At 31.5% G+C, this 55,903-nt stretch overlaps 2 protein-coding genes and 1 long non-coding RNA gene across 3 annotated transcripts; all 3 read left to right on the top strand.

Annotated features, from left to right (window-relative positions):
• Positions 1–1,233: 1,233 nt before the first annotated feature.
• On the top strand, positions 1,234–10,786 carry LOC139520318 (plexin-A1-like). The gene is made up of 2 exons (XM_071312854.1): positions 1,234–1,327; positions 6,693–10,786. The coding sequence occupies exon 2, from the start codon at positions 6,693–6,695 to the stop codon at positions 7,773–7,775; it is 1,083 nt and encodes a 360-aa protein (XP_071168955.1). The 5' UTR covers positions 1,234–1,327; the 3' UTR covers positions 7,776–10,786.
• Positions 10,787–10,990: 204 nt separating this feature from the next.
• On the top strand, positions 10,991–29,411 carry LOC139520317 (hepatocyte growth factor receptor-like). Its single transcript, XM_071312853.1, has 18 exons — positions 10,991–11,252; positions 11,799–11,927; positions 12,858–13,025; positions 13,619–13,755; positions 14,274–14,406; positions 14,824–14,960; positions 16,193–16,411; positions 16,950–17,043; positions 18,616–18,846; positions 19,963–20,112; positions 21,132–21,387; positions 21,942–22,073; positions 22,701–22,784; positions 24,218–24,396; positions 25,633–25,742; positions 26,658–26,817; positions 27,834–27,970; positions 28,673–29,411. The coding sequence occupies exons 1-18, from the start codon at positions 11,103–11,105 to the stop codon at positions 28,773–28,775; spliced, it is 2,709 nt and encodes a 902-aa protein (XP_071168954.1). The 5' UTR covers positions 10,991–11,102; the 3' UTR covers positions 28,776–29,411.
• A 2,496-nt stretch (positions 29,412–31,907) lies between these two features.
• Positions 31,908–46,535, top strand: LOC139520316 (uncharacterized). The gene is made up of 8 exons (XR_011663861.1): positions 31,908–32,149; positions 32,636–35,429; positions 37,233–37,427; positions 38,197–38,280; positions 39,349–39,527; positions 41,457–41,615; positions 44,349–44,485; positions 45,821–46,535. It is a non-coding gene; the product is annotated as an uncharacterized lncRNA (long non-coding RNA).
• Positions 46,536–55,903: the final 9,368 nt, after the last annotated feature.

Here is a 55,903-nt window from a genome sequence, read left to right as displayed (position 1 = left end):
TGGGGATAAGACGGGGACCAGGAAAGAAGTGAAGAAAAACACTTGTGGTTTATACTTCCATAGATATAGTACTAAGTATATCCAATATAATATAAAATTCTTTAGGGTGCCAAGATCCTTGATCAGTTGTTGAAGAGAAAACATTATAAGCTATACATGTATCATAATAAAAATGTCAAACAAAACATAATCGTGTATTTAATGGTACATAAACAATTAAAAGATATCAGATATATTAACAGATTGATCAATTGATTATTGGTGTTTAACGCCACTACCAGACGACTATTGTCTATTTCGCACCAACCAGTTATGATAAACGAAGTAAGACGTTTTACCAGGATAGAGCTAACGAGCTTGTACACACTTGCCATGCCAGGATAGAGCTAACGAGCTTGTACACTCTTGTCATGTGGTGATCGAGCTCAATATCGCAGTGTTAACATGATTGTGATACAGAAGTTGAAATACTTAGATCACTCGGCATTCGATACTCCTCGAAAAGTGGATATTCAAATGTCGAAAATTTACTGACAAATCAATGTCCAAAAAAAAATAAAAAAAAATACGGAAAATGATGCACTATGTAAAGGTGTAATACCACCATTGATTTTCCCCTATTAGTCTTTGTTAAATTTGCACTTTTCCAAAAATTGTGTAGAATTTATCTTTGTTTCAAATAAAGAAATACTTGGCATGAGTAAAGTTTTATCCTGTCCAGTTCTATAGAAAAAGTTTCACACAACATTTCATTGCATATAAGAAAATAACCATCATTGGAAGTTAACCAATCAAATTTCTCCCCTTATTCTATCTGTGTACAAGGTTTAGTCACCATGTAACCTCAAGATTACAAAATTTTCTATAGAAATCACAAATACAAAATAATGGTGTTTTGAAATACCCAAGACATATGATTATGACTCAGAAATAGTTTTACTGCAATAAAATGTAGGATTAATTACCTACAACGGTCAAATTCAAGGGAATATTTTTTTAGACCTACTTTCGTATGCAACCGGATGTGACGTACCATGATTTGGTGGTATTACACCTAAATGGTATGTGGATAAGGGATGGAAATTTTAATACGCATCGATCCGGGGACATATCTTCTTTTTGCTTAAGTATGTGTAGGCATAAAAATCAAATATATCAGATCTATAAGTACAAACATTATATTTCCTATTTTCAAAAATATCAAAAATAGACCACGATCAATGAGATGATGATGTACTTCCTGAAGCGAAGTACAACGAATGGTTTACTATAACAGGAACTATTAAGTGTTTAATATTTGTTTAGATGACATCCAAATTGCAAAAATGTAAGTTACTGTAAACTTTCCGAATTTACTACAATAATTGTATTTCAATCTTTTTGCATTCCATTTCTATATAGATGTTTTGTGTATGGTTGCACTTTATTTTAGTTTTATATCCAGTTTTTACCATAGACATATGTAAATGTAAAGATACTACGGACAAGAAAGTGGTCAGCAAAATTACATACATATTCATCAATAGTGTGTGCAAAAGTATCGAAAATAATGGAATTGCCATATTCTAAGATAACAGAAAAATATACAAGGACAAACAGCAAATTGAGACACGTGTAGTACATTCTGTGTAGTCCTTTCGTGAAAGTCATTTTTGAGATTCTTATTACAGCTTATATTTTATGATACAAGTGTATTCTTAAACTGTTTCACTGGTTTGCTGCAAAGTAACAGCTGTCAGAAGTAAATAAAAACATTTAAATGCATTACCCTACATGGAATATATAAAATTCTACTTTCAATATTCACTTGGATTATTCAGGTTAGTTTCAAAGTTTCTGCTATCAGCTACGTATACACGAAACATAATCTGGAACTAATTCGTCTCACCGTAAATAAACCGTCCACAACACGTGACCTGTTTTAAACTCCATTATTACTCTCCAAAATAGTTTATAATGTGGTCCACGGCTAATTTTATACAATATATATAAGTTAACAAATAACTAATACTCATACATAATTATTTTAGATCATTTAAATTAGAAAGGTTTCAAATATTAATTTTAAATGATTTCATATAATTGTATGCATTCTTTTGGTAAAAGATCATGGATACTTCATAGGTTTTAAATAATTACAAGAAGAGAGCATTTTTACAATGTGAAATGGAGGGCATTCATTTAACATGAGTTTTATCCAAAAGATAATAAATGCAAACTATGAACCCTTTAAAAACTAAAAATAAACCGGACTTCCTCCCTTGACTAATACAATACCGTGTCGTAACTAACAAAATTGTAATGTATTGATGATAGTTCAACTAATTTTTTGTCGACATCCGATATGTTTTCCTGTAAGGGCTGTTTACAAAATAACAATATTCATTCATTCATATAATAACAAACCTTAAAAAGTTATGACCATATTTATCCAGCTTAATTCCGGTCAGATTTTACAGTTTAATAATGTTCTTTTTGCTCATGTGATAAGGGTAAAGGTTATGAACATCTTGGTTGCTGGTAAAATAAAGTAACAAACACAAATTGTGACCCTACACCATAGAGATACAAATCCACGCGATACAAGTGGTGTATGCTATTGGTCGGGTTGTTGTCTCTTTGACACATTTCCATTCTAAAATTTTATTCATGTTGTACATGATTAATTGATCCTGATATAATAACTTAGAACTGTTTACTAACACATTTTTTAAGAGAAAATATTACCAGTAGACTGAGAGCGAAAAATCCTGTACTTTCTATAAGCTCATCAAAGAACCGATTTTTTATTTTATAGTTTATCATTGTCATCCGCTTGTTTTCATTTCTATGATAACTCAAATTTGCCTTATCGAATATTCTCATGCACTACACAATTTGGAGAGACAAAAGCTTCCTTTCGAATCAAAAGTTAGTTTGCCTTGTCACAGTTCAGGGATATTAGACCGTTTGTTTTAAAACGAAGTGAGAGTGCCGTGACTCAAATCGTATAACAATCAAAATACAAACAACTGTCTACAATACACAACATAGAATATTCAAGACTGAGCAACACAAACTATACTAAAGCCCAGAGCACATGTAAATGTAAATTCGGTGGGTATACATTTTCGGTAGGCCACATGCGAGTCTCTTTCATTTAATCAAATAAAGAATCCCTCATATTCCTTTGTATTTTTGTTTTCGCATGCTCAAAAAGATTACCATAGATACCAGACTAATTCTATTTTGTACGCTAGACGCACGTTTTATTTCAGAAATTCATCAGTGAAGATCGAATCAAATAAGTTAAAAGGCTAAAATAAAGTACGAAGTTGTAGCACGGGTGTCATTCGGTTTATCGAGAGAAATGATCGTGAAAGAATATCTAACGGCGGTCAAGTATTGAGAGACGATCGTGAAAGTTTTGGTAACGGATCGTGAAAGACATTTAATGTACATTCTAGTTCAGAATCTTTGAAAAAATCGCTTAATTTTCAAAAAGCGGAACAAATCCGAACAAAAAAATATGTCTGTCAAAATGGTTTAACTTCCTCAACATAACTGTGAAAGAAGATAAAGAAAATATGAAGTACTTTTTGAAAAAACACAAAAGGCGCAATGCGTGTCTATGAAATTAATTACAAATAAAACGCTTTTTGTACCTATAATGGTCATATTTCAGAATATCATGATATATTTGAAATTTAATCTTTGGTGTATCTGATAGTACAGTAAAATTAAAGTATGTTCTTCCATTAAAAGCGTTAATTTGTTTATGAAAACCTTGAATTTGTTGAATTTCCATCAAACTTGATCGTGAAAGATCAGGCAACGTATTATTTCGATCGTGAAAGAAAATGCGTGACCAGACTTAATACTAGTAATCAGAAATCAGTATTTCTTTTACCATTTGATAAATCTGCAAGTGGTTGAAGCCTGTAACTATTTTGATAAGGATGAATATTAAAGCTATTATCTTTTTTTCTATTCAACACTTTACCTCGAAAGTTAAAAAAAAACCAAAACTAATAACGTGTCTTAATAAGTGTGAAAGATTCAGCTCTGTGAATCGGTCTAGTGCACTTCAGGCAGACCGACACTAGTTAGCCAATAATATGGATATGCAACGTTTAAACCAAAATGTTATCCATCAAACAAAAAATCATAGCAAAAACAGCACATTTCATGTGTAATTTTGGATTGAACGATAACCAACATTTTGTGCAACAGAACTTTTATAAACAACGCAGATAAGGATTGATTTAACTATATAGTACATACTATAGAATACCAAAGCGCAAATGCTGTAATGTCTTGTTTGCTTTACTTATGATAGTATATTTGTTGAACGTCTATAATATCAAGGGTTTTACTAGAAGTGTCAAATGCGCTTAAGATTGTCAATATTTCATAAAAAAGGTCAAGGTCAAATGAACCATGCCATACAGATCTCTACAAATATCCCGTACGCCAAATAAATGTGTTTCCGCTCCTTACAGTGCCTTAAAAACTGACAAATGTAAAAGTTATGCTTGGCCAATTAATTCGGAACATAAGGTCAAAAGTATATGAACCCTGACCGTCAGCCAGACATAGACATCTTACTATCATTTAATAAATCAAACACAATTGAAGTCATCATGGTCATATAAGAAACATGCACACAGACATGTACACCATACACGACACACCTTGTCGCTATAGCATACAGGTATACATTCAAAAAGCCCAACAACATATATTAAGACAAACATTGCCGAATGATGCAGGATAATGAGTTCAATGTTAGTTGAAACCTTGCACAAGTCGAAAATATACACCTTACAATCATAACAACAGACAGTTATCCTAAAGCTTAACGAATCCTCGATACGGACATGACCACTAAAATGAATCTTCATCCATGAAATGAGGCAAATTCAGGGTCAGGTGAATCCTGTCTGACGGACATTAAGTTTATAGGATCCAATATACAAAATATGGGTATCCTATAACTCATGATAAGTGAGTACTTCACATGACAATAAAAAAAACTTCATCCTACAATCATCCAACTATTTTACAAACAACATATTCACAAATGCCCAAATAATAATTTTAGTGTATTTGCGCGTCTGGCGTACTAAATTATAATCCTAGTACCTTTTGATAACTATTTATACCACTGGGGCGATGCCATTGCGTTTGAATTTTTCGAAAAACTAAGGATTACCATAGTCGTATTTGGTATGTAACTTTTTGGAATTTTTGATCCTCCATGCTCTTCAACTTTCTACTTGTTTGGCTTAACAAATATTTTTTATATTGAAGGTGTTGACCTATCTAGCCTTTCTCAATACCAATAACAAATATCAATTATCATATAATGGAAGAATAATTTGAACGTCTTCGTAGCATCAGATCTTTCACGATCCTTTTCACGATCTTCAAAAATGCGGTACGTGATCTTTCACGATCCAAAAAATCAATTTTGTGTAAATAGTTCTTTATTTACCAAGTTTCAGATTATATTTATACAAAATAACTATGAGAACCGTTTAATTAATTTAAATACAATACCCTTATTCTGATAAACGTAGTTTATCTAGTCGAATTTGTGAAAAAATCGTGTTTGTTTACATTTTTTATGTCATTGAAATGTCGAGAAGCAATATGCCTTTTGTCGTTTTGTAATAACTATGTACTTTTGAAACTGGATATTCTGACATACTGATCATAATGTTGAACCATTTTGACAGACAGTTTTATTTTGTCGTAAATGTGTCTGTGTAATTAAATAAATTAGAATATTTACTAACGTTTCATATGTCTTCTCGATTAAATGTCTTTCACGATCCGTTACCAGAACTTTCACGATCGTCTCTCAATACTTGACCGCCGTCAGATATTCTTTCACGATCATTTCTCTCGATAAACCGAATGACACCCGTGTGTAGAGCATAGAGGACTTTAAAAATGGACTGAGCGATCTTTACCTTTAACAGTTAGTTAATACACAATTTCTTGGATAGCTGCGTCATATAATTCAACCAAATGTAGACATACCGGTATTTCTCTGCTTGACAAAAAGTTATGCACCTGGTATTAGTCAGTTTATTTTCAACATATGAGTTTGATTGGTCAGTTTGTATCCTTCGTCTTCCTCTTAAATAAAGTCTTTTGATGCTGTATATTTTAAAAAGACATGACCGTTGGTTCACGTTTTCCTTAATAGACTCAGATATGTTTTGTTATCATATAATCATACAAGTTGTTGTTTGCTACTGTTGTATTTTTGTGGATTAAGTTCGAGTAAAAGAACGTTATATGATAAAATAAATGTTAAATGAGAAATCTAGTAATACTGTCGTTTTAAAAGCAAATCACTTTTAGTGTGTTTGATAGCTAGGACGCCCAACAATATATTGATAAAATACAACGGAAGTTCTACCCAAGAAATGAATGAATAAAGGTGTATAAGGCAAATTTATTTTAAGAATTTAGTGTCCTTCGTGCCCTTCAATTTCTAACCAAAAATACTTTTTCTCATTATTTTATTTTAGCGTGACTGTTGCGTTTATTAAAGACGAAATTCGAATCTGTAGAAAAGTATATTCGTGGTATATCTGCTTAGTTTTTATCTATATAACATTGTAATAAAGTAATGCTTAATTAAAATCAGGATGTTTTGTCAATGATATTTTAAAACCCAGTGTATATTTTTACTTCAGATGTATATGCAATTAGTAGGGATTTGTCTGGTTGCGAGAATCATAACAACATTTGCTTTCCATCAGAACTACACTGTACCAAGAAACTATGGTCCACTATCCAAAATAGTTATAAAGGAAGAAAGAAGAAGTTTATACATAGGAGGAAAAAATACTATTTTCCACTTTAACTTTGACCTTACTCTGCAAAAACAGGATATAATTGGCCCTGTCAACGACAGTAAACAGTGTAATCCTTTTGATAATTCTTGTATATACATGAGATACCAAACAGTCAATAACCATATTAGTATATTGGAGTCATTTCGAAACTCCCTGATTGTCTGTGGAACAGCGCGCCAAGGTATATGTTACATGTACGATTCATCTGATATCAGTCTTAAAAGTAATTTTGGCGTAATAAAGAAGAATTATCTTGGAAGTGAAAATTCATCCGTCATGCTTATCACAAAGGACAAAAAAGGTATTGATCTTTTTTTCATTGGTCAAAGTTATGATGGCAGAAAAGCAGATTACTTTTACAATGAGTTTGCATCTCTTGATATTTCAAATACTACTAACAATGATTGGAACTTTGATCATTATTCGGCTTGGAGTTTTCTCTCAGTATGTGATACCAAACGCGAAAACTTTAAGTTGAAGTTTCTGCATATATTTGAAGCTGACAAATACATCTTTCATGTTTTCATTCGATCAATAAACGATTCAGGAATCATTTCATATGAAACAAGAATATCAAAATTGCGCAAAGCAAACCTCGATTACGGTTCTTATGAGGAAATGGCAATTTCATGTAAAACTCCTACAAAGTATGACATTGGAATAGCAGCTCACTACGACAACGCGCAACAACAGCTATATATGACCTTTGGTATAAGGGAATACCATGTTGACAACATTCAGGCCGACAATACTCAAGGTTCAGTTATTTGTGTCTTTAGCATAGATGAAACGATAAGGAAGTTTGCAAGTGAAGTGTTGACAAAATGTTCTAAAGGAACACCAACATGGGGTACCCCATCATGGCACTGCAATTCTACTCAATGCGCAGCTGCTTCTAAGGTAAATGTCATTAAATTGTAATACAGTATTTGCCTACCCAAACGGCGTCTAAAATTGCTATCAAGTTAGAAAGGATTATGATTGCTCAAAGCGTCAGGTTTTTTCACACTTGCCCATGCTGTCTTTGAGTTGTAGCATAGCGTGTTTTGACTTTCAGACATCTTTTAAAAGTAGTTGCCCAAGTATCATGATCATATATAATATAGCAATTCATAAAATTGTGGTTAAATATTTCAGTTCCGTATGCATGCTAATAAACACACGGAGCAGATGTGTTCAATGTCGATCTTTATTAGTTTAAACATATTTAATTATAGTGGATTGGGAAACAAGGTTTGCAACTTATATTAATCCCTTTCCACTTTGTGGGTGCGAGTGCTGCCTTGTAGCGGCATTAGCCTGCTCTTTTTCGAAATCTACAAGGGTGTCTCTAACGTGCAAGAGATATGGATCTCTCTCTTAACACGGGTCAGCCATTAATCGTCCCCTTCCGACGGACTATCATCGTTTCCTGAAAACCATACTCGCAAATGGTGTCAAGGGAGCGCCGAAAATTCAGTCCCTGAAACGATCATTAATTTCAAAAGGATACAAGTCTTTACCCAATAATAAAAATTGGCCACCATGGTATACTTCAGCAAGTAACAAGAGTGCCGAAGTTGCGTTAAACATCAAGTAATAATCAGTTCATCGAAATATATATTTTAAAATTGATTATGACATTCGCCTGATGTCAATTTTTGTCATACCTTTTGATTTTAAAGTTTAACTCTTTTTACATATCAGCTACAATATCTCATATAAGAGCTGAATAATTTACATTAAGACGGTTGGATCATCAATCTAAAATTGTATAACTTTATATGAGTCTACACATAGCATATGAGTCACTGTTCAAAATATAATTTTGCAGTAAAAAGGACTGAAACAAAATCAATTGATCCGTACTTGACTTATTGACTTATCAATAGTCTGCACGTACCAAACACCATTCTAATGGCAGATACGTATTCATAATCTCGTTTTTGTGAATGCACACTTGAAAACCCAATGATATAAATACATTTTGGAATTGTTTTCATCCTAAAATTACCTGGAATTTTTACAACAATTTAAGAATTTATCATACATCTTTTTTTCACAGGATAAACATAACGAGGTGGCAATTTCATTTTAAAATGCATACCTATACTAATAAAATGTGTTTACACAAAGTTCATATCAATTTTACAACTAACAATAGCATGGCTATTTATATTAATAAGCATTGCAAACTAGTCCTTGGTGTGCTAAATTGTTCAAAATACTGACGTTGTACTTTATTACAGTTGATAATTTTACTATTTTACTAAAGCTTAACCTTGCATAAGGCGACAACATATCTTTTAATTAAAAGATCCTTCCAAAAACATATTAACAAGAATGGATAACAATCAAAACACCTGAACAGATTCATGAAAAATTATATCAAACATAGTCAGATTAATCTAAGATTAACTTTGCATAAGGTAGTTTACACCTTAGTTTCTTGATATCTTTTGATTAATAAGTTGAATTTTAGAATTGCTTGTTATAAATCATATCATAACTGATGTACTTACTATTAATTTGATGATTCCTTCGGGCAGAGATAGTCAACAAGCAGCAGAGTCGACCAACTGCTGTAAAATATGAAATTACACTTAACATTTCAATGGTCTGAAGCGCTTTTCTAGATGTACTTCCATGTTCAAACATTTTATGGCAAGAGTTTATATAAGAACCTAATCAGTTATAGAGCTACTGATATAACCCACATAAACTTAACGGCATATGCCTTGGTAACATTAACGTTTTCCCGTCTTTTTTTAATGTTTGCACCATTGAAAAGGCAGAAGTCTATGCATCATCTGCCAAAGTCTTATGCATGATGCAAATTAATTATATCCAATTTAATGGTACTCTACACAACGGTCAAAATACTGGTAGGTATATAATATTGTGTATTTTTACACATGTTCCCATAGGGTATATTCATAACTGGTAAAATGTGTAGTAAAAGCATATCTTAAATTGAATATGAAATTTCATGTTCATATTTATAGCTTAATTGAAAATAAAGAACTTTTAGCTATTGAAAAGCTCTAAAATTATGGGTAGTTCATTGTCAGAAAAAATGTCTTGTTTAATTCCTAAAACAATTATTGTTTATTTATCTTGAAATAACAAACTTTTACTGAAATTACTGTTTGAAACACAAATTTTAATTTACTAAATTAGCATTAAAACATAAGAAAACATGTCCAGAATTTTTGGACAAAATTAATTTTTTCCTGCAAATCTATCTTCATTTTTGCTATGATTATTAACATTTAAACACTTAAACAATTGTATTCTATAATGTAATGCTTGATGTCCAAGTTTCTTAGATGCTCCTTCTAATAACCAAATGTGAACAACACAAGTGGTTGATTCATTGTTTCCATTACTGCCAAGTTAAAACGCTCAGATGACTTTCGATACCTGTGTAAGAGTTGTCTCTCATACATTAGGTCTTTCCCTTAAGCAAACTTTACATACGAGAATTTAAGTGGATTTTTTTTTTATAATTCATTATTTTAAAAACAGTCCATTTTTGAAAGGTTGCTTCATGTGTTTAAAGATGTTATTACCAAATGGAAATTTTAACAAACTTAAGTTTAGACATATATAATTTGTGTTGAAAATATAATGGTAAATCCCGAATAAAAAAATGGATCCGTGTTCCACGCCTTTTGGAAGAAAACAAGTTTTGTAGGTGAGAATGCGCGTTTAATTGTTTGAAATATATAACCTAGACAACCAAATTCAATATTCGAGCATTTTAACAGTATATAACAAAAACAAATGCCGTGACTTAAACCGTACTTAACATAAAAATGTACATAGGAGTAAGGGTAAGCATAGAATGTACGATTGGTAAGACGAGGAACTCTACTTCATGATATATGAAGCTGTAAAACGCTACAATTATATCTTCAAAATGAAGTAATATACAAAAAGAATAAAAAAAATCACAGCTCAAAACTTACAAACTAATCAAAATGGAAAACAAGTTTGAATTTCTTGAGATGTAACTCGCATTAAGTTTTTTTTTTCTCAACCGTAAAAGTATCATTTTCGATCAGTAAGACACAAAAAAGGTAATTATATTCATATGCATCCATTTATTAACCTTCTTCTTAGTTTTTATACTGGAAGGTATAATGAACAGATAATTATGCAGAATAATACATTTTCATTTAATCACGGAACAGTGTTTTCCCAAACGTTTCATTGATTAAAAACACTTTGTAAAACATTGTAACATTATGTACACAGACGAGGATAATGAAATTTGGAATCGAGGCTCGTGGTGACGGTTTCAGTAATACATTCATTTATCAGATTTCCAATGAATTGTTAACCTCTATTCTGCCATGGAGGAATAGTTCTGCCGACATTATCCTTGCTGGAAGTAATACTGGATTTTTAAGAAAGGTACATGACTTTTGCTATAACATAATAAAATATCTAGTATCATGAGTATTCCAGAGCTGACCGTATGAGAATGGATATTCAGTTTTCAAGTAACTACAGTTGCTATGGATTTTTTGGCAAACATATACATTTAAGATAGGCAAAAGATATTATTGGATATTCTTACTCGTAAGTCAAAGACAACGCCATAGCAAAACACGAATGTCAGCAGTATTATGTCTAGTTCTTAAACACCGAATTGGGACAGCACAAGACTCGTTATTGACGCTCGAATTAAACATACATTACACCAAATTGATCAGAAGAGCGTTGGCGAGCGTTGAAAACTAAAAAAGCTCCACAAATAGGCCAACTGTTGTGAATGTCTTTCGAGGATAAAGGGGGAGGGGGAATTAGAACTTCCGTTAAACAAGTGAAAAAATATTTATTTCAATGTTCTTATTAAATCCTGCTGCAAGACAACAAATAAAACTTTAAATATATCAATTAACATATGATGATTGCAATCGCCATAAAAAAGAAATATATATTCCTGTATTTTTTAAGATACTGGTTACATCGACAAAGGGTAGATCGTACGTCAAATTTGACGTAAGTGGTGACAGAAATATTCCAGTTGCTAATGAAATGGTTCTAGATACACACAGTAATCTCTACATTTTGTCAGGAAACAGGGTAACTATTATGTGTTTAATTTGAAATAGTTTATCACCATAATAGGATTTTTAAACTAGTAGATTGCTGAATAATTTAATGTAACGCGTCTTCTGATTGGCTGACGTTATTTTGTTGTCATCCCATAGACACAATTAAGTCATATGACCGTGACGCAATCAACGTTTTTTCATGGTTTTCTACCGTGTAAAATTGAATTTAAATTTAAATTACTAGATTTTTTTCCCTGTCTATTCGAAATAACCAAAAAAAAAAATGTGGTGCACACTGTTAAATAACCCGCTACGCGCGTTATTAAGTGTGCACCATTTTTGTTTGTGTTATTTTTTCATAGACAGAAAAAATATGATCAAATATTACAATCTTTCCTTAAATGTAATAATTATAAATTATCCATTAGGAATGATATTCTAATTTTTTATCAACAAATGCAATAGACAACAAAACATAATAAATCAAAAAAATATATTCGGGTGCAGTTATTATACGCTGCGTTTAAGACCATTTAATGACCTTCAGCTCAGGGTCTGGTTTCTGTCTCTTTGACCCGTTTTCTTTCTCAATTCTCCAATTCAAGTGGGTAAAACTTTAAGAGGTGGTGTCAGTCTTAATATATTTCACAAAAAGATTGACATACAACGAGACAAAAAGGAACCGAAAGTGTTGGCAGATTGGAAAGGATATCAAAAACCAGCGGTTGCTATAAAATATTTAAAAAGTACTTGTAAAAGTGTAAAACAAATATACCGTACTTCATTAAGGTTTAATATCTGATTAAATCAAACGTTATCACCAAACAGAACAAGTGGAAAATAAATTAACAATGTATTCCAATTTTGGCACAGAATATGCATTGAAGCACTAAAACTTCATGATTTTAGAATTCCGGTCCGGTGTTGAAGGTTCTTTATGCTTTAATGTTTTTTCAAGGTCACAAAATTGTCAATGACGTCATGTCAACTACACAAGACGTGTGGAGAATGTGTAACCAGTCATGATCCACTTGGATGCGGATGGTGTTTCGATCATTGTACTACAAAAACCAATTGTCAACACAATATATGGCATACTGATTCATGTCCGCCATTTGTTCTGGGTGTATGTTATGGTTTATATATTAGTAAATCCTCAAATTAACAGCATTTAGACTCAACGATGAATCTTCCTACACATGTTTGTTTCCTTATAAACTTTTATGAGAAATATAAATAACATCTCGAATGCGTCGACACTGGCTGTTTAGTTATACATTTTGTTTATTTCAGCTAATTATCTTTTTTAACCATGGCTGCAAACTCCTTAAGCAAATGATGATAAACTCAACATGTTGAGGCCTTGGTAATAAAAATGAAAGACTGTAATGTAACAATACCTGTCATATACATAAAAATACCAAAGCCAATGGAATACCACTGTATACGCTGTTTCCTTTTCTATATATCAAAGTCACAACAAAGCCTTCAACTTGGAACAACATATCACTATAGATTCAAGACAATGCTTGTAGGCAAGCATACATAATGTCCTTTAATTAGCCTGTAAATAAACAAAGTAACACAAAATGCATATTTAAGTACAACTGTAGCTTATTTTATGCATATTTGAGGACTGTTGTTTTTCTATTCGTCTTTTCATCTTTGATATTGAAAATGATAATATGTTTGTGTGACAGTGGTCATTCTTCTTTCTAGATAAGCCCAGCGAATGGACCGCTGGAAGGATCAACAAAATTAACTATTGCAGGCGAGAACTTCGGTTCGATAATAAACAATGCTACTGTATCGATTGGAGTTGCATCATGTTTGATCAAAAATATTAATGATACAAGGTACACTTTAATTATCTTCCTTTTAAGTGTTCATGTTATATTACATACGAGAAGATCGAGTAGAGGGAGCATTAACATCACTGAAACTTATGTTATTTATTCAAATGCAAATTCTCTTTTGAAAGCTGCATTATTATTCTTATTAGAAAGCATTACTGAATTAGATAATTGCAAACATCTTAAAGGATACAAAAAGCTATTATCACTACACAGAGGTCAAAATCTATACTTGATTTGATTATCCAGAACCGCAGTCATATTTGTGAAAGTTCATTGGGATAAGTTTCGGTTGAGTTTATATCTGTATATCATTGAATGAAATAAGGACATTTCTGCAACTTAACATTTTATATTGTTTGCCAGTTTATCTGAAAACATAGATTGAACAATTTTTGACTTTGTATAAAATCTTTACGTATGAAAATAATTGAGAAACAGGATTGAATAGGAAAACTTTTTTAACACATTTTAATTTTCTATATTTTTTATAATGTTCTGTTCCCTTTATTCACTCACAGAATAACGTGTCTGACAAGTAGAGTAGTAGTGCCTGTCTCTACAGCTGTAAAAGTGAGCGTGACTGATTCGACCTCAAAAACCTATAGAATTCATGGAATATCGGAACAAGTGGACATATTATTTGAATATACGGTATGTGGGAGTACTAAAACTGATGCTCATGACACTGTTCTTTATTTACATATAAATCATTTTCGTTTTTCTTTTTGATAGAAGGGCTTTGTTTTTTTTTTGAATCGATTGCTTTTTCCGTTTTACAATACCCATAACTTCTTGAATAATATGAAATACCATTGATGCTAAATCTACCTATTTGTGAACATACTGTTCTTAATCATTTCAAAACCCCTAAAATACTAAGGTTTTCCTTCCCGAGGAATGAATGCTGTGCTCATCAAGCGCACCAGATGGTCGGTTTACACAAAAACCCGTTAAATGCGCATTTAATCGGTATATCTAATTAATTTCTATTTCTGATTCGTCGACTCCATTTTTTAAAATAAATATTTAACTTTAATTCTCTTGATTATAAATTGCATACTTTTTCAGCAATCTAGTATTATGAGTATCTTCCCAATGAAGGGACCAATATCCGGCAGCACAATGCTAACTATCTCGGGCGATAAGTTTGAAATTGGCTCCAATCTTTCTGTGAAGATTGGTAAGGTGCTGTGTGATATTCAATCGTAAGTATTTTTGTTTTTCTTTACAATGTATAACAGAATGATAAATTGGGACAGTTGGCAAATATGACTTTGATGAATTTAACTAATTCTCAAGTTGATGTCCATTTCAATTTTATTTTGTGTAACCTATGTAAGAACGCAGTTGAATTTGAACTACATTTTCTTTTAAATTGTCCTGTTCTTAAAGATACATCATCTCAATAGCTGTCTAACCTGAATTATAAATTCAAAATTTTCAAAGTCATCTGGCATGTCTGATGAAGGGAAAATTGTTTTGTTTCTTTCATTTGAAGTTTTTTTATCACTTCAATCTTATCTAAACTATTGCACTCACTTTTGTAGAACGAATGAAACTTCCAGAAAACATTAAGGTAGTTTAAAAAGCTATAAAAGTATAATAAAATCGGTCAAGAGTTGTCTCGCATAGGCATAGGTCTATAAGTTGATTAAGAAATGTAATTTCTCCAAGTCGCAGTGGCTTCCAAAAGACATAATGTTTTGTCAATAACATTGTTTATAACTTTATTACTTTAAATGTACATACATGTTTTTATTTAAGTTTACTTAAAACTTCAAATCATTTTAATCATTCTAATCATCACTGTGCTTTATTATCTTATTCATTTGATGTCATAGGTAAACTTTTGGGCACCATGATTGGTTAATAAAATATTTTGTATCTTTTATTGCCTAGCGTTATTTTCATCGCAATTATACATTCATGGCTTTTAGATATTAAGTTCGAGCCTCCTGCTGGATCTTTCTTTTTTAAGAAAAGCGCTTGAAACGCACACAAATTACTGAAAGTGATATTATTTTAAACTTTTTAGATGATTATTTGTCATTGAATTATGGCTTCAAACTTGTTGCATCTGATGATTAATCGTAATAAATATTTGCATTTTTAATGATATAAGAACCCGAAAACCAAACTGAATTTAACAATATCTTTTGCTTAAGTAGGTTCTTTGTATTCAAGATTTAATGTTAACACGTACAAACGGCACAAGCCTTACAAACCTATCGCGTCAAAATACTGGTTAGTTTATTATCGTTTTAATTTTTAACAACAAAAATTACGAATTGAATTTAAGAAACCTTTTTATTTTTGATTTGAGTTTAAATAACATTTATTATGGCATCTCAATGAGATATCATGTAATTGTTATATGACAATTTAAAGTTGAATATCTAGCAACAAGAGTAATCATTAAAGGCATTTTATATTTTAGGAAAAACAACACAGAAATTGTGTGCCTCACACAGTCTTGTGGAAGATGTATACAAGCGTTTGAAGGAGACAATCTTGAAATGACTCATTGTAAATACAGTGGAGATATTGTGGTGGCTATTGATGGCACATCATACCAGCCGTTAGAAAACAATACATTTTGTTATATGCCAAACCCAAAGATTATTCAGCAACCGTCACGAAATAGTACTATTATAAGGTATTTTTTTAATCAAGATTATGTTTAAAATGACTGACAAGGAAATAAAAGGGAACCTCGTAGTCGTCAGAACCTGAAATAAAAAAATATGTTGTCAATGAAACTTAAAGACCGGATGGTACAATGCTACAATTTTAAACGAAATACAACAAACGATATGTATAAAGCATTTGATGGCAGAGACAATAAGAAACACGTGTTTTCAATTTCATTCCTTTTGAGGTCTTGAAAGTTATGTTAAGGTGCCTGGCAAGGTTAAGCGACATGAGTTTAGAGTCAGAGATGAAATTTTAAACATTACAAAATGCATTTGCATTCTAAGAAAAACATAAGCATCGACAATCTATCGTTTGTTATTGGTGAAATACATATATCAAAAGAAATCCAGCGAAAAAGACAAATGCTGCATTCGACGACAAAAAGAAACTTTAAATTATATTTCTAATTTCCCATTGACGTTAAATATATAAATAAAAAGAAGAAGATTGTTTTCCGTTGTAAAATTATGCTTTAAGGTGTCAAACAACATTTCTTTCAGTGGAGGTTTAAACATTGAATTTTTTGGAAACTGGTTTGATTCTGTTACCAACCACGGTATTATGATAAGTGTGGGTGATGTTCGTATTGGTTCAGTAAGTTTAATTAAAACATTAATAAATTCATATTCTCTCTAAATAAAAAATAATAAAGGCCGTGATGGAAAGTTGGGTATTTAGCATGTAAAGTTATTGTGTTATTCGACAAAAGTCATTTATGCGTAAATATTTTTGGTTGGATTCAAATGTACATTTCTAAACATTTTCTTATAATCCTCATAAATGTTTTGGAGAGAAAACTGATTTTACTGCCTCTTGTATGTAGCATGAATGTTTGCAAAGCGCTACTCTTGTAAGCACATTTTGTTCAATCATACAAGTTTAATTACTTTCAATTGTTAAGATGGAGCAAAATATCATAATAAAAAAAAAATAATTACAAAGATTTCAACCAATGACAAGTAAAAGGTCTAATCACAAATGTAATCTGATGTTCAGTAGTCGTTTGTGATGCAGTTCATAAGTGTTTCTCGTTGGTTTCCCCGTTTGAATGGTTTTACACTTATCATTTTTTGGACCTTTTATAGTTTGCCGTTCGGTGTGGGCCAATGTTTCGTTCCGTACTTTGATCTATTATATTTTACTTGTATAGATTGTGACTTGGACGGGGAGTTGTCTCATTGGCACTCATACCACATCTTCCTTACATCTATTCCAATTGTAACAGTTTTGTTAAGATAGTATGATTTGTAGAGCATTTGCCATTCGTAACTCACATATCTTGTGATGGACGATAATTATTAAGTACTTAAAGAAAACTTCTCTTTATTTCTATCTAGAGCAGCAAGTCACTGATTTTATGGCTTTAATTTGAAAAATCTGGTCATTTCGTGCTGTAAGATTTTTGTTATTTACATAAACTTATCGTATTTAACAACATTTTCAACACACTCGTTTCTCATATGGGGCCACTTTTGATTTATTGTGGAATGCGGAGAGAATCCCAAACGTCCGTAAAATTTATCCAAACTTAATCAATCATGATCGATCCTTATGCAAATAAAATTCACAACCTTCGAACATTACTCAATGGAAGCTGATTTACAAATCGTGTGAATTGTTGTAAATATTTGAATATTGGCTTCCTAGGTAACACCTATATTGAAAATAAACAATATGATTTGTTATATATTTACAGTTTTGAACATATATAGAATTTCTTAGCATAACAAATGATATTTTTGTTTACTGTATATAAAGTCATTTCACTATATTCCACTGGGTCTTCAAATTTTAGTAACTGAACATTTATGTATTTATGAACTGAAAGAGTATACAACTAGGTTTATTTTCCTACAAGTATTCTTAGATCTATATCATATGATTTCATTTTGTCTTTTGGTATTTTTATGTATGCTTCATTTCAATCGAAAGAGTAAAGTCAGCTAACACTGACTTTAATGGTGTGTAATTACAATTTGTATTGTGATTTGACATCACTGTTTGGTATACATGTGTTAGAATAACACTAAAACGTGTTTAAACCACCATTTTTGTGAGAGACCATAATCAGGAGTCTTTAAATATAATGGTTGGTGTTGGTTGTCTTAATTCTGATTGTCTCGCAACAAAGGGGAAATAACTATATTTGATAAATATTCATTCCAGTCTTGTACAATGAAACATTCCGGATCACTGTTAGTGTGTTCTACTCCAGATTTGAAATCCGAATTGAACAAATCTTCAGAGGTTATCGAGGGACGAATGAGTGTAATGTTAGATAACAATCCAGTCAAACCAACCAAACTCATGATTTATCCTGACCCAGAATTAGACTACCTGGATATAGACACTCAACTGAAAGATATTGAATTGAAGGACACACTTTTACAACTAAAGGTAAATAAAACTCATGAAGTTTATATAAATTGTTATGCTATAGACGTGCGTTTCGTCTTTATAATAAATGATTAGTGGCGTCCAAATCAATAACACTGAAATTTAAAATACCGAAAAATTAGCAATATATGGCAAAAGTAATATATGCATACAATATGGAAACTGTAACGTTTGCCAACATTTAGTGAACAGAAGTAAATCTGTAAAACGCATGACCGATGAGTTATATGTCATGTCAACCAATGACGTTACTTTATGTTCATTCTGTTGTATGAACTAGCAGATTATCCATCTAGTCCTTTAGATTCTAAAGAGGTAAATTGGGTACATCTGAAGAAAATGCACGTTAAGAGGATCACGTGAACAGCTTAGTAAATTTGTTTGTAGGGTAGAGTTTCTTTTTGTAAAATTTATATTTATGAATATATCAATGATCATTCATGTAAACATAGAAATGTTAACTACTATGCTAGTCATACCTCATTTACATCGACCCAGTGATAAAGAATAAACTCATCTTATAGCAACAGGTGTTATTTGTCACTCCCAGTGTTTTTGTGGGTTTTATGTTGATAAGTCTTTATTTTTTTAAGTTGTTTTTTGTGACCTGTCCTTTATTTTGCTTGTCTTTTTCGTTTCAGTTATAAAATTGTCAGTTTTTATTAGACTGATAAGTTTGTATGTTCCTTTGATATCGTTCGCTTCTCTCTTATACATTAAAAAAGGAAATAATCAGAAACGTTTTGATGTGGAAACATTGGAAATATATCAATGTTCATTGTAAAGGCTTGTTCGCATGTTCTTTCTTTTTGTTGCAGACAGATTAGATGACTACTATGCATTTATTATCACTCCTGTTTGACTCTCCCTTTGGTATCTGTCGTCCCTCTTTTATCTGTTCGGTTTGCTATAGTTTTCATATCACACAATACTTCTTTATAGGAAAATATCGTTTTTGAATGTGACTGAAACACAAAATTAAAAAACAAAGGATATGATGTATTCATTCATGACAGTCACAGTAAGGCCATCAACGCCTAGTCGGATAAAAACAGTAATACAAGAAACAGGTTCTTAAGTTTGAGTATATGTATATCATAACATATTTGTTTGCAGGGACGATATCTGAATTCTGCAGCAAGAGGGGAAGATTATAAAATAAAAATAAACGGATCAAGTTGTCCTGTTATGGATCTCCATCAAAGTTATCTGATATGTAACCTTTCTAACACAGTTCATATCAAAGATGTACCTTTACTTGTCGAGGTAAATAGTTTTTCAAACATAATTTCCTGAATAAAAATTACTGTTGATTTCCTAAAAAAAAAAATTAAACGCATATCCTCCTATACGAAGGTTCGTGAATAGGCGGTAGAAAATTAAATAATTAATAAGGTGATGTGTAATTGCCATGCCGTTTAGACTTTGTTAAAGACGGTGACCTATAGGTGGTAATTTTTATGTCATTCGGTTTCTAGTGGAGAGTTGTCTTATTGGCAATCATACCAAATCTTTTTTTATATCATATACACAATACTAACGTGAGTTAGAGCAACAACTGATAGCGTAAGACCTTCAACGCTGAGTAAAACTTTTTGTTTAAAGTGAGGTTTGCAATGTCCAATTATAAAAAAATGTTGAGCAAGAAAAAAAATACTCGGGCATATCCATGAATTACAGATACACATATACGTGAAAGAAGTTGAGATAATTAAGAGCGCTCCACCATCCTATTCTTGAGTGTAGTTCAAAGTTGTGATTTCATAAAAACTGGACATTTGCTAAACATCTATCTCGAAAGATTTCCTTTTTTGCTTCCATAAATGTATTTAACATAATCAACAGAAAACCTGCAACTGCTTTGATAACATGAATGAGAGACACCTGTTATGATATGCAACAAACCAAAATAGTTTGTTGACATGTATTTCTTTAGTTCAAAGTCGTATAGCAAGTATGTGTACTGTAGTATTGTAAATTGAGCGAAAGGTTATTTTAACTTTTTCAGAAAATTAATACTTTTTTAAGGCGAATTGAGGATATGTCTTTTACTTGATAGAATGAACGCGATGTTTATGGTTTAAAAAAAACCCACAACATTTCATTATAAATGATGAAACTTTGATAATAAAAATGCAAATAAAACAATGTATTTTACTGAAATGAATAAAAACAGATTTGGTGTTAAGTCTACCTCAGTGTTATATTTACTTATACATCAAGTTAAACCTTCAATCATTATGTTAATATTTTGTTATTGAACTTTTATTTGTTTTACTGTAAAGGTATCTGTTGGTCATAACTGGAAGACGGTTTTAGGGAACATGAGGTTTTTCCATGTAGAATATCGCAAGAACCAAATACATGTCCGACTTGCAGCAATGTGTTTGGGGACTTTTGCTGTTTTGATTTTATGTCTTGTATTTGTCATGCAGAAGAAACACTTAGGAGTGTTTAGAAAGAAAGCAACTGAAGAGTTTTCTGTTGTGTACCTCAATAGCACAGAAACAAGAGGCCTTATGGATCCACCAACTGATACAGGTAGTTGGATGTTTTGTTTATACCCTTTTGTTGAGGCTTCTGTGGTTTAATGCGGACACTAGTTTTCTGCAGAATCAGCATATTTGTGATATTGTTATTATATTCGGAAATTGCAACTGGAGTGTATCACTGAAAAGTTAAACTCGCATTTAAAATATTCAAATTTAAAATCATTATGTTTATTGCTTTTTAGATAGTAAATAAAGTATTTTCATTTTTTAGCAACAGTATAAAACAATTCACGCATAATTTTCGGGATTTACCATATTTTCAAACAAAAACGAACTCAAAAAATGATTTTCTCAAATTCGTTTCGAGCCCCCTAGAATGAATATCTTCTAATCCTAATTCAGGTACACTGGAAGATACATTTGATATTTGTAATATTGCGTTTTTAATCGATAAATGTTGAAAACAAAAACAACTGAATTTATATTAACTCATTATAAGAATTCAGAGAAAACTTGCAATTGTTTATTTTCGTGGAACATGTAAGGTAGATGTCGTACAATCACATTTGTTTGTCAAACAGAATAAAAAACAAAGCCTTTCAGAGCTGGTTGTTGAAGGAGCTACCTGGGATCCTAAGCCAGGATTTGACGCTATTGAAATTGTTGACATGCTGAAGCAGCAAAATATCTTCATTGAACGCGATTTGGTTAGACTTGGGCAAGATATTGGCCATGGTGAGTATATAATAATATTCAAATTAATGATTTTTGAAGAAAAAAAACATCTACAAAGACTACAGGTCTAAATCAACGCAAGTTTATACGATACTGAATGATTTGTTTTAAGAATGGAAAATCAAAAATTCCTCGTGTGCTTTGAAAACATACCCCAACAAGGTTGTTTAAAAAACAACTGAAGTCGTTTCTTCACACGTTATATGGTGCATTGGTTAACAAAAGTAAAAGGTTTTTACAATTAACGTCTAAAATTCCTTTTAATCACTCTCGTCCATCGCTATTTATCAATCATGTTAATCATATTTCAAATAATTCATGCATTAATCGCAATGGTCATACATGCTCATATGTAGTAGGCAATGCACGCTGTTGATGCACTTTGCTCGATACAGAGCTCCCTCTACCCCAACATTTCTCCTTGTCCTTTTTATGGTATTATGAATATACTCGTCATAGATACGTATACCAAACAATAAAAAAGGCCAAATAAAAAAAATGCATTCGCATTTGATAAGTGAGTGACATCGGGTAAAACATTATATGAAAAAATGCTTTTGGTTGTTATAAAGATATTTATAAGCCAATATTTCGATCTAATGAGTTATGAAATACTTTTTTATGCAGGAAATTTTGGATGTGTTTACCAGGGGTATCTGAGATCAATGGAAGAAAGGGATGAACAACTTGTTGCCGTCAAAACTGTTCTTAGTAAGTAAAAACAATTATGACAAGTCATTTTTTTGTACATTAATTCGACCGTTAGTTTTCTCGTTTGAAATGTTTTACATTTGTGAATTCTGGAGGTTGTATAGTTGACAATGTATGTGGTATAGGCTTTGCTCATTTTTTAATTCCGTTCGGTGATCGAAAGCTGTTTATGTCTGAGTGTGTCTTGTGTTCTCTTGTTGAGAGTTTTCTCATTGGCAACCATACCACTTCTTTCTCTTTTTGGTAAAACTAAAAGTCTATTCATTTCAAAGTTTAATATGCTATTTTTTCATTTATAGTACAAAAAAATAAAATCACAAAAATACTGAACTAAGAGGAAAATCAATTTGAAAATTCCATAATCACATGGCAATTTCAAATAACAAAATGCACCAAAAACGAATGGACAAGAACCGTCATATTCCTGATTTTCAAATGCAGAAAATGGTGGATTAAACCTGGTTTTATAGCGCTAACCCTCTCACTTTGATTACAGTCTCATCAAATTCCGTTATATTTACATTGATGCATTAACTAAACAGACACAATAAATAAATAGTCAAAATATGGGTACATCAGTCATCATCGTATAACAATTTTAAAAAGGACAATTTAACAGAACACAAAAACATCTATCTACAAACACATTCATTGATTTGTGTGTCTGACGTTGTATAAAGATGTAATTGTTATAGAAATACAACTTCATCGAACATTTTAAGCTCTTCGTCGAAAAATGTATATTTCCACATTAAAATAAGGGAACTAGTTTTGACAAAAATAATTAAAAAGTAAAATGAACCGCGAATTAAAATATTCTTAATGTCAATTTATCTTTTTCTGTTCATATATAGTCCGTTACAACACAAGTTGATTACATTTTACCATCTGCAAATTGCCAACCATAAAAATAAATCACAACTAGTAATGTTAATTTGTTATTGATTCATTGATAAAGTGTCTGAATAAACGGATTACGTCACAACATAATTATTTTAGAATGATAGATTATCAATTCAATTTTTCACTTGTGATTCAAGTGGTAGGAAGGCATGTGCATCTACACTTTTACTTGACCCTCAAGGGCACAGTGTACTTGTATTATATTTATCCACCATTTGCAAATGGTATAGTTAATAAGAAGTATATACTTGTATAAGTATTTGTACTTCCTATATATCGAACAAAAAAGACCAACCATTCTCAACAAGGATGAGATTTTTAGTATCATCAATGTCATTTGATATATCCCTACTATATTTTTTTAATAGCAGAGGCAAGGCTTTAACTTTAAAAAAACAAATTGCACCTATTATTTAACCTAACAATGTTAGATCTGAATTTTCACACATGTAAGGTATCATACTAGTACAAATGTATTCCAAATTTAATTTCATGTATATTCAATCTAATTTGTTGCAATGCTGTTGCAGAAACAGAAGTACAGGACATAAACGCAATCGTTGATGAAGCTATGATTATGAAAGATTTCGATCATGCAAATGTGCTGTCACTGATTGGTATTTCTGTTGCCCCTGGTGAATTCCCGTTGGTTATCATTCCGTTCATGTCAAACGGGGATCTACTGTCTTATATTCGTAGCGCTGATAATGTAAGTTATAGTATATATGTTGAAATTATTGGTGTTGTGTCTATGTCCTTTTGATTGATAAAAGCTACAAGAATCCAAGAAAATATATAAATAATTGCATTGTGATTGGTAGATCGAAATATTTTATGAAGATTCATGATTTGAAAAAAAACCCTATTGTATGTTAAACTTTTCAATGAAGGCATATTCTGATATGGTTTAGAGGAGGGGGGTTGAGTTCTCACAGTCATGTCGTTTGTAATGTAAACGTTTGCATTGGTTTCTGTCTGATATATAAATGTTGTACACTATTTTGACATAAATCAATGAGCCGATTTTTCGCTTGAGTTGTTTCGAATTTTGTTAGGTCGGACCTTTTTATAACTTACTGTAAGGGTATTGGCATTGATTTGTGTTGAAGACCATATGATAACATATATTTTCTATAATCGACGAGGTAAGAACTATCTTGAAAAATTGTCTTATCAGCATTCATACCACATCTTCTTACTTTAAGTGAGGTACTAGAGTACTTAGACTATAAACATTGTTTATGGTAAATAAATCTGGTATTCTCTGGACTTGTCCCATCCATCAAATATTTTTTTTGCTTATAGTACTTCCGTTTTGATTTATTTGAATTATAAATACTTGGCCACATGGGGACTTTAATTAAAAGCCTCAGTTCATTAAAAAACATAGCAACTACTATAGTACTACAAAATTAAAAAAAAAATAAAATAAAACAAACCAGACCATATAAAAACTACGAGCAGCTACAGTAAAATGATACAAAGGGTTTACAAATGTCAAGTAAAAGAGAAGAGAAAGCTATTAAATCATACAAGTTTGATTCTAGTATAATAATTTAAAATTGTACTTTTATGTGTGTTTTATAAAAATGAAAACCTACGGATGGATATTATTAAAAAAATATTTAGAACAGTTGTGTTGTAGGACAACAGAGATCTGATAAGTTGGGTACATTATCTTTTTAAGTTCAACAAGAAATATATGTACATCTTAAATAAATACATCGGTCGAGGTTTTTTTTGGCAAAAATATGAAACCGATTTCGTGAAAATTTTCTTATCTCTATGCACAGTTCAGTAAATTTTATGTTTAAGAATTTCAATACAAAATTCGAAATATAGAATGGAAAATGAGCTGCTATCTATTTGTTTTATAAATTTTTTCTTAATTTTCTTTATTGTTTTTTTGACAAATAATTTTTAATTTGAAATATATTATTTACAGAAGCCAACAATTAAAGATTTGGTAAAATTTGGACTTGATGTTGCTAAGGGCATGGAATATCTTGGCATTATCAGATTTGTTCACAGAGATTTAGCAGCCAGAAACTGCATGTAAGAAGTACAAAACAATCTGAACTTGCCACAAGTCTGAATGTTCAACAAATTGTTTAGAATTAGATATTCTGACTGTTTTGTTTGCAACAGTAAAAGGTCATATAAATTACAAAACACATATGTTAGTCAACTTAAGGAGGTAGACCTTGGTTCAAGGAGATAACTCTTTAAATCAGTTAAGCGTTTGTAAAAGTCGAGTTCATCAATGTATTTTAAGCATTTACCTGAAATAGATTGAAAATAATCCATGTAACCTAGAAGCTTAGAATATATTTTTGAAAATGGTTGACACAAACGTTCTGATGATTTTAAGACTTATTTCCCTTAACCTAGGTCTACTTTCTTAAAACAGGGTATGCTTGACTGTATGATTTGTGGAATACCAAAGTACTTTGGTCCGCTCGTCAACACTTCGTTTTGAATTTCCTTCGGAGTTTTTTCTGGTATGTGTTTTATTTTTTTTTTTTCGTACACTCACTCAAAGTTTTAAGGAACTCTAATGAAATTCCAACTCAACATTTAGCATGTTTAGATTAACAGACGAATCATCTTTTTGATTTGTTACGTATTTTGTAATTCCGGAGTTACATGTCCTTGACTTTCAAGTTTAGTGCAGTTAGTCACATGTTGTGTATATATAACTTTAAACTTTACAAAAGAAAAAGTAAACTTATGTTTTAATTTGGTACTTTGACTGTTATATTAATAAATAAGCAAGGATGTCTTATCATGCACTAGGTCCAGTATTCTTGAATCAATTAATAACACACGTTACACACTTTACACACTGTTATTTGGAGTGTTGAATGTAAACTTGCTTTGATTTTTGAAAATATTCTTGTTATCCATACTAAAGTAAGATATTTAAGAGCGTGGCCTATCAAACACAATCACTTTTGATTTATCTCACAGGATGGATGAAAACCTTAGAGTGAAAGTGGCCGACTTTGGATTGGCTAGAGATATTTATACCAAAAACTACTATAGCAGTGATAATAAGAAAATGTTACCAGTAAAATGGATGGCTCCGGAGAGTTTAGAAAATGGGACCTATAGTACAAAATCAGATGTTGTATGTAAATTAGCTGTAACGTCATGTTTATAATATTTGTTTACAATGACGTTAAAATGATGTTTTGATAAGCACACGTTTTCCTATATCATGTATATATTAATTCGAAGCTTTTGCATATTTTTGTCATACTCTAGTCTGCATCATATGAAACTTTGCACAGCATTAGCATTGTTACCTCTTTCAAAGTTGTGAAATAGCAGTTGACCTTGCTCAATGTATTGATAGGTTACACATAAAAGATAAATTCAAACAAATGTTGAAAGAAGATAATAATAACCGATTTTGAAATTTAAAGAAGTTAATTTACTAAACATTATTTTTACGAGTCAGTCGGACAACTATGACAATGTTTAAATAAAAAAATGGTATGGGAACGCATTATAAATAAACACACACAACACCACAACATGTATACATCGATCCATGGTGTCATTTATGATCAACGTGTTCATGTTTGTTTTGATTGTTTTTTAATAGTCAACAATCGGTTTACTACGACACCATAACCCGAAAGTTGAATTGTTAATAAATGTTTTGATCAGCAGTAACAGGATAAACATTTTTCGTTCGAACTATATGGATTTGTAATCAATGTAGAAAAATATTTTAAAACGTGCGCAGAGCACTTAGTTTAATATATATAAATATAAGAAGACTGAGAAGATGTGGTATGAGTGTCAATGAGACACCTCTCAATCCAAGTCACCATTTGTAATAGTAAAACTTTATATATACATGCTTTGGTTAAATAATTCGTTTTTGATGTGTTTTGTCATTTGAATTTGCCATGTGATTATGAACTTTCCAATTGGATTTTCCTCTGAGTTCAGTATTTTTGTGATTTTACTTTTTTCCCCAACATAATAATTTAAAAGACATTGTTTATGTGAATTTAATCATTTAAATATTTTGAATATGTACAACCTTTCATTACAAATACAAATACGCAGATTAAGCACATGCATTAATAGATACATTACATTACTGTTCAACCCATTTTTTGTATATTGTAGTGGTCGTTCGGGGTAGTTATGTGGGAACTAATAACCAGAGGTTCTGCACCGTATTGCGACGTGAACAACTGGGATATGCATAAATATTTACAGTCTGGCAGGCGCCTTAAAAGAACTGATTTCTGCCCACCATCATTGTAAGTAGATACGTATATATGTATGTATGTATTTCTAAAGAATATAAATATGCATAACACAAAAAGGCGGAGATAGCGAAGATATTTGAAAACAAATTGCTTAGAAGCGAAAAAATATAAGCATGCGTAGCAACTAATGAAAATTAACAAGGGAAGACCCTCCTGCTCCCCATCCTTAAGAATATCAATGGTCATATATTTCTTTCTGAAGAATTTAACTATGAGATATACAGTCGGCTATGTTAGTGAACTTACAAAACATTAGTAAAATTTATCAACTGACAAAAAAATTGAATCCATATGAATAATTTACCTTTCTCGAAATGTCCACATCATATTCATTTGACATAACATAATCAGTTGTTTTCCTGTTTAAGACATATAAACAGTAGCGTCTAACTATCAAGCGGAATATATCATTTATACCAGCCCAGTCAGTGGTTTTTTGTCAAATGAAAGCAGAAAAAAGAATGAAATCAATTAAACAAGTTGTATAATACAAAACTTGTCTTTAAAATGTCCATAAGATTAAACAGTTTTGATATTCGAGAGGGGTACAACTACTAAGAGCTTTTTATTCGTTTCTTTGAGTGAAGTTGACACAAATAAAACGAAATATACTTATTTGATATATAAATCGTTTCGTCCTAATTTACATTTAAATACTTCATTTGCTCCGATTTTTTGTTCTCATTTAATTAGATATGACATAATGATGACATGTTGGGAATTCGACCCAGACGACAGACCAACGTTTCAGTATGTAAATCTGAGGATCACTGGATTAGTAGAACAGGAAAAATAGAAGCAAGAAATTTGGTTTGATATTATGTTGACAGTTATAAGTACTTCATTTTATTCATAGACCAGTATTTATTTCAAACTCTTTTCATTTATAAGACCAAATGAGAGAGAGAGAGAGAATATGCCCACCCATCCAGCAATACACATGACAAATGAATGGTTGGTGTTTTAAAAATGGGATAAATCTGTTTGATAAATACATTTGGAACTAAATCAGAATCGTATTATATTACAAATTGTTCAGAAAAGTACATTCGGATATAGATCTTTATATATATAATTTAATATGAAAAATTTCTTGTTTTTTGTTGAATGCAAAATTGGTGATAGACATGAGTTATACAACTATCTTCCAAATAAACATGTCTACTAGTCATTTATTATTTACTCTAAAGTTACATTAATTATTTTATTTTATTTTTATTACATTAAATTTCACTTGATTAATTTTGTATTATTTTTTTTTTTTTTATATATAATTTACTAATGTTTTTAAACCTTTTTGAATGTGTGCTCATCATTGCTCATATGTTTAACTGCTTATATTTATAACTATTTTATATATACTCAATGTTTTCTTTGATTTATTTGCATGTGTGTATTTTGATTACAAATGAAAATATAAATTTTTGCTGTTTCATAAATAATATGTACCTTGCTATTCGGTGTGAGCCAAGGCTCCAATGTTGACGCACGTAACTTGACTTATAATGGTTAAGTTTTATGAATTGTGATGTGGATGGAGAGTTGTCTCATTGGCAGTCATACCACATCTTCCTATATTTATGTATTATATAAAATTGAGAATGGAAATGGGGAATGTGCCAAAGAGACAACAACCCGACCATAGAAAAAAACAACAGCAGAAGGTCACCAACAGGTCTTCAATGTAGCGAAAAATTCCCGCACCCGGAGGCGTCCTTCAGCTGGCCCCTAAACAATATATACTAGTTAAGTGATAATGAACGCCAAACTAATTTCCAAATTGTACACAAGAAACTAGAATTAAAATAATACAAGACTAACAAAGGCCAGAGGCTCCTGACTTGGGACCGGCGCAAAAATGCGGCGGGGTTAAACATGTTTGTGAGATCTCAACCCTCCCCCTATACCTCTAGCCAATGTAGAAAAGTAAACGCATAACAATACGCACATTAAAATGTTCAAGAGAAGTCCGAGTCTGATGTCAGAAGATGTAACCAAAGAAAATAAACAAAATGACAATAATACATAAATAACAACAGACTACTAGCAGTTAACTGACATGCCAGCTCCAGACTTCAATTAAACTGACTGAAAGATTATGATTTCATCATATGAACATCAGGCACAATCCTTCCCGTTAGGGGTTTAGTATCATACCATCATAACATATATGAGAAGAACATACGAACATAGTATGAAATTCAAAACAGTGTAGCTGTGGCCATTGATTGACCCATCAAAATCATCCATTGACTGGGACAATTTACGTGAACGTTTGTCTGTAACAACCACTGTTCATGACGTACCTACGATAGACATTTAAACTGTGGGGTCACCAAAGGTTTCTTAACGCCTTTAATTATAAAATAATTCGAAAAATTAATCAGGAATAAACTTTGTGTTTTGATTTATATAATTGATATAAATCAAAATATCGTGTTATTTCTGATTAATTTTTCGAATTACTTTATTTAGGTTTTGAAAACCTTTGGTGACCCCATAGTTTAAGTTTCTTTAAAAAGTACATAGTGAGCATTGGTCGTTACATACAAACGTTCACCTAAATTGTCCCAGTCAATGAATGATTTTAATGTGTCAATCAATTGCCACAGCTACACTGTTTTGAATTTCATACTATATACTTTATATGAACATTTGCTGTGGTTTTTTTCATTTATTGGTTGCTGTCAAGTTACCTATACTATTGTATGTGCTTTTTACTACATTATATATCACTTTATTAAAGTTTTACTATGATATTTGTTAAAAATGATGATTTTCTAATTAACCATTATTTGTAAACCTATTTGAAGGTGTGCTAAAAATTATAGTTTTAACTGATTAACTTTTTTTTTTATATATGCTCAATTTTTCTTTGATTTATTTGCATGCCTGTTTTTTAATTATAGATTTGTAAATAAAGTTATACATTTTTTTATTTTTTTTGTTCATTTATTCGGATACGTTTACTGTGCATGTCACGTGTTTCTTCTTTTACTATCATCATGTACGATTTTCTTCAAACGCATTGACAAGTATTTAAACAAAGTTAACAGACAAAAAAGAAATATGAACAATTCAATATTCAAAATAAAGGGGGCATTGGAAAAGACTACGTTTTGACTAATATATGTTTAAATTACAATAGCTTTTATACATACTATGATGAAAAACCCGTTCAATGTGTATCATATTTATTAACAAAAAGTATATTTCAAATCAGACATAATGTTTGTATGATTTACGACAATGAGACAGATATACAGCGACACAAAATACCAGAAAACATGAAGATATCGATATACAAAACTCATTGATTGCAGATGATATACTCTGTTAAATTGTACCACAATCTGTAAACGCTCGAGCGGCAAACACCTTAACATATATTGTGCTCACATTAGTTTAATGTTGAAATCCGTATGATGAACCTTAAATGTGTTAGGTGGTGTTTTTTTCATAGGTATGTCTCGAATCAGTTTTTATCTGATATTTCCTTTTATTAATGCTCTAAAGAAGCTTATTTCAACTCGAAATTAAATGACAATTATCTTAAATAATAACAATGCATTCACAAACACAAAAACATTACAGGTTTATGAGTCTGATTATGTAAAGTACTAATGATATTTGACATAAAAAAAAATCAAGCAAAATATTTTTATATCTATCAGAAAAAGTTTAATATACTGTTGTGTATCAATCTCGTATCAATGTTGAATGCCTTATACAATCATATGAGAAACATCTTTTATCAATGATTTAACATCATGACGTGTTCTGTTTGTAAAGGCACTACGTATAAATACTTATATAATCCGTATTTATATAAGTTGTTACTACACATAGTTATATATAGACATATTTCATTATAAATACATACATGTAGCGATTGTGTGTTTCTTAAATTAGGACAGTATCCTATAAATATACTAAAGAGACGAGTATATGATACTTCCTGTACAATTAAAAGTACTCCTTGATGCAGTAGTTGTAATAAATACACAATATTATATTATACGGCTTCAATCGGTTCAAATTTTAGAAGAGATCACGAAGGTGGTTTTCATCGATGTGAATCAATCATGTTGGATGGATGCTTGAGCTGAATGGTGTCTAATGCGAAATCATCAGGGTATGGATTGGACAGAGACGTGTTTTATATAATAAGTAAGGAGCAAGATTTATACGCAGATTATTAAGGTCACGCTGTATAACTTTTAATTTGATTTTACAATGTTGCAACAGATTGTCTTGCAAATTGAAGATATTCATTAGTATCACTGTTTAATAAACTGACATCTGTTAAAGAACTTTAGAAGCCGTCATGTTACATGTTCTGTGAGAAGCCATTTCAAGCAAATGAAATTAGAGGTACAGTAAAGAACAGAAATAGGCTCTACTTCGTAACGTCTTTTGTTTAGCACAAATACACTTTAAGATGTTAAAGTTGTACATATAGGGACAAGCAAATAAAGTTTTTTTTTAACATCTTGAAATTTTGTAATTGTATAGATTATATGCAAATTCTAAACTGACAATTATGAATGAGGGTAATACCAAAAATAAATTATATTGAAGAAAATGAATGCATGTTTATATATTTTGAAAATAAGTAGATGACAAAATTACTATAAAATTCAAAACATTTTTCAGCAAGTTGGGACCTTTTCTACGACAGGAGGAAATAAAGCAATATGTTGGACTGTACAAGGGCCTTTCTTCCTCACTACACGAGGGTTTGGTTATATAAGTATCAAAGAAAAACAAGGAATATAGGGCAGCGCGATTCTGACCGGATGTGGTTTTTATAACTTCCTTTAAGATAAACATGGAGTAGATCTTCAAAATTGATATTACTGTCGGATTTTCAGGTCGATCGCAAGGAACAAATTTAAGTTGACCTTATTATAATTTTATGCAATTTGTGTTTCATCATTGTATTTATTTGCAGGATGTCTTGCTATTTTTTATTGTCCACCCGGTCTTTATTCCGTATGCTTCTTAGTTTAACTGAGGTCATTTATATTTAAGTTTTGTTTTGTTTTATTTATTGATTTATTTCACTTGACTGGACGGGGTTTAACCGATTCGATAATATGAAACCAGTCCATCTATAGATAGGTGTTTTCGGATAAATTAATCGATGATGTGTCAAGTCATTCTTTTGTAAATTCCTTTGGTGACACTTATAGGTGATTAGAAATCAACAATAATTATAACGGCAATTATCCTTATCACACACATATACTGTCCTTATGCAAATTAAAACGTGTAAGCTCTATCCGATCAGTTGAAATAACATTGGTAATACGCGTTTAGCGTAATAATGTTTTTCGTAGTTTTCTTTTTAGATCTTTCAAACGTTTCTGTTATTCAATCGTAATTATTAATTGTTAAATTCACGATTATCTTTGATCAGTGATTCTATGTTTGATATACGGTAAAGCTCACCCGGAAACCACTTAGGGATATTTTACTTATTTTGAGGAATGGTTTAATCGGAAGAACACTTAAAACAATCCTCAAAATTCATTGATATTGTTTCGAAGCTCATCTCCCAAAGATAACAAATCTTCCTTATATTTTTTTTCTCAATTCATAATTTTCTCATGGTTTTTTTAAGAATTCAATGCTTCTTTTTATAAATTTATTGGGTGTAAAAGCGTTGACAAGGTTCATTCTAAAAATGTGCGCAACCCTATGAAATTACAATAAGAAGCATTCAATACATATAATTACATTTTTAACTAGGATCATGAAAACACGATATCTATCAAGTTTTTCTTAAATTTATCTGTGCCCTTTTTTGTGGGAACTCGTGTCATTATGAATGTTATATTTTATTGTGTAATCAATGATAATTTGGGAAGGACGCGAAAATGCTTAAAAAAAAAAACGTTTCATAATAAAACATACATGCAATGTAGTTATAAGTCCATAGCAATTCTAAACTTAACGATTTATCAATAGTTTTATAATATACATGATCATAATGCCTGACCAGAATAAAAGAGGTGATGGCATATAGCAAGTATATCGGAACAGACTTGTTTACAAAAAAAACCCAGAAACCTCCTTATGCATGTATACGGATTTGTTGTGTTATTAAAATTTGCTGTTACAAAATGATAGAAATTATTATAAATTAAGGAATGTATCTCCCTAAGGCAAAGCTCTAATTCCTCTCAGGGATTTGGCTATACTTTTTGGACCTTTTGGATTATAGCTCTTCATCTTTTATATAAGCTTTGGATTTCAAATATTTTGGCCACGAGCATCACTGAAGAGACATGTATTGTCGAAATGCGCATCTGGTGCAAGAAAATTAGTACCGTTAATTTTATTATAAGAATAAAGAGATATGGTATGAATGCTAATGATACAACTATCCACCAAAAATCAAATAAAGTGGATGTAAGCGGTTATAGGCAACCGTGTGAACTTCAACAATTAGATGGATGACAGAATTTTGTAAATAAAACAAACCATACTCTGTGGTCGGCTATAAAAAGTAAAATTTTCTTAACCTCTTCCTTGTATATAAAAATCGCAACAAAAAAATCATTATATTGACAATTATATGTGAACAAAACATTTAATAGGTCCCGATATGATAAACATGGATACTTCAATTGTGAAAGCTAACGGCTAAAATAATAACAAAACAAACTTTTTGAAAGACGGTCTCATGGTAGTATAACCTTGATTTGTTTTGTTCACATGACAGGCAACTGTTATGCTATAGAATGAACTTAAAAGTCTGCGTTGTACCAGTAGTATGTACTGTTCATTAAGCGCAGTATCAGTATTACAGATAATTTATATCTTTTTGGAGAATTGAGAATGTTTCTGTTAATTGATAGAATAAACTAGGTGTAAAATGGTTAGATATATGTAAATAGATTAGGTATATCTAATCGTTATGAAATCATTCAAAAGTTTCTAGCCAAAAACTTTAAAAAATAAAATAAGTTAAAGTGAATTTAACATTGCAATACATTTCATTTAAAAATTAAAGAACCTAAAGAATAAAAAACGCAAAGGAAACCAATGTTTTCTTCTTATATGAATACAAGAGGATGTGGTGTTCTATATCAGCGTAAATTTAAAATACTTAACATTTATCTTGTTAACATTTCAACACTATCGTTATATTTTGTAAGTTAACGTTTATTTATTTTTACTGAAAAGGTATCTGTAGGTCTGAACTAGAAGACGAATTTGGGGTATATGCAGTTTTCTCATATAGAAATTCGTCAGAACCAAATACATGTCCAACTTGCTGCGATTTGTTTGGGGACGTTTGGTATTTTGATTTTATGTCTTATACTTGTCGTGCGCAAAAAGCACCTAGGAGTGTTTCGAAAAAAAGCTACAGACGAGATTTCTGTTGTGTATTTCAATAGCCCAGAAACAAGAGGTCTCATGGATCCGCCAAGTGATACAGGTAATTGAAAATTCAAAAAGTCCTGTAATTATGTAATTAATTCAAAACATATTACCTGCATTATTTCAAATGTACGGTAGCTGTGTTATTTACGCAGTCAAAAGTAAAATCACAAAAATACTGAACTACGAGGAAAATTCAATCGGAAAGTTCCTAATCACATGGCAAAATCATATGACAAAACACATCAAACGAATGGACAACAACTGTCATATTCCTGACTTGGTACATGCATTTTCAAATATAGAAAATGGTGGATTGAACCTGGTTTTATAGCAATAAACCTCTCACTTTTACAACAGTCTCATTTCGTTGACCGTATATGTATTAGTCATTTGTCACTGACAGTGACTCATAGGACAAAAGTTCGTTCTCACTCTAAAAAAGTCCAATCATTTCAACTAAAATCGATTTTTTTTTTAAAGTATTACCAAGTAACTGTTTGAGCGATTTTTATAAAATAGATACCATAAGATGTAGATTTGTCTAAAGTTGTATTGTTTGTTTGGTCATAATTTACGTGAGGTTCGTTTTCATTATCTGATGGGTTCAACACAAATGCATTTTTTGAAAAAAAAATTGGTTAGAATACATAGCAAATTTTTCAAGAAAAATTTCGTTTTGTGTTCACTGCGTCAGATAATAAGAATGAGCATGAATAATATAATGTATAAATAAAATAAAAAAAAATGAAACATTACATTGTGGAGAAATTTCAAAATTAACAAGATTGGAAATAAAATCGATAAATACATTTGTCATTTGTCCGTTATGATTTTTCCTTGGAGCTCAATATTTTTGGTTATTTTGACGTTTGTTTTTTTTTACATTTCAAACATTAAAATTTACTATTTATCACTCTCCCGTTTTGTATTTTTGTGATATTTCATTATTCTGGAAATTCAAACAGATAACGTATCGAAGAAATATATACTCGCGTTCAGCATGTGAAGTTTCAATATCAATATCTGTATACAACATGTCCTGTTAGCGAGGTATAGAATGGAACCATTTCATCCATTATTATACAAAAGTCATAATAAATGCATGCTGAATTTCCAGTATTCACGGCACTTTCCAATAAGAACGAATTGATAAAATGAATTCTGGAAATTTGTTTCTAAAAAAACTAGAATCGACTTTATAATTTATATCCAATTAAACAGAATATGCACATTAAACAACACCTGATATGAACGCCATGTGTTTTCTTATAAAATCATTCCTATACATTATCGATGTAGGACATAATACTAATTCAATTTATATTAAACCACACAATGCATTCAGAGAATACACATGCATTTGCAATTGTTTATTTTCATTGAAGATTGAAGTTTTATCAAGCAGAAATTACCAAATGTATTAATTAAAAATCAGGAAATTTAAATCGAAATCATCTATCAAACAATTTAAAACAATTAATGCTAAAATTAAAACAGAAAGCAACTTAAACCATTGACTAAGTTAAATCCTACTGATTTGGGGTTTCAAGTACGAACTCAATCAAACTTTGCATCAGTTAACGCTTGAATTTGATTTATAACTATTATGTATGTGCGACCAAATTTCGTGGACAGAGAGTAGTAATGATGTTAAAATGCATGTTGTTTGGTTGTTGTCGCTGATTTGGTAGACCCGTTTAAATTGCTAACGGGCTACGTAAGACATACTAAAGGTTTACAATTTAATGCCCTTGAAAGAGATAGAAAATTTGGATCTGCTGTTTAATATGCAGCCTCGCGTTTTATTGTTGTAAACACACATTTTTGTCAATTAATTCTGATTTGATTTATGCATAAGGTAATGCAACTGCTGAGCAAAGAACACCTAGATATGTCAAACAGAAAGGACAGGTCGGTGAAGAGCTGATTGTTAAAGGGGCTACAGGGAATTCTCAACCAAAATTTGACGCTATTGGAATTGTTGACATGCTGAAGGAGCAGAATATCTTTATCGAACGCGATTTGGTTAGACTTGGAAAAGATATTGGCCAAGGTGAGCATGTTATTTCAAAAATTTCACTCTCCTAGAATAATCTAGACAATGAAAATAAGTTTGAACAAACAAAATCATAATCGACAGGGCGAGTGAAGAAAAACTATGATGTACAAATACAACGTTGCAAGATGATTTGTTATAATATTCTGTATGATATGATGCAATGAATTTACAAAAATAACAAATGGATCTTTATCTTTTAAATTCATTTCCAGATATATAAATGGCGTTCTTACACTGAATATTCGTTACCCTAGTGTGATATTACCTTGTGAACTAATATATATTTCTTATGCATGTACTTTCATTGAAAATATATTGCAATAAGGTTATAAGGAAAACTAACTGATGTAGATTATTCACATGTTTTATGGTCAAAGGTGTTCATTTATACACTGTCACATAAAAGTTAGGTTTTCTGTTAAAGTTGAAAATTCCTTTTGACCGCTCTTGTCCATCGCTGGTTATTAATGATTTAATAATGTTTAGATTACTCAGTAATCAATATAACGGTCATGCATGCCTATTTTTAGTAGGACATTGGTGCTTGTGCTGTTTATGCGCATTGTTCGATCCGGATAACCATCTATTCCGAAATATGTCCATGGTCATGATTTACGCTAATATTATGAGTGGCATATGTTTATTCTCCTTTCTCAGTAAAGAAATAAAATATATTATGGAACGGCATTTTTTAAATCATAAAATAGTTATATTTAATTTCTATCTTATCAATTATGAAAGTAAAGGCACATTTTTTTCACAGGAAATTTTGGATGTGTTTACCAGGGTTATCTGCGATCAATGGACGAGAAGGATGAACAACTTGTTGCCGTCAAAACTGTTCTTTGTAAGTAACAGAGGGGAAAAGCTAAATGTCTTGCCTGTTTATTTCGATTTATGACTGTATGTAGTGATAATTTGATATACTTTTTTTTCCATTTGTATAAAGGGAACTGGTATATTCTCTTAGGTTACTTTTTAACTTAAACACAAAACAGGAACGATAATGAATTTGAAAACAACAGTCATGTCATCGACCATTTATAAGATCTATGTAAAGATAGCCAATTATTTTGATACAAAGAAAAATAGCTTCTCAAAAGCACAGATGATCTTCTCAAGTGTTAGTTTGTAGACATTGCTTTGGTTGTGAGTATTCAAGATCAAGGTTATTTCAGTTGAGCGTTATGGCCATGAAAAGATAATAAAGTGTTGTAAATGTTAAAATTGTTTTATGTTTTATGAAAAAAGTAATTTTTTTCACATGGCATAGATTATAAGGTAGTAAATTTCAGTACATTTTTTTTGTATTTTGAATACACGTATTTAGTCTCAAAAAACATTAAATTGAATCAACCACATTTGCTAGGATGAGTGGTTTCCTTTGAGAAAAAAAAGTGATCGAAGACCTGACGCCTGTATATTTCGAAAAATAAAAATTTTCCCCTTCTAAACAAGGGTATGACAGTTTATCTCAAGATATCCTTTCTTCATTTCTTTCTTATTGGTAACCCGAGGACAGGCTTTCATTGTATTTTTTTTTACAACTTAAAATCATCTCAACAATGTTTGATCTGTTATTTTAAACATGTAAATTGATACAACATTCTCATTATATTTTGATTGATTGATTGGTGTTAACCGCCACTTTCAACAATATCGCGCTATTTCTTGGTGGTTATTTTTTATTGGTGGAAGAAGTAGCCGGAGTGCCCGAAGAGAACTACTGACCTTCGGTTGAAAAACTAACAATCCTAGCCAATTAAGATAAGTGTTGAGTGCACCTAACATATGTGAGATTCGATCTAACTACCTCAGGTTTAAATGGCTAGTGATACAGTTATTCGACTTCTTAGACCACTTGGCTACCAAATTTTATATATTCAGTCTAATTTCTTGCTAAAACAAATTACAGAAACAGAGGTGCAAGACATAAATGCAATCATTGATGAAGCTATGATCATGAAAGATTTCAATCATCCAAATGTGATGTCACTGATTGGTATTTCCATCGCTCCTGGTGAATTCCCATTAGTAATTATTCCATTCATGTCAAATGGAGATCTACTGTCTTATATTCGAAGTGCTAGCAATGTAAGTTATACTAAATATGTTGTGATTATTTTTGTTGTGTCTTTTCCTTTTGTTAGTTATATATAAGCTGCTGGAATCCAAGGATATATATGAATAAAAGCGTTGTGATTGGTAGATCCAAGTTCATTATAAAGATTCGTCATGTATTTCGAAGAATTTTTCAATGTAAAACTATACAAATAATGTTTCGTGCCAATCTGGTTAGCAATTTCAAACTGATTATAGATCATGTGCTGTAGATGAAAAGATGTCTAATTAGCAAGCAAGCATCCCATAGTTGTATATGAAGTTCTAACATACTTATACATCAATCGTTGTTTGCATGTAGTAAAAAACTATAACATATAAAGAATATTAACAGCTACTAAAAGATCGATTGAAATACTAGTAGTTTATTTTGTGGTTTTAAACAATGTTGTCCTGCACTTAATGTAGGTTCATACAGCAAAGTCATACAAAGTGTTTTGAAATTTTTCTGTGAAAAAGAGATGAAAGCTTTAAAATCATATCAGTGTACTTGCATGCGTGTTTTATATACAGAAAATGAATAACATTTACATTTTGATTGCATAAAATAAAACAAACTTGCTGTTTTAACAATACAAATGTGTGTTAAACTGTGTACATTTACCGATATCTTTTTCCACCTGAAAAGAAACACGAGAAAATATACAACAAATGCAAATGTCTGCGCTTGGTTTGACAAAAACATCAAACCGAATTAAAAACTTCTCATGTCAACCACATATAAATTTGAACAAATAGCAATTTTCCAGCCTGCCATATTGATTTTGATAGCAAAATCAACATTTGATTGGTTGAAACTATCCCACGTGACGTCGAACAAAACATCACGGTTGATGTTAAAAACAGAAATTGCATGTAAGAAGTCTAAAACAAACTTAAATTTTCATATTTCTTTTAAAACGCACTAAAACTGGGTTTTTTTTCATATATTACATATGATGGTTGCAACAGTGAAATTGTCTAATATAAGTATATTATCACTATGTTAGTTTGATTCAGATTGGAAATAGCTAAAAATTCATATAAATTATAAACGAATTATGGTATACCATCGTCTTACTCTGTCAGTCCGTCAACATTTCGTTCTCTAACTAAAGTTTTCTTTAATCAACTCGAATTTATCTCATTGACAACATTTGGATAGACGAAAAACATTATTTTCATTTTTGTATTAGTTTTGTTCCATGATAGTTCAATTCCCTTAAACTTCAGATGTAATGCAGTGTTTCGAAATTACGCAGATATGACTCAATAAGGCTTGCATGGATTCCTTAAACTACACTTTTGGTTTTTATCATATTATAAATTGTCTGGTTTGTCATTCCTAAGTAAATGAACTAGAACTGTTAGGTTGTAGAAATTTTACATATGTCGTACAATAACTTAAGTACGCTTGGAATGATTCACTGTAACATGTGTAATCTTTACATATTTGTTTGAATCAGGTACTTTGGCAGTTAGATTAGTAAATACAATATTTACGTGTCCCGAACTAGCTTGAGTATGCGGGATTTTCGAACTATCTAAAAAGCTACTCCAAGTTTGAAATTTGTTATTGCAAGCAATAAGGGTGATTTCAATTCGTTGTTTGGAGTTTTGTTTTCGAAGTTTAATATGTTAGACATAATAAAAAAAATACTGCGTTCAGGTCAGAAAGATCTTATGAGTAAATGAGTACACGAATAATGAATATACGAATAAATAAATTATGCAGCTTGTAAAAAAGTGACAGGGCAAGCAAATACAATTATACTTTAAGCAGATGATGGATAAAATTATTCCGATTATAAAAATTTCGGACACTTTGTAATCGGTATCAAAGAAAAACATTTCGCACTTACAACTTCTTAATGTGAGAACACTTTTCTATTCGCACATCTAGACTATTCATTTATCCAACAGGATGGATGAAAACTTAAAAGTGAAAGTAGCAGATTTGGCTTCGCCAGAGATATTTATACCAAAAACTACTACAGCAGTGATAATAAGGAAATGTTACCAGTGAAATGGATGGCTCCTGAGAGTTTAGAAAATGGAACCTATAGTACAAAATCAGATGTTGTATGTAAATTAATTGTTATATCCATGTTATTTATATTTGTTTACATGTATAAGGCACAAGTTGGTATAAAAACTTATTTCAAAACATTTGCATATTTAGTTTGCATCATAGTAAATGTTACACGACATTAGCATGTTTTCCTCTTTTGCGAAGTTGTGAAATCGTTTCTGACATTGCGCAAAGGACTGTTAAATAACAAAAAGATATATGTTCAAAACATAAAAAAGGTATAATATGCTGCAAAACTTGCTTTAAAAATGCATACCTATATTCATCACATCGGTGGTGTATGTCACACAAAATAAAAATATTTAAACTAAAAATGCTTCTGTGGTCTATTCTTAAACAAAATAACTAAATATATATCTCAACATCGAAAAACCCAATATTGTCAGCATTTGACAAAGCAACGTTGCTCACCATAGGATTCTAAGATGCCCGCATAGAAGGGAATGCATCGCTGTTTACGTCCTGCCATTTCAAGTTTTATGAAACGTCTTTGATATTTAAACCATTTCGAATATTGAAAACCTTTCAATGTAAATATACAGACTAATCCAATATATATTGACATAAATTCAAAATAAGACCATATACACGGTGGGTATGGTTGTCCTGCGAGATAACGTTCTGTGCTGGTGATTTGGTCCTGACGGATGCTGGTGATCAATGAAAAAATGTAAACAAAGACGAAAATGATGATTTTTGACGTTTTCTCTCATAAAAAATGGAAGAAATCAGTTCAGATTTTTCAATTTTGTTTCTTATGGGTTCATATGTAAACCATTAAAAAGTTGACCCTCTAAACTGTTTCAGTAAGCGTAACACAAAAATGCTCATTTTCAGAAAATCTAGAACTGAAAAAATAAAACAAAAATGCTCATAGAGTCCGCTTTTTATACCGCAATCTACACGACAAAACTATTTTGTGAAAAAACATTGCAATTTATTAAAATTTAGCATTTTCTCAATTTATTCAAGTCCTGATACTGTGCTGGTGGGTCCCGCATTGTGCTGGTGGGTCCTGATACGGTGCTGGTGATTTTGAATAAGAATTTGGTCATATTTGAAACAAATGTTACAAAATCAATAAAATAGGGCAGATAATTGTTGTCAATAGGATCTATGACTCCTATTTTAGCTCTTGTGCATCCATTTGGCTGTTGAATATGTCTTTTCAAATGATCGTAACTTGTATTACATAATTACATAAAAGGGCAACATCTTTCGTCCAATATCAGATAACAATATATAGTATCTAAAATAAGAATAGTTTTATTAAGATATTAAATGCCCCTTACATTGATGCTTCAACAATGATCAAAGCCCATGCCGCATAGACATGTTTTTTAGCGCTCCTCATACCCCTCCCCACTTCCACCCAACCAACCCTCCTCATTTCCTCCTTCATTGTTACAGTGGTGTACCAACACAACAATTTATCACATAAAATAATAACACAAAGACATACATTATTGACTGACAACGAATGCTCGCAGGTACTGAAAGCTAGTTCAAAGCCGCATTTTCAACTAATAGATAAACCATGTTCTCATATACAAAAATCCCAATGTGTCGATTAAAAAAGTCTCAAAACTTATGTTGAAAAAATCTTACAGATACAGCAAGTGATTCTTAATAGCTATAAGATATATTTTTCTTTTAAAATACAACTTTTAAATCTAACGGGAAACTATTCCAAGCTTAAAACTTTCACTGTAACCTCGCTCTAACTTATCCCCCATCCCCCCCCCCCCCCCAACAAAAACAACAAAAAACAAACAAACAAACCCGCAATACTATTGTCATTCTTATAGTCAGCACTAAATTGTTCACAAACAAATGTGTTTTAGGCTGCTAAAGACATATGATTCAAACGCTCAGAAAGTCCTTTGTTCTATATTTTTGCTCTCCATTTTTATGCAAAACCTTTTACATTTTTATTTTATGGGTTATTGTTGAAGGTCGTACGATGACGTATGGTTGTTGACACATACTTCTTTTGGTTTCTTATGGAAATTTGTCCATTGACAACAAACATACCACATCATCTACTTTATATAGTATTGTATAAATTACTGTAACAACGTATTTTGGTGATCTTGCAAAATGATCGTAATCCCGAAAATCGTAAACATATTTTCTTATCTTAAAAGGGGGCAAGAAGGGTTCCATTAACAGGCCAATAAATCAATAAATAAGATTACAGTTAATTTAAAAGAAAAAAAAATAGGGGTATTTTTCTCTCATAATAACAGTAAACAGATTCACAACAATGTCAATTTCAAGATAGCAGACAACAGTTAATTAGTCAATAACAGTACAGCATCAATGGTCTTGAATATATGCCACTTTTAACTAAAATATAAAGGCACAGAACCAGGACATAGGAGCACAGAACCAGGACCGTTTTTCTTATTACCAGCCCAGCGTCAGGACAATTCCCTTTAACGAACTTGCACGACTTTTGCAATATAATATTGTTGTAATATACTTTGCATGGTACTTATGACGCATCAGAGAAAAATTAATCAACAAAACAGTCGTTTTATTGCCGTTCTGATACAATGTAAACAAACCCACCAGCACAGAATCAGAACCCACCAGCACCTGACAGGACCAAATCACCAGCACAGAACGTTCTCTCGCAGGACAACCATACCCACCGTGATATATATAATTTAATTTTTCGAAAATTTATGTAACAATTTTATTTGATTTTTTTATTGTAGTGGTCTTTCGGTGGGGTTATGTGGGAATTAATAACAAGAGGTGCTGTGCCGTATTGCGATGTCAACAATTGGGATATGCATAAGTATTTGTTCTCTGGCAGACAACTTAAAAGAACTGAATTCTGTCCAACTAGATTGTAAGTTCATAGGTGTATTCATCACTAACAGATATAAACATATCAAACAAAAATAAACAATGCATGCAAGCTTTGAAAACACACATGTCGCCGTTGATTATATTCGCACAACACAGCATGCTTTTTACAGTAAGCGGACGGACATTTAATAAGCTTGGGTGGGGAGGAGGCATTTGAAGTGGAATAACTAGGTCGAGCCTACGTAAACATGAGTGGCAAGTGATCAATACTGAAACATCCTTTTGTCCCCTTTTTTCCCAAGAATATCAAGTTATCGCCCCCTAACCGTCATTAGATTCACTCGAGGCAGATTTTTTTTGAAAGCCAAATACTTAAAGCGTTTAAAAGTATCGGGTATCTATAATCTAGGCAATCAGCCATCGGAGTGAATTTGTACCTTAAACTTGATATTGAGAACAAGTTATAAACTGAAAAATTAGGGCCTTCTTTTACTTTAGTGGTCCAAACCCATATAGAGCTATACTAAGCTATTCTCAACCCGTTACCTTATCCTAAGCCATACCTAAACCTAACATTAGCTCTAACCCTTAAACCTAACCCTAACCTAAAACATCTCCTAAACCAACCATAGCCATGAATGAACTCTTACTCTAAAATATGGGGACCCTTAAAGTAAAAGAAGACCAAAATGAAAATCAAATTAAAGAATGTACCGTCTTCGTTATGTTCACTGAACATAAAAAAAAAGGGACGAAAGATACCAGAGGGATAGTCGAACTCATAGAAATTAAACTGACAACGCGATTGCTAAACATATGGACAAGCAGACAAATAATACTACAGAAGACAAAACATAGAAAACTAAAGACTAAGCAACACGAACCCCACCAAAATCTGGGGGTTGATCTCAGGTGCTCCGGAAGGGTATGCAGATTATGCACCACATTTGGTACCCGTCGTGTTAATTATGAAATTACATAAAATTCACAGTTGTTTTAGACATAACAGCCATCATGAAACAGTACCATTGATGTTGAAGGCAGATAAATGACTTTGACGACTTTGAGTTCAAACTTGTAGTAAAAAATACATGATATGGGTTTGATAGCACACGAGACATTTTTCAATAACAGATTGAAGTAGTGTTATGAAACAAAACTTGTCTTCACAGTATTATTAAGATTGAACCGTTTTGATATTCGAGCAAGATGTCCATCCAAACTGTTTTTTTTTTTTATTGACAACTGCTTTTTTTATGTTAATTGAGTGGAGTTAAAACGAATAAAATGAAATATCTTTTATATTAAATATCTAGTCATAATCGACATTTGTATACTTTAATGCGTTCTGATTTTTTGTTTTTGATTTTATTAGATATGATATAATGATGAAATGTTGGGAATTTGACCCAGACGACAGACCACGTTTCACGAGGTGAATAAGAGGATCACTGGATTAGTAGAGCAAGAAAAATAGAAAACAGAAAGAAAACAGATTTGAAATATGTTTTCATTTTTAAATAACCTTCATTTCGATTATGAACCAATGAAGACATAATGTAACATTTTGAGAGATTTGCAAAATAAGAATTAGTATTTTGTTAAGAATTTTTCAGAAAAGTACATCCGTATTTTATATTTGATATTTTTGAAGACAACAATCTCACACAGAGCGAGATAGTGAGATTTGCAAAAGCAAAATTAAAAGTTTTGTTCTGAAATTTTCAGAAAAGTACATTCGTATTTTATAAATGACATTTTGACTGCAATTTCAGAGAGAGGTACCAGGATTGTAATTTAGTACGCCAGACGTGCGTTTCGTCTACATAACACTCATCAGTGACGCTCAAAACAAAATAGTAAAATTGTCTGTTAGGGATAAGCTGACCGAAAAATATCATGATTACACACTTTCGTAAACTGGAATCCGCTTGCTTTACGCTAAACTGAAACATCTATGAATAAAGTGTAGAAGTCAGCATGGAACTAGCTTACCACTTTCGTAGGTGGGATATACAAAAATTAGGGATTTCATTAGGGATGCAATGCTTCGACGTGATTACTTAAATAAATAGTTGCAGTATAAAAACAATATTTAATTTAGGTCAATGTCAGAAAAATATAAACTTTTTTGTGTGAGGCTGAGAAACTGGATAAGGGCGAGGTTTTACCGAGCCCTTCCCTAGTTTTGCGTCGAATACAAAAAAGTTTATATTTTTCCGACATTGACCTAATATTGTTTTTATACTGCAACTTAAATTAATACATTGATAGCTATTTAAAATGTAAATCTAATTTCAAACTTATTATCATCCCTTAATGAACCTCTGATTGTTGAAAAAGTGATCCATGATGAAATTGACATTGCACAAAATATAGCTGTGTTACTATATTTAGGAAATACACATAACTAGTTGCAGTATAAAATTAAGAACGACATAATCGCCGAACGCAGGTAAAATGCAATATACATTGCTGTATATATTTATACATAATTGTGTATGTACCAATTGGAAAGTATTTTTTGAAGATGCTTTAAGTTTTACTGTTTATTTTTATCATGATTTCGCTTGCTGTTTGATGTTTGTGTTTTTTTGCTCCACAAACTAGGATCCTTTGAATAATGCAATGCCATGTTTCGAGAAAGTGTCGCTCTCTAAGTCCCCTCAAATGTAAAAAAAACCTCCTTGTTACGTATATAATTGACTAGATGTGTGGTCACATGACACAAATGATATAGCTATTCATAAAAAACCTATTTGAATCAGCATAGGCGGATCCAGGGGGGGGGGGGGGCTGGGGGCCCGCCCCCCCTTTCGTGGGAAAAATTTGGTTGATCATATAGGGAATCACTGAAGCATGACTGGAGAGGCCCCCCCTTTAGGTCAGTCAGCGGGCCCCTCCTTATGAAAAGTTCTGGATCCGCCACTGGAATGTATTATTTATCCATCCATATATTTTTTAAAACTAGCCAAAATTATTTCTCCATCCATATATTTTTTTTAAACTAGCCAAAATTGGATACTACTCATTGCAAATGATAAGAATCTAGAATCCGCTACACTTTGAATGTTAAGCTGTGAAATACATAAAACTATATTTTTTAACATTGTTTTCTGTATCTATTTTTTAACATTGTTTTCTGTATCTATTTTTTTAAATTATTTTGGTAATGTATTTATATTTTTATATTGTAAATATGAAAATAAATTGGTTTACAACTTAACACAATAGCCAAAAAGAAATTACTGAATTAACAGTTTCATATCTTAGACTTGCTATTATGCAATGTGAATTAGTTGATGATAGTGTTATTTTTATTTGTATAGTTTAACCTTTACTGTTTATATGTAACCAACTCCACACTTTAGAACCTGATGGTCTTAACGAAAAAGACGAAAAAAGATACAGGAAAGATAAAGAATAATTTAAAACATAGCATCGTCCTTTTTATTCCGTAATATTGGCCAATGGACGTTGCTAACTTCAACTACCAATTATGTATTTTTAAGGTAGCTAAATCCAATACAACATATACATTGAGCTGCAAAATTTTCTTATTTTCAAAGCAGCTAAATTCAATTGCTCATAGACATTGAGCTGCAAAATTTTCTTATTTTAAATGCAGTTAAGTGCAACATAGACGTTGAGCTGCAAAAGTTTCTTATCATCTACGTTTCACCTGGATAGATGCACGCGTGATAAAGCTAGTTGGTCTAGCGACATATTGCGTTTATTTTCATCCTTTTGTAAATATTTTAAACATCCTTATATTTACATTCTCAGATCTGCAGTGACATCACAACATGTAACTGACCAATCAATGATTAGCATTTTTGTTATGTAAACAATGTTGAGAGGTGATGCGGATAAGATTCCTCTAGATTTTCCATAGACTTATTGCAAATTAATTTAATTGATATATATCGTAACCAGTTGAATATAGTAATTTTACTCTTTTAATACTGTTAAAGACACTATATAATATCTCTATTTTGATTTTTAACATACAATAACCTCTGGTTAAAAAATAATCGGCAATATAAATAATCAGTAATCCCCTTCAAATAGATGAAAAATCTAGAGGATTCCGGATGACATCACCTCCTGACAAATGTAAATGCCAGGATGTCCGGATCTGAGAATACTAAATAGTGTGTTATAATTACATTGTTAGGCAATCTATAATTTATTTGTGTAATTGAATTAATCTCTGTACTGATTAATCCACACTCCCTTAGATTTGTATGTCATGTGCTGCTATTTATAGGCACTTATATATATATATATATATATATATAGCCCAGGTGGTCGTGTGGTCTAGCGGGACGGCTGCAGTGCAGGCGATTTGGTGTCACGATATCACAGTAGCATGGGTTCGAATCCCGGCAAGGGAAGAACCAAAAATTTGCGAAAGCAAATTTACAGATCTAACATTGTTGGGTTGATGTTTAGACGAGTTGTATATATATATATATATATATATATATATATATATATATATATATATATATATATATATATATATATATATATATATATATATATATATATGAGTCTGAAAGATTGTGTAACAATACCGATAAATAGATGGAAAACAAAACACTAAAAAGTGTTGAATATCATTGCACAAAGATGGAAAAACTGAACAGATGATATAAATTATACAATAATTGCAAATATTTCGGCTCAACAAATGGCCTTCTTCGGTGACAAAAGTTTTAACAATAATGAGATATAATGTATAAGGTGTAAACATAGATCACTAATAATACAGGTAAGTTTTGGTCGATTGATTTTAATCCAAAATCCTGAATTTAATAATATAAACACTAGACTGTAAATTTAATTATTTCTTTCTATTGATTCCATCTGGATGGAGGACACCCAGTGTTTTTATCCAAAACCTCTCCCGATTTTCTCTTTGCCTATGTTGCCATGTACAATCCTGTTCGATTCGTATAGACTCTATATATATATAGATAGATTGCCTAACAATGTAATTTTAACACACTATTTAGTATGTAAATATAAGAATGTTTAAAATATTTACAAAATGATGAAAATAAACGCAATATTTCGCTAGACCAACTAGCTTTATCAAGCGTGCATCTATCCAGGTGAAATCGGATGTAGATGATAAGAAACTTTTGCAGCTCAATGTATATGTTGCACTAAATTAGCTGCCTTGAAAATAAGAAAATTTTGCAGCTCAATGTCTATGTTGCACTTGAATTTAGCTGCCTTGAAAATAAGAAAATTTTGCAGCTTAATGTATTATATGTTGCACTTGGATTTAGCTGCCTTGAAAATACATAATTGGTAGTTGAAGTTAGCAACGTCCATTGGCCAATATTACAGGATAAAAAGGACAATGCTTTGTTTTAAACTATTCTTTATCTTTCCTGTTTCTTTTCTCGTCTTTTTCGTTAACACCATCAGGTTCTAAAGTGTGGAGTTGGTGGATCCAAAAGTTTTCTCTTCTCCTTCTCGCCGTGGTGTCCCACTTGGTGTTGTCTTCTATAATTTGGAAAGTAACATTATCAAAAGGATGTTTCGTTGAACGAAGATGTCTTGTGAGAGGACAGTTTTTGTTGGTTTTGTACGATGAGGTTGATCCTGTATATATCTATAATACTAAAATTACGAGGTCCAATTTGTCAGCCGTCATCGGGTAAAAACGACAAATCAAAGAATTCAACTCTATATATAACTAATATAGGACAATGGTGTAGATTAAAAATTACACCACTCCAGACCCTTTTGTTTTCCACATAATTAATATTGCCAATAATTAACAAGTTCCGGGTCTAATCCGATACCGATACCAATAGCATATTCACCTGTTAGCTATTACCTTATCTGTACGTTCCGCATTTGACAGGCGCACCACCAAACGGTGTATTTAGGATTTTTCTATATACACGGGTCATTATCAAAGGGCTGACACTACTAAATTCAATCATTGTCAAATTGTTCCCTATTGTAGCTTTATTCAGCAATCAGCAAGACTTTCTAAGATAACTAATATATGACAATGCTGTTGAATAAAAAATACCCCATTCCTGGATAGCCTGGACCTTTTGTTTTCCAAATAATTTAAAATATTTCCAATAATTGATAAGTTCCAGGTCGACGGGTTCAAACAGAAAGATTTGAAAGCAGAGAAAACTGTGTATCTTATAATCGACATGACTTTATCAGATGACAATACCAATTACTAAAATAAGGCTTAGGCATAGTTATATACTTTAATTCAGTCACGGACCAGCGATATCACGGGTGTGTACTTGTATATATATATATATATATATATATATATATAAGAAAAAGTTAAGTAAAGTCCGTATGCTGGTAACATATAAGAAAATTATTAAAAGATAAAAACGGTTTCAATGTATCACTTTTTTACTAGTACTTTCACTGCTTCCGCAGATCTTCAGGTAATTTATATATATATATATATATATAAGTCTGAAAATTACACCAAACAGTGTTAGAGTTAGATTTTATACTGACAAATTTTTGTCCGTCCCTCAGCGGGATTCGAACTCACACCTTTGATACACTACAGCACCAATCGCTTAGCCTCATGTCCAGCGCTCTAGACCACTCGACCACATCCGCTATATTAAAATATAACTTCAATAGTCGTAGTGTTACCTTGTCACGGAAGGTGAATCTAGAGATAAACATGAGACACGTGTTTTTTAAGCGTGTGTAGATGTTATATTATTATTTTCATACACAATGTATTTATTATTTGTCAGCAATCTAACTCAACAATTTTTATATATCATATAGGATCATGATTCATTTCATTATACAGTCACTAGAAATAAGTATATTTTACAAACAAGTCTAAACAAGTGACAAACCATACAATATACATGTCCACTGGATCTAAGAGTGATATAGATACAAGGTTATAGTGCCTAACAAGATTTTGTGAGGTAGACGAAATTGACTTTAAAACGATCGTATTAACTTTTGATGTGCAGAAATAGGCAGATCGGACATATTTTGACTTTAGTTACTTACTTCTTAAGTTTGGGATTAATTGTAATCAACATATTCCAATGAGACTGAAAAATGCTTTTTTTTATTATGATAAATAATAATTTTACCTGCCGTAGTCGTGCGTAAAATATATTTCGGTATTTCTCTTACGAAAATGACTTGTTTAATGGAACAAAACGTATTATTTGTAAACTTTCTCTTTACTCTTCACAATAGACTTTTAAAAAATAACCTTTCAACTGTATATTCCGAAAATTTTGTGAAAATCGAATAAGTGGCAATTCTTACCTTTCATACCTTAACTTTCATTGATAAAACATAATATTGACTCGTCCAGTATCCAGTTTGAAGGTCATTTTAGTTACCGTACACATTCATGCACGTTCTAATTAATGGAATTTAAGTTAATAGACTTAAATTCAGTTATCGCCGGGGCCACTCACAGATTGTGTTTCATGTTTTAGATTTACCCAACATGAGTGACGTTTTATTCTGTGACGTCATTTAGTCCTTTTTAGAATTTCATCGCAGCAAGCAAGCTGTTTAAATTTCGTAAGCGGTAAACTTGAAAATTGAAAATTGAAATTGTAAAGTAGACTAGTGTTAGAATTTGTAAGGTTATAACCTGCCTCATGCTTCTAATGTTTATTAGAAGTAATCTTAGAAAGAATTCGTTTTATCGATCGTCATTTTTTAACCATATTTGATTTATTATTTCATCGCCACGTGGAAAGCACATGCAAAGACTGAATGAGAAATTGGTCCCATGAATGTCGTTTTCATTCTTATAATTATTTATTTTTACAAGTGTGAGTAATTAGATGCAACATTGTCCTAAGATTTGCTGATTATAATAATGTTAATACCATGCGTCATTGTATATTTCTACATAGAATTAGATGCGTATTCGTGTGTATAATTATCATGATATATTTATATCGTGACGACGAGTTTAATTTGTTTTTATTTTAGATTTTTTATATATTACTTTTTCCCCATATCGTATACTATTGAAATTGAGTATTGACAGATCGTCTAGTGCCTATGCCTATGGGTAAGCCTAACTAATTGTATTTTGCGCTGTAACAGATCATGCAGGTTAGTAACGTGTCTTTAATGATTATGTGTTGTGGGGCAGGTGTTATCTAATGAATTCCCGAAAACTTCCGAATTAAAAGTAATACATCGGGAATTGTGTATCTAGATCTTTCATAGCACATATACAGCAAATATTCCATGAAAGGATATGAACGTAAAAGGTACGTACTCTTTGGGGCGAAGGACCCAGGTTCGCAACCGGAAGTTCAACTTTCGATACAAATAAACAAAAATCTTGGAAATCTTGAACAGAGACCATACCCGGAGTTAAGAAGCAGTAGCCAAAAGAAATCATTGCTAAATGTTAGCTTGCTGGTGGATTTAAGCAAACATTATCATCTGTATATATCCGGCTATAAATTTTGCGTGTACGGTACCTACACATTTGTGTACTAAAAACTGTCAAGAGTCGTTCATCACAGTGACATGTATACATTTTTTTAGTTGCTACTACTCTCTAGCCTAGACTAGGTCGATGTGGTATGAATAGTTCCGTTAAATCAAGAATTTAGCCATACAATGTATGTCAACAGGCCACAGCTTGAATTATTGTAATAACTCAATTATAATAAATATATACAAATATTACACTATGTTACTATCAACTGACTATGGATTTAAGTTTAATAAATATATAAATCTGTAATATACTAATTTTGAATTATTATTTTTTTAAATTATTGTAACTATTATCGACACAACTACATGTATGAGTATACATAATTTTTTATTGTTATTGTTTCTTTGTACAGTCATTTGGTTTTGTTATGTCAATGCTATGTAGCATGGTGGAACTAATATTTACTTTTTGTTGAGTTGTAGCACAATGTTGGGTAGATCAGTTATTGCTCGGCCACAGAACACGGCCAAGGGTTGTAACAGTTGGACCAGAGACTTAGACAACAAGGACACACCAGTTTTTACAGATGGGTCACCAGACTGGACTGGATTCACGACTCATCACGCCACTAACTCAACTCCTTTGGTCACATACATTTGTACATTGGATCATCATCAGACGTTATTTATGCAAACCCCTAGAGCTCTGCATTAGTATGATCCAGTTGAGAATTTATCAGGTAATCGTCAGATTTACTAGTTAAAAGCAGTATTTACTTTTAAGTTAAACCCCTCATGTATAAAATGTACATGTGATTCCAACATATAACAACATATTTATAAAGATTAAGACAACTTTTTCTAATCTTATGGGTTAGATTGAAAAGATTTGTGCAACGTTTATATCTCAGTTTCTAAACTTAAAATCCATAACATATTGCTGAATGTGTTACTTTTACAAATTTATATGGCCATAACATGATGGGATGCCGCATCATGTGTTTGAAATAAAAAACATTCGTAAATATGAGGTTACAATTATATATAATTGTTATATAAATATATTACATGTGAAACTTTTAAATGTTGTTTGGTATATATTATCACATTTTGAATGGAGGACGCTACCGATTTATATAACATTATAATATTTATCTTGTTTAATAATCTGAATATTAAAAATCAGATATGCATGTACTGCATAAAGTACCACAATTTAAAGCACAAAATTTATAGAAGTCTATATTTATTGATCACCATTTTAGGACAGACTGCAAATATTTCTGTTTGCCACAAACCCTACCAACCAGTCTTAGGTGTGAGGGAACTTTTCATTATTATTGATTATTTTTTTATATATATATATTAAGGGAAAAAAGGAGCCAAATGGCTTTATCTTGTAACCAACTTTTAAAATGAGACTTACAAGTTTTGTGTAATTTAAATTTGTCGTCGCAGTTAAACGGATATATACATGTATGTACATGTAATATTAGCAAATCTAGTACAAACTAAGTAATTATTTACAGCTTGTCTTGCAGTCTGCTCCACCGTTAAAAATCGTTAGTATTTAGGTGTCGACAATGTTCAGCTTTAATTTATATATATACTAGAATGTATTGTAATCTTCATCCTGGGAGATTCTAGGAGTTGCGCAATTTATGAGTATCGTACGCTGTATGTTTAGGTGTCAGTTTGTTATTTTAGGCTGGAAGCATTATGAGGAACTTTTCATTTGCATAAAATCATTGGCCCTACTGGTTGCTTGGCAACAGTTGATTCTAAATTATGGTTGTTATTTATTAATGAAAATTATAGTACAGGTTGAATTTCAGAATTTTCATGAACGCTGGGACTATTTGAAATGTTATGCTTTTAATTATGAGGGTATCTAGATGTTGTTAAGCACTTGTTTGTTTTTTTTTTTTTTTTTTTTTTTTGTGTTTACTTTGCATAATCTAGGCCTTCTTGTGATATTCAAGTTCAAATCACCTAGTCCTTTAATGGAAATAAGTGGTTTTTTTTGGGCAACCTGGTTCAAACCCAAGACGAGAGAGAGAAAGAGTGGTTGCTGTGGTTATACTAAATGTTTGTTTCTGCTTACATGTACATGGATTTAGACTCTAGTATAGGGTTCTCATAGTCATTCTTTTAATTTCCGTTTGCCTGAGTTGATCCATTTATTCTTGCTTTGTATTTATGGGCGTTTACATTATAAGAATTTCACCTCTACATAGACATCTTACACATTCAGGTATTGACCATCCAATCTTTTATGGTATTACACTTTACAACGGACAAATGTCAGCATTTACCTCAAAAACTAACGAAACATAAAAGCAAACTTATATAAAGTAGGGATACTGTTGCCTGCATATATACGGCTTATTTTGGCTTCAATATTGATTCACTTGCACATCTTTGCATCGGACTAAACTCTTTTATTTTTAAACCAGTTGCAGGTATGATAAGAGTTATGTTTCTCTAATATATTTTATGATGATATGATATTAAACCCCCCTGACGGGATGGTGCTAGATATTTCGTATATTGAAGACATAGTTTTTCGAACAGTTAAATTGAGGTCTGGAGCTGGCATGTCGGTAACTGTTAGTAGTCCGTTGTTGATTTATGTAATATCGTCATTTTCAATTTTTGTTTTGTTTGATTTGTTACCTATTCTGATATTTGACTCTGACTTCATAGGCGATTCCAGGGGGGGGGGGGGGGGGCTGGGCCCCCCCTCTTGTGGGAAAAATTTGGTTGATTATATAGGGAATCATTGAAGCATGACTGGAGCGGGCCCCCCCCTTAGGAAAAGTTCTGGATCCGCCACTGGACTTCTTTAAACTGTGTGATTTTTACTGTGCGTATTGCTGTGCGTTTGTTTCTTCTTCATTTGGTTGAGATTTTAAAAACTTGTTTAACCCCTTGGCATTTTAGTATCTGTTCCAAATCTGGGGCCTCTGGCCTATGTAAGTTTGGTATGAACTTTTATTTT

Source organism: Mytilus edulis, chromosome 4, assembly GCF_963676685.1.
Source record: "Mytilus edulis chromosome 4, xbMytEdul2.2, whole genome shotgun sequence".
Lineage (NCBI taxonomy): Eukaryota > Metazoa > Mollusca > Bivalvia > Mytilida > Mytilidae > Mytilus > Mytilus edulis.
Note: the sequence above shows the minus strand (reverse complement) of the source record. Positions and strands in the feature narration are given on the sequence as shown.

Coding starts and splice junctions, on each gene's coding strand:
- LOC139520318 (XM_071312854.1), top strand. CDS start 6,693: ATGTATATGCAATTAGTAGGGATTTGTCTGGTTGCGAGAATCATAACA.
- LOC139520317 (XM_071312853.1), top strand. CDS start 11,103: ATGAAATTTGGAATCGAGGCTCGTGGTGACGGTTTCAGTAATACATTC. Junction 17,044..18,615: donor GTGATGTTCGTATTGGTTCA/GTAAGTTTAATT, acceptor TATTCATTCCAG/TCTTGTACAATGAAACATTC. Junction 22,785..24,217: donor TGCCGTCAAAACTGTTCTTA/GTAAGTAAAAAC, acceptor ATGCTGTTGCAG/AAACAGAAGTACAGGACATA.